The sequence below is a fragment of the Rosa chinensis genome, chromosome 7, assembly GCF_002994745.2.
Source record: "Rosa chinensis cultivar Old Blush chromosome 7, RchiOBHm-V2, whole genome shotgun sequence".
Classification (NCBI taxonomy): domain Eukaryota; kingdom Viridiplantae; phylum Streptophyta; class Magnoliopsida; order Rosales; family Rosaceae; genus Rosa; species Rosa chinensis.
Window position 1 is genome coordinate 20,403,852 of NC_037094.1, and position 72,089 is coordinate 20,475,940.

Genomic DNA, 72,089 nt, shown 5'->3' on the forward strand with positions numbered 1-72,089 from the left:
TGGATATTAATGGAGCCTAGGATCTAGTAGATAAACCAGAAGGATTTAGGCCTATTGGATGCAAATGGGTATTTAAACTAAAAGGGATGCGTATGGCAATGTTGAGAGATTCAAAGCCAAACTTGTTGCAAAAGGATTCACTCAAAAGGAAGGTGTAGACTACACTGAAACATTTTCTCCCGTGTCCACCAAAGATGCATTTAGAATAATGATGGCTTTAGTTGCTCATTATGATCTTGAGCTTCATCAGATGGATGTAAAAACGACATTTTTAAATGCTGATTTGAGTGAAGAAATATATATGGCGCAGCCTGATGGTTTTGTGGCAAAAGGCAATGAAGATAAGGTATACAGATTAAGAAAATCAATCTATGGTTTAAAACAGGCTTCCAGGCAATGGTATATTAAATTTGATTCAATGATTACTTCATATGGTTTTGCTGAAAACAGACTAGATGAGTGTATATACATGAAGGTCAGTGGGAGCAAATTTATTTTTCTGGGTTTATATGAGGATGATATCTTATTAGCTAGCAGTGATGTAGGCTTGTTGAAAGATACTAAGAATTTTCTGATGAAGCACTTTGATATGAAAGATATGGGAGAAGCAGCTTTTGTTCTTGGTATTGAAATAAAGAGAGATAGAAGTAGAAAGTTGTTGCGATTATCTCAGGAGAATTATATAGATAGAGTTCTCAAACGGTTTTCTATGGAAACCTGCAAAGCTGGTGACTCACCTATGTCTAAAGGAGACAGATTAATGCAGGTCAGTGCCCCAGAAATGCAATTGAGAGAAAAGAGATGGATAAGAGGCCATATGCTAGATTAGTGGGCAGTTTAATATATGCGCAGGTCTGTACTAGGCATGATATAGCTTTTGCAGTTGGAGTTCTATCTAGATATCAGTCTAATCCAGGTAATGATCACTGGACTGCTGGCAAAAAGATTATCAAGTATTTGCAAATAACTAAAGGATACATGCTGGTTTATAAAAATCTTGATACCAAACTGGAGGTAGTTGGATACAGTGATGCAGACTATAAGGGTTGTGTGGATGATCTTAAATCAACCTCTGGACACATTTTTATGTTGGCTGGAGGGGCAATATCTTGGAGAAGTGTGAAACAGTCTCTAACTGCTACTTCCACTATGCAAGCTGAGTATGTTGCTATTCACGAGGCTACAGGGCAAGCACTTTGGCTCAGAAACTTTGTTACAGAAGTTGGAGTAGTTGATTCTATTGAGAGACCTATAAAGTTATACTGCGATAATGCAGCTGCAGTATTCTTTGCTAAGAATAATAAAAGATCCACAGCTTCCAAGAATATTGATGTCAAGTACTTTGCCATTAGAGAAAGCATAAGAGATGATGAGATTGAAATCATTAAGATTGGCACTCAAGATCAATTAGCCGATCTACTAACAAAACCCTTAGCAGTTAGTTCTTTTCAGAATCATGTTAAAAATATGGGGATCTTATCAAGTTTTGATGGTTTGGATTAGTGGGAGAGTTCAAAATTCTAAAATCTTTTAAGTTTTCATTGTTGTAGACGTCATTTAAGATTAATATCTATTGCTTTTAGGGCTCCAGATTGTAGTATTATGATTATTCAAATTTCTGACTAAAGGAGTATTATTGAATAGGTTTCTGCATTTTTCATCTTATTCAGGTAAAACTGTACGTTATTTCAGTTCATTAGCTTTAATTGCAGATTTTTCAATATATACTTGATGAAATTTTTTGTGAGCTTTGTGAAAGCTTTGAAGTTACAGATTCCTTAAGTAATGAGAATCTCTGAAGATTGGATCAGTTTACTTGCATTACATTCTGTGAGTAAAAGTTTGATATACATTAATGCTGCTCCTGTGTTCTGTGAAATATTACATTGTGATTGCTGGGTGTTAATGCTTGGCTAAGCATTAGGTTTCCTGTGGTTCAATATAATGGATTATAGAATGACTGAGTGTTGGAATGAATTTGATGATGCTGAGTATGTCTTTGTGCACACTTCATTTTTGCTATATCTGATGCAGCAACTTTTCTTATTGTATGAACATTGATAGTCCAAGTGGGAGATTGTAAGACTTAATGTGGACTCTCAATATTCTTTAAGTGTTACAATAACTAAGCTGCATATTTGTAGAACAAGCAAATAGACATTCCTAGTGTTCATCGGTTCATGTTGAGTTTCCTATTGATATCAGTATTGTTTTAAGAGGTTATCTTGCTAATGAGGTATACCTAATTGTATATGGAACTGAAAACAGGTTGGCCTAAATGTAAAAGGATTAGGAAACCTTTATGGGACGCACCTAATATTTAAGCCTATATATATTGACCTTGATCCCTGCTCTAACAATCACACACAAGCACTCAAGTTCTCTGCCCCATTAGTGAGATTGCCTTCATCAGATTGTTCAGAGGAGAAGATCAAGCATGTCTTATTCAGGTTAGCTTTCTTGCTCATGATTATGCATCACATGTGTTCTTGATTTGAGTACGATATATAACTGTATATATGTTTCTGTAAATTAGCATTACTTACTTGGAACGGGAATGGAAGTGGAGGAAATAGTTACGGAGTAAAACTATATACGCTTTTACTAACACATAAAGAAATCAGAATGATTTTAGGGTAAAAGTATTCATGAGTGTAGGTCTCATCTCCCATTCCAGTTGTATTCGATTCATGATTTTTTTCCATTCCAAGTAAGTAAATGTGTCATGATTAATGTTGTGTCTTATTTTTGGCTATGTTTGTGAATTTTTTTTTTGAGGAATAGATAATTTCATTACTTAACCATGGCCATAAAGCACATACATCATATGCTGTCTTACACCAAATAAAACCTAGATGGCACAAGCTGCCAACCAAATGACAAGTTATTGTAAACAAAATGAGCACAATTATTAGACCTTGCCATATGAACACAAATCCACACTACCTAAATCCTTGCCAAAGCAACTCTAATCGCCTAGAGACCTCAATTGGTGTACAACTAGAGAAGCAAAACATAGCAAATGACCAAAATCCAAATGCTAGGTAATGAGAACAGAAAGTTTAAAGCTTCCATTTGCCCTTATTTTTATGGCTAACCTCCTGAACAACAGCAACAGTAGGATAAGGGAGACGCAATGGAGCCACACCCACCTTATTTTGTGAGCGAGGATTCTTGTTCTTGCTCCCAAGTGGTCTTCCCACCATCCAAGGGCGGTGAAAGTGAGCTTTGAATGTCGTAAGATCAACCAGCTTGTGGGTTGGAGGATTTCCAATCAGGAAAGATTGGGAGGACCTGCGGACAAGACCACTACCAATTAATCTTCCCTAGGTCAGGAGTGCTGCCTCCTTCAGCGAGTGTAAGGGAAGCAGTGAAGCTTGCGCTGACAGCATCAATGGAGGCCATTGGGTGGAAAGAAGTCGAGAAGACAGTGATAGAAGGAAGCAAGGAGGTGGAGGCTAGGGCGCAGTTGAGAAGCTAGGTTGAGAGAAAAACTCTCCTAGGGTTTTATTTTTTTTATTGTTTGGCTATGTCTGTGACTAATTTTCTAAAACAGTTTCTATTATAAAATATTTTTATTAAAGTGGTTTTGTTAGAAGCACATTGCTTTTTTTTTTAAAATCCTTTTTAAAATTATTATACATAATTCGTTTCAGAATCACATGTCTTTTAAAAAAAAATAAAAATTAATCCAATTAAGGCATTTCATTCAAATGGATGAAAAACTTACAAGCCGAAATAAACAATACAGAACAGAAGCCACTGGTGGGCGACCTGAGACTATCTTCCTAAGTACGAGCGGATGAAATAGGAGCTACACACATCCAATACACCATGAGGCTGGAAAAATAGTTTTTTTGATAGCATTTGGTAAAAAAGAGAAGTTTATTTTTGAGTAATATAACCATTTTTTTCTTTTCTTTTCAGAATCACATGTCAAATGCTTCTTAAAAGGGTGATTCTAGTCGGACCTCCACATTTGCTATGTAGACCTCCTTAATTTTTTTAAAATTTATTTTTCCTATTATGCCCCTTTAAAAAATTGAGGCCACACTCTTCCATATTCTCCTCCCTCCCTATCTCTCTGTTTCTCTTTCATTATTTGTTTCTCAGTTTCTCTTCTTTCTTTCCCCACTGCTGGATATCAATCACCCTACCCCAAAGCGAATTAACAATAGTCACAGTGAGGGTTTGGGGTCATTGGCCTGTGCCATGGCTGATCAAGTATTTGAAAAATATTCTCAGACTCTTATCAATATTCTTATAATGGATCTCCCTATAAAATCTTTGGTATAATTAGGAAATCAACCTTGTATCAGGTCATGGTGCTAGATAATCAAGTTGTAATTCATAATACTAAAACAAATAATAAGAAATGGTTATGGCATATAAAAGTAAACTCACATCAAGAAGTTGAAGAGTCTTTATTCAATTGTCATGATCGACTGATATCCCAATTTCAATTAAAAGAAGTGAAGTTGTAGATAACAATTATGAAACAAACTAGGAAATATAGGGAGGATAAGATAGAAGACAAAGACCTGTGCAACGGTTCCAGTTCTAGAGGGGTAAAGTAGGAAATAAAATTGTTCAAAAATTAAAGGAGGTCTATATAGCCAATACGGAGATATGAATAGAACCACTATTCTTAAAAGTCTATTAAAAAAAGAGGAAAATAAGCAAGAAAAAAAAAGAGAGTTAATTACATATAAGTGCATCTTTAAATGTTTTTTTAGCCATAAGGCCACCAACTAGTTTTTTCCCTCATAAGGCCACTAGATTTAAAATAGTGTTATACTTTGGATATAAAACCAACATATTCACATAAATGCCACTAGAGTAAAAAGTCAACAATCATTATTTCTCTCCTCTTCGGCAAGGTCTCCGGTCAACTCCAGCGGGTCTTCGACCGACCTCCGGCTAACTCCGGCAGGTCTCCGGCCAACTTCCGGCGAGGTCTCTGGCGACCACAAAAGCTACTGTCACTATCATGAAAAGCTACTGTCACTAGAGCTATTCAGGTGAGATTTTCGGCAACTTCTGGCGAGGTCACAAAAACTACTGTCACCAACAAAAGCTATGCTCCCAAAAACCAAAAGCTGCACTCTCCAAAACCAAAAGCTACTTTCACTAATATCAAAAGCTACTCTTACTAGCAACAAACGCTACTGTCACCAATACCAGAAAGCTACTCTCACCATCACCAAAAGTTACTCTCATCAATGCCAAAAGTCATAACCAAGCAGAACAAATATTACTATTAAGCATAAGAGAAGCTACTCCCAGAAACTGATAAAGCTATTCTCAGAGACTGACAAAGCTATAGAAATGTAAAGGATACAACAAAAATAAAAATGCTACTACAATTGAGAAAAGAAATCATATTCAATGATACAAAAAGTATCCAGGATTCAACAATGATATAACTATATAAAAAGCTACTTCCATAGTTGTAAAAAGCCACTAATATAGTTGTGAAAATCTATTACAATACTTGTATATAAAGCCACTGTCAATGTTGTAATGCTACTGTCATTTTTCAATAGCACGCCCTAATTTCATAGGCATAATTTTGCCACCTTCAGCACGTGACTTCATTTCCACGTTTTTTGGTTAGCCGAATGATCTCTTGGCCAATGGAGACTTCAATATCCAAATTCACATGAGTTTCAAAATCTACCACTACAAATGCAAAGGGGAAGAATTCTACAAGAACAAAGATACAACAAAATATTAGTATTTGAAATAAAAACTAAAAGCAATGTATTGCTGCGCTGCAAACATGACACTTTTGTCAACTTGATAATAAAAAATAAGCAATCTACAAAGCTACTGACATAGGTACAGAAAGCTACTATAACACACGTACAAAACTACTGGACCAATAATAAAAAGTTACTGGCATAGGTACAGAAAGCTACTATAAAACATTTACAAAACTACTAGACCAGTAACAAAAAGCTACTGATAAAAACCTACTATACAGAAAACTATTATAACGCATGTACAAAGCTACTAAATCAGTAATAAAAAGCTATTGGACCAATAATAAAAAGTTATTGATATAGATACTAATTACACAAAACCAACTTATTATACATGCTGATAGTGTAACACATGCAAGTTCCAAACAAGAAATGAAGAGATACGAAATCACATGAAGAAGAAAATTGAATTTCATTCAAAATCATGCTTTTCCAATTCGATAAGCTATTGCCAAAATCACTTGAAATGAATCAAAATGAAAACAGAAAAGCTACTGACATCAGATTAAAAATATACTAACATAGGAATAGAAAGCTACTATAATTGTGTTGAAAAGCCACTACAATAGTCATATAAAGCTACCGACTGCAACAAAAAATGAAAGAATTTTTGTTAACAGAGATATGACAAAGATTAGTAGGACATGCATGAATGAAAACACATGAATCTAAAACTCGATCAACTAGATTATTACCTTCTAGTTTTGACATGAATAAAAATACAAAGTAACTAATAAAAATGCACAGTAAGTTTGTTTGGCATCGATAGTAGTTTTTCAAAAGTATGCTAGTAGCATTTTCAAACAATATTAGTATCTTCTTTTTTTATGGTAAAATGACAAGCCTTCATCTTTTTGGTCTAGGTAAAAGTCAACTTGACTAGTCTTTGAACCTCACTGACACATTGACACATTCAACAACCCTACATGAGAGAAAATCATATTCATCATGCAAAAAGAAGCAGAAACTAGTATCCCTTTGCATAATGTACTATTCAATCACTAATTGCCAAATGGAAAGATAGGCTTTCAGTAGCAAACACTATGTTTGGTATAAGGAATGAATAATAAGAACAAAACACATATAGCAGTACAAAAGTGCGACAATCTAAAAGACTCAGGGTCCTAGTTCAAATGCCAAGTAAGCACCTCCTTATTGTAACCAAATAGTTGAGCATGTAAAAGCAATATAACCAAGTAACCATAAAATTCCAAGGATCGCAGAAACAATTACCAATTAAGTTATGCATTGTAAATATGAAGGTCTGCTCAAAGGCTAGCACATTAATTACCTGTATAATTACAATGATTGCAGAGACAATAGGTGGGGCAAAGATAACAGAGACACAATAGGTGGGGGCAAGGAGCAGAAACACAAACCTTCTCGCTCGAGAGCCTATCGTAATCGGAGCAATAACACATTTTGCAGGGATTGTAGTAGGCGTGCCTCGAACACAGTAAAACTTCTCTGGCTTGACCGCTTCTAGATCGTGCCCAACATAAAGGAACAATATAAAAATAGTTAGTAAAGTCGTAAATAGAATCAATCACGCAAGTTGAATTGAGGTTGAGATTAATCAATGGCAATACAATACCTTTTTCTTGGCCTCTTCCTCCTCTCTGTGCTTTTGGAAGGGAATCTTCTTCCACATAATGGAAAGGAGCACCTTTTGCATCAACTTCTGAAATCAGTTTAACACCGATTCATCAATTAAATAAAATTTGCATAGAGCATGAAAAACCGATATCATTCTAAGCTAGGAATTTCAAAAGCCGATCTCCAAACCAAATCTACTTACCGAGTTTGCAAGCTTGAAGCCGAAGCTATGGAGGACGACGACTATGAACATAGAAGGTGTACGATCAAAACACACTTAAGATGGAGGAATCTGAGGGAATCGTCGAGGGAGCTTGAGATGGAGACGTGACCGGTGGAGTTGAGAGGAAGAGGAGAGAATCAGAGATCTGGTTCTAATCGCCGTCGTGCATCGGAGATCCGTTTCGTGCGTCCAAGATCTAGTCGCGAAACGGCGCCTGTCGGGGATTCAGTTCCAATCACCGACGTGATGGTGGAGAAGAGTGTCTCGCCGGAGAGAGGAGGGGGAGAGAGAGAGGCAGAGGAGAGAATCGGAGATCTGGTTCCAGTCCGCGTCGTGCATTAGAGGTCCAGTTCGTGCGTCGGAGATCCAGTTGCTAAACAACGTCGTGCGTCAGATATTCAGTTCCGATCGCCGATGTGACGGTGGAGAGTATTTCGGCGGAGAGACGGAGGGGGAGGGAGAGAGAGAGATCATAATTTTTTTGTTGTAATTGCGAAGAGATATAAGAAATAATTAAGGTGGATGGGCAAAATTTTTATTGCTGAAAATAATTTGGGTATCAAATGGCCTTATTTGTACAAGAAACAATAGGTGGCCTTATGGCTAATTAAAGTTTGAGAATGACACTTATGAGTAATTTTCTAAAAAAAAAAATCTCTTTTTAACCAAACGGTATCAAAATTGGTCTAGATAGTCTAAAAGCGGTACTACCAATTTAAAAGCAATCCGTAATAGAATTTATATAGAAAAATAAAGTAATGATGTTGAAAGGAAAACTATTCCTACTCATGTATTGCAGTGATTGCACGAATAGATAGGAATAAGGATACTTTATACGAATAAAACCTAATGATGCCGAGAGGAAAACTATTCCTAACCATTTATTGCTCATGGCCGGTGACCAAAATATAAATTCATCAACAGGGAACGAAAGGAAAAAAGGAACTTCTTGGATAATGGAGACGCGTTAGCACCTTTGAATATAAATTTTCAATTGTATGAAATTGACTGGGCTGTGTGCTGAAGTGCATGGCCGTGCTTGCATAAACATTTTCATGGATAATAAGAACTTTTGATATAATTAATTGTTTTGTGGTTGAGGGTTTAGGCTCAGACTACATATAGCTAGGGCCTGCATGTATAGTAAAAAGAATGTTAATTGCTGTGTTGTTCTACATCAGCATGCCATATCATTGTTGAAAAATACACAGAAGCTCAATTTATTAATCAAGAGAAGAATTCTCTCTGTACTATATCTTCATCTTCTTCCTTTCCTTGCAAACGCGCCCTTCAAAATTTTTATTCTTTTGCCATGTTATAAAATTCTAAAGAAAAGGCGAACAATTCTAAACGCTGCAAGGATTCCAAATGGGGAATGGATACAGTCATAGAGAGCATATATCTATGCTATCAATATAGCTGGTTTCTCTAATGTCACAGCCTAAAACAAAAGTAATCAATATGTTTCATAGTCAGGCCTAACGTAATTTATAATCTATTTAAGGTCCTATATAGTGGTTCTACTCAAACTTCATAGTGCAATTGATTTGGATGGTTCAATTTAGGAGTAGGCAGATATCATGTGAAGCTGGGATTGAGCTCCTTTGCAGTGAATATATCTCTGAAGTTGAATTTCATAAAATCATAATCATTGAAATATTCCAATGGTTAGATCGTCGCCACATCAGCTTGTCTCATATTTTGAGTTTATTTTTTATTTTTTTTATTACAAAAAGTTTAGGTGAGAGCTTGGTTACACTACACCACCATCACCAGGGCAAGTCTACAACCTCAACCCTGAAGGACTTGCGTGTGACACGTACTTGTCACACAGCCCACAAGTATGGATTTCTGTAGAGGACTTATAGATCGCGAACCAACGAGGCATGTTGGCAGCGGGGATCAAATTCGGGTGGGGGTTCCAGCACTAGTCCGCCCTTGCCAACTGAGCCAAACCTCATTGGTGGGTTTTTTTTTCTTTTCAAACCAATGTCAACTTGCCGTTATCTACCGGAATGGACCAAAAAAAAAAAAAAAACAGTTTTCCATTTAAAACACGATGTATAAGATCTAAAATCCTTCAAGAACATTAAGATATACATCAGAAAGCTTAATTTTCAGATTATGGGAACTCAGACTCAAAGAACTTATATACGTCTATATCTTCTTCGCATTTCCTCATCTGCTAGCTTTATTCTTAGAAAGCTTGGGTTTTTTTAAATTTCAGTTGGTCTAGCTCTGGTATCCAATTTCATTAATACCCGGGTTGAAATCATGGTGGAAGAAGGTGGTAGCAATAGGTTTTGACCGATACCCGGTCACCCGAAGAATGGTTATCACATGCAAGCAAGGGAGCTTGTTCCATTGGCACTGAATAGGCAAGAAAGCATAAGGGGTTTCCTGGACGATGATCATTTCAAAGCTGGAGCAGATCCCGTCACAATTATTTTAGACTTGTGTAGCCACGCCTGCTTCTCCAAGAATGCTCTTTGTAAGGAGCCGTTGCAGTCGATCAGTATCTAAGACATTGAAAGAAGCTATTGAATTGGCAGAGTTTTGTGTGGGGTAGAAGTATGAAGGAAAACTTTTCATTGTCTAGTAAATTGAACAATTTGGACGTGAATTTGCAAGATTGTGGCCTTTTGATCAAGACTGGGGTGCTTGGTGATCGAGGCTACTTTGCCTTTGTCTATGGCTATTGGCTAGTTCTTCAACTAAATCTGATTTTTATTTATGCTTTCTGGTAACCATGGGAGAGTTTTCATGGAAGCACAGAGAGAGTAAGACAGGCACACATAGGAGAAAGACTGTACGGTTTAACTCCATATTTTTTTTTTTTTTTGCTCGCGTTAATGATAGTTAACGGGAGGTTTAGAAAGAAAAAAAATTGGTGGAAAATTAATGTGTTAATTTTTAGAATCTTTATATTAGATTAGACAAAGAGTCAAGATTTTATTAAATTAAAGTAAATTCACAATCTCCTCACTTTAGAGGAGCTAGATCCATGAAGCTGAGGTATCACATGACATATCCGACTTATCAATTAAATGCTAAAAAAATGACATGTGAAAAATATTTTTGGTGTTTCTTCACATACGATAGCAGAGGCAGTATGCATATCTTATTTTGAAACAAATGATTGTGATTCATGAGTTCGATATGCCAAATTTCATGGCCACCCCAACTTAGACTTTCTTCACTAAATTAGTCCCTGTAAAATCTAACTTCAGTTAAGAGAGATTAGAGAGTGATCATAATCATCAACTTATATAGAAATTGTTTGATCTACCAACCCGATGCGAGTTGAGTACCTACTGTGCATTAAACATCCGGTTCAAAACCAATTAGCAATTTACGAGGCATAACTCACAGTCTTATATATACAGAATGAAGATGTTATGAAAATTGTAAAATATTTGTCAGCACATAAAATTTAAACTTATTCTCAGAACTTTGTCATGTATGAAATTATTATCAAGCGCAGTACTGTTGCACCAATACTAGCTTTAAATCAAAGTTTTCACTCTGGTTATCACGTTGATTTACTGTATATGCATATCTGCAGTGAATATTTGTCGTTTTATCTCATTTTTTCTCCTGTTTCTTCGAATTTTATTTAGTTTACCGCAACTTGCACCGAGCAACTTCATTGTCTGGAGGAATCTTATTTACTTAAAGCACGATTATTGTTCCAAACAATTAAGTTGAATCCAGTAGCATAATTAATTGATTGAGATGTGGAACTGCCATGAGCCACTAAAAGTCTAAAATAAAACCAAGGAAAATGACACCCTGATCGAGGTCGATGAAGAAATTATTGGCGTTGGATTCACGGGTTGCTCTAGTCGGGAAATTCAACATCGTAGTCCATTTTCTATATGAAACCCGAATATACCTCAGCGATTGGTTAACCAGCCATTAAAAAATTATTAAGCTAACATATGCTAGCTGTTGCTCTAGTGGGATTCCTCGCACTCATGATAATTTCCACTGTCCATTTCCCAGGTTGCTCACGTTCGGAAATTTATCCCTGCATTTCTTTGCAAACTTTGGTCATATATATACTGTATATTTACTGAAATCCCTCAGTGGTTGGTTAATACCACTAGAGAATCGACCACCGCATACTTTGATCCTTTTTTTATCTTTTGTTTATAATTTTGACAGATGACTGAAAATAAACATGCCTACAATGTGTTATTTGCATGCTCTTCATGTTGTCAATCGTTCAACCAAGCCGCACTACGTACAGTGATCGTTCAGTTGACAAGAAAATGATCGATCTTGAGGACAATGGTGAGACAAATTGAACATGCATGTGCCTTTCTGTAAGGAACAGTGTACGTTCTTATTGATTTAAATCACTACAGCCAGAAAATATAGCACCACACTACTGTTGTGTTCTTAAGGCAATATCTAAGGTGTACGTAGTGCATGATTGTAAAGTAGCTTAATTATAAAAGTTCAGATCTCTCCACTTATTGCTTTTTCTGTTGGATGTCCACTTGTTTTCATCATGCATTGCTAATTGCTTGATGCCATGGCAAGTGTGTATTGACTTAGAGGACTAATTAAATAGACTTTGATTAATTTGACATATATTATTATTATTATTTTTGAAATATATATATTAATGTTTTTGAAGAGACGATATTTGGGTGAATATATTAGTTTAAGTAAATTTCATTACGGCTCAATCAAATTGAGAAGACAAGTCCCAGCTGAAAAAACTTTTTGCTGACGTCATTTTAAAAACGAACCTACATTAGTCTTTCTTTTTTTTTTTTTTTTTTTTGATCTGGTACATTAGTCTTTCTTAGAACGAATGAATATATGTATGTGAGTGTATATAGGAATTATGTGTCTATGACTGTATTTAGGAATAACAAGATTATGAACATATGACACATTAATTAAAGTCACAGCAGACGTCTGTACGCTTCAAACTGCATGCCATCAATTAGGGAAATTACAATCTCAAAAGAGTTATGGAATACTTGGCGCATGTAAAACAACGTCCAAGAGGAAAAACAGAAACCAGCAAGAAATTAAACTAGCAAATATAATTTGCCTCAAGCATACGAATCAGACATATAACATCAAGATCGATCAATGTGGCAATTGCTTTCTCGCTTATGCACATTGGAAGCCTGGAGGGAACTTCTTTGCACAGCCGTCAAGGAGCAAGCTCAACGAAATAGGGATGTTAAGGTTGATACCCAGAATGTTGGCCTTAATGGCAGTGCAAAGGCACACAGCAACTTCAAGATCCAGAAGTCCATCAAGGACAGCACAGCAAGGTGTATCCGGAGGGCTCCCGACAACTGCCCCAACCGCCCCATTCAGCAACTTGGCACATACCCCCAACTTTAGGGTATCCCTAGGGCAGCTCTTTGTGGCAGCAGAACCGGCACTGGGAATAGGGGTTTTGATTGGCTTAGGTGTTGTGATGGGATGAGGCTGAGAGCAAGTGTAACAACCACTTGCTAGGGCACAAAAGAGAAGGTTGATGGAGAGGAAGAGAGCAATGGTGGAACATCTCTTGGAATCCATATCTTTTTCTCAAGTTTTGAACTAGCTAGTGTCAATTTGCTTTGAGTTGTGATATATGGTTAATGTTGTTGAAGTGGTACTTATAGAGTTCAGTAGGAGTGAAATTTCTATTGATAAATTGATAGATAGAACATAATATGTGTGTGTACGCGTATAGAAAATAATAATAATAATTAAGTACGTAGAAAATTAACTATAGAATCATAGCGTGAGAGAGAGCAGCATGTGAAGCAAGGCTGGATTACCATTAGCTGCTAGTGCTGTAGATTCCACACTAAATTTGGAAGGCCTGGTGTGCATGTTCAAAATTAGCTAGTTTAATACCTAATGTGGTTCAATTGGATCACGGGTTTGCACAATGGCGTTCTTTCGTTCATGACCCGTGAACATCAGCCACCTTGGCTACTTCAATGATATTTGGATTCTATAGTCAAGAACGAAGAGAGATTATTAATTTTGGTCCAAGATACAATTTGTTACCTTAGCTTGTTAATTGTCAATTTGTTAAAAGGACACAGTGTTGGGGCTCGCCGAGAATCCACTAATCAACTTGAATAATTCATTCAAATGAGTTGCTGTGTGCTTCACTTTATTTTGGGTGGCCTTAGAAGTTGGCTCTCAAGAGCTCATTTTTAGAATAGCAAGGGTCTTTGAAAATTAAGTTCATTTGTGTCACTTTTTTTCTTTTTTGAGGAGAAACGAGAACAAAATTTCATTGATCATTTAAGTAAACATTATAAGAAGCCAGACATGCATGGATTGGAATCAAGTCCCTGAGCAGTAACCTTACACTTCAAAGCATAGAGCTCAAGTACATAGAAGAATTAAGCCAGGGCGAGGCTAACCACGGCCATACTAAAAAATCAAACATGTTTAAGGAAATTGGCAGCAAGAGAAGATTGTAGAGAGAATTGTTGTGTGTATTCATTGATAATAGGAGCCCTATATATAGGATTACAAAGTACAAATTCTTGGAGTACAAGGATTCCTATTCTAACTTGAATTTGGAATTCTACCCTATTACAACTATAAAACTAATCCTAGTTTGACAGGCACACCAATAGTCAACATTCTTCAACACTCCCCCTTGTGCCCCTCAAACTTGGTGATGACCCTTTGATCGTTGCCTCGTTAAAAACCTTGATCGAGTAATAAAAACCGTGTAGGAATAAAACAACCTCGAGGAGGAGAAAAAGATCGAGTACAACACGTCCTTTACTCTTCGAGTACAACACGTCCTTTACTCTTCGAGATCAAATATGTGGACATCATACCTCCCCTGATGTCGACATCTCCCCTTAATTGCTACAATCGTGGAAGTTCGGATATTTTCTTCAATCCAATGCTTTGAACATGTTTCTCGAAGGTGGATTAGGTAACGACTTAATGAACAAGTCCGCTACATTATCTTCTGACAGGATTTGGTTCACTTGAATCTTTAGAAGTTCTTGTTGTTGCTGATTATACACTACTACAATAAGTTAATCAGACGACAGATATTTGGAGTTGTCTGATGACCAGCCTCACTGTGGTCTAAACGAGTGTTGTGTGATTGAAAAATCACACAACAGTGATTTCACCGTTGTGTGACAATACTTTGCTCAACATAATACATGTTTCTGTTGTGTGAATTCTGCGCAGGCATGTGCTTGGCATGGCATGCGCAGGAATGTGTCGACACATTCAGACAACAGAAGAAGGAATTCGCCGTTGTCTGAGATTCATAACACACAACAGTTATAACTTATTCTTTGTTGTCTGAGATTAATAATAGACAACAGATATAACTCATTCTTTGTTATCTGAGGTAAGAAATACACTACCGAAGTGAAATGATCACCCTTGTCTGTTGATTACTCAGACAACAGAGATGATTTTATTTCCGTTGTGTGTTATGAATCTCACACAATATAATTTTGTTTTCTTTTATTGTTGGTTGTTAGTTCACACAACAAATTCTTTTTATCAACCATTGTGTGAGCAACATTAGGTTTGTTGTCTGAGCTTGCTTCTCACTACATTGTTTTGAGCTGTTGTTCGTTCATTATGTATTCTGTCCCTGGAATATCTTTTCATAAATAATGCTCCATATTACCACATAAAACCACACTAATCCATATCATATAAAATTTTTAAACTTCCAAACATTCAAGTTATTAGATAATGTATCAAACAAGAAAGCCTTCCTAGCTACTTCCTACACATGAATCAAAAGCATTATTCCTAGCTGCTAGCTAGACCCATGAATCAAACTTGGTAGCTCATATGCTGAAAGGAGGTAATCCATAGCACTTGCTTCTCGAGCTCTAAGATCCCACTCCAAAACTCATTTACGTTGCTTCTCGAGCTTTAGATCATTACCGCATTATGGGCATCCTTGTTATGGCTCTAATGTCTTCCTTGCCAGTCCTCACTGTCATAATTGAAGACTGTTGAAAACTAGAAAAACGTTAACAAAGACATAAGCAACATAAATGACCAAGAAAAAGGACCAGAAAATTAAATGAAATGTTACATGACAATATATGCAGCAATAACTGATGCAGAATGAAAGAGAGTTAAGTGGTGATGCATAATCATTTTGGTTGCTGTCATTTATGCCATTTGAATAGCTCATTAGTATTTAAGATGCTGTCATTTAAGTGCAGAGATGATAAGACAAAGAAAGGACAATAGTGTAGTTAAGAAAAGATAAATGAATCTATCAATGCAGTACGTTTTTACTCTATCATTTAACGATGGCAAAGAGCAATGCCTGCAAGACAAACCAACTCTATAACACACGAAATAAGTCCTAGACAAATGTATACAGGGCTAGAGCAATACATACTAAACAAATCAAACCAGGCTAGGCATGAACTCATATCACAAATTCAAGGCAGTAAAACATAAACTGAGTCATTGATTAATAATTCAAAAGCACTAGCAACCAAATAACTGCAGGCCAAGGGTACCCTCACAGATGACAATGACCTCAATGTTCAATGACCTCACAAATAATCAAACATTAAATTTCTCCTGGACAATTATAAAGTTCAGAAGTGCTTGTAAGCACTAGCATACTAGATAGCAGAACCAATGAGATGAAACAGGGGAAGCTACTGCCTACCAAAAATGAATCCAAAACTAAGTTTCTAGGAATATAGCGCACCTCATTCGTTTACCTGCTCTGACAGAAACTCAAGTGTAAGTTGTATAAACACCTTTTCGAGATCTTTTGGATCAACACCAATCTGTAATGAGGAGAGAAGGGATAAGGCAAAGAAGTTAGCTGGGAATGTAGAGAAGGCCAACAAAACTGCAACCATGAGGAACATAACTCAAGTTCATACTCTAGAAGTCAGCATTAAGAATTCATTCATTTTGGAAGATTTATAGAGTATATCTAGATGCTAACAATACACATGTAGATAAGTAAGCCATCCAAGCATTTTGAATCTTCCTTTCTGTTTTATTAAACTTTAAGTGCTTCGATAGAATCAAAAATATAATAAGTTTGACAGAAACTTGCCATCGTGCTCGCAAGGTGCGTATTTTTACAATTGGCTCAACCTTTTCCCAATAAACCTCACTCCATATGGATTATCTCTGTTTTATTTCATTCTTTAGTTCCTGAAAATGGAAAGATATATATAATGTCTCAGAAATTTTACATCAAGAAAGCAGTGAAACAGCAGATAGTATAATAAAATTTCAAACAGAAAGCTTAACAGTAAATCAAAAGAACATAAAGCAAATTGGACAACAAAAGTGTGTGCGCGCACATGAGTATACATACAGCATAAAGAAATAAGCCATCTTAAGATAACCAAAACTGGTTTCCATTACCTAAATAAGCACAGGAGGAAGATAGTATACAACAAGTTATGGTAGTATAACTAAATTTTGATGGTTACTAAATAAAAGAGATTCTATCTCCGACCTAGTGAAAACTGAAAATGCATATATAAAATTGCAACTAACTCACAGTAGAGTTCCATTAATATGAAGGCTTGTTCTAATTACAACAATTTCGAAGAGTAACAAAAGAAATTACTAACCTCCAGAAAAATTGAACTTTTTCACGAGGTGCATAAGGCTCGTAGATAAATCCTGGACTTGTCATGGAAACTCTAAGTGCTCCCTGCATATATCATAAGGTAAACACATATGACATGATTGCTTCTCTGGAATACGAGACAGAATAGACAATGAGAAGTTCAATGGTCATGAATAATGCACAAGATGACGGTCACCTCTCTAACCCTTTATAGTGAAGTTCACTAGTTCTTTTAGCAAAGTACTAATGGAAAATATATTAACAAGAAGAACTGAATCGAAGGATTTACGGTATGAATTGAGAAGCTATTTTGTGACATTCTTGGAAGATAATTCAATGACACGAACAAAAGCATTGCAGGGATACGAACAAAATTCAATGGAAAGAAAATTCAATTAGAGATATACCTTTAACAATATAAGCTTCTTTACGCTTAGTCGATCATCCACTAATCCAAAGCCATCAGGTGGCCATACCTAATAATTACATGAAAGAAGAAAATTTTAGGTCTTCCTAAAAGCATAAAAAGAGGGCATAAACATTACTTACTGTGCAAAGTATATACAAAATTAGCATAGTGGATTACTTATTCAGTAATCACTTTTTTAAAAGAATACATGACAAAGAGAAAAACAATGAGTCAATTAGGAATCTATACCCAAATAAACGAATAAATGTCCATGCCCATTGAATTAAACTTCATGACGGAAAAATTTTCCACAAATATAGGAAGACAACATAAATTAAGTTGCAGACAATATGAAAATGCAAATGAGACTTCAATTGACAATAAGCAAGAGTACTTTTCTAAAATGATGTCAGGGAAGTTTTACTATATCCATTAATGGCATGCAGTGTACATCAAACGTACACCATGCAATCAAAAGATTAAAGAGGTATCCATGAAATTCACAGAATATGGTCAAATTTCTGATACTAATTAAGTTCTAGAAAAAGAGAACTTGCCTGAAAAGAAAACAATTAGTTCAAGCACAAAGCAATGCAAACCAAAAGTAATGCTTGAGTCTGTCAGAAATAAAAGGATAAACAAAATGTACTGAAAATTCTTCACCAAGGGCAGAAAACCAATTTTGTTAGTTTTTTTTACAGGACATGATCCATTAGTGGTAGCATGTATCTATCCACTCTGATTTTCATTCCACTAGGGTTCTTGAAACACATAGGTTTCGCACATTGCAGCCAAAATATGTTAGCTTTTAGCTATGCATTATGCCTAAGAAACAAATCAACCAAACTTATGAGCTCACACGAAGTCTTCATACCAAGTGTACTGAAAATTTTCTATTTGAAACATTGACTGCAACATTATTTTTGTGCTTTCAACAAAACTGAAGATTACATGTACCAGTCCCCACAAAGAAGTATTAACACACTTCTTCTCAATTAAAAATTCCCATCTTTGTTCCCTACAATGCCCTACCCTAAAACAATAAAGAAGAAACAATGATGATGTCCAACGAAGACAAGGAGATGCTAAGACATTCATAAATCATGCAAAAACAAGGAAATAGTGATAATACATTCATAAATATGCCAAAGAAATGGAATCGTACCTGAATCACAACCAAGATTCAGTGCCAAAGCTTTGAATTTGTTGCTAGTGTCCAAAGCTCTCCTATTATCAAAATCTAGACCGGCAGATTGTGATTTTCCAGTTCACTAACTTCGTTGCTTCTTGAACTGTGCTCCGATTCGTACACGAAGTTGCCTGAAATTCCATAAATTAGAAAGAAATTGAAAGATCATAGATTATAGGAGGAAGAAATTAGCAGATGAGCTGAAAAAATGACGGGCAAAACCCTTTTATTTGTTGTTTCTCTTCCAATCGGAGAAATAAGGTAACCTAAACAATCAAACCCACAACAATCTGAATTAGATTCTCACCGTTTCCAACTAAAGTAAGCTCAGCCTATCTAACCCAAAATGAAGAAATTAACTTTACAGCATAATCAGAATCCATTAGTCGGAATGCGAGAAAGGCTTACGGAAGTGAGAGAGAGAGAGAGAGAGAGAGCGGGAGGCGGAAGGGAAGCGGAGAAAAACCAAAACCTGGAGGAAGCTATTGAGGACGGTCACAGCGAGGGAGAAGAGGGTGAAGGTGAGGAAGGGGAAGGAAGAGGCTCATATGAATCGAAGCCATTCGCCGGAAAAGGGTTCGAAAAGTAGTACTGCCTGAGATCTAGATGGGTTTCTAGGTTTAAGGTCGAGAGAGAACGAAGATAGGTTTCTAGGTATAAGGTTGAGAGAGAGCAGAGATGGGTTCAAGTGTCGAGAGAAGGGCTGTGTTTTTTCCTTTTTCATTCTTTCTTTTGGACACGATGTGCAATTAAACCTAGCTAAAAATTCTCCAAGTTATTCACACAACAGAAATCTCACTAACTGTCTTCTGAGTGCATCACTAAAAATCAAAATGTGAAATCATGGAGGGCAACATGGCGCCTTCAACATTTTGGCTCAAAATGTTGCCGCCCAGTTCCATCTTCACACAACAGAAAATCTTAAATCTGTTGTACAATTACAATAGCTTGCACTAGGCCTATCTAGGGGAAGACATTCAAGCAAGCTTCCTCAAACTTTGATGCTTAGTTTTTCAATCACACAACGGAAATAGTAAAACTCGTTGTCCTAGTAGCCCAAATTTCAGTGTTTCAAGAGCCAACCAAGACTCCAAAGTGGAGGGAAATCTGCCGCTAAATTTTTTAAGACTCAGACGACAGACATTACTTCATTTCCGTTGTGCAATGTAGTTCTGATAAAAAAGTTTTCACTTTATTGGCATTCACACAACAGAATATAACAAGTACCGTTGTGCAATAAAGCTTACTTAAACACACAACAGATGATTTCTGTTCCGTTGTGTGATTAGTGTTGTGTGATTAACTTTTTGTAGTAGTGATAAAAGAACTTAGGCGATATATGCTTAGTGTTGTCGCCTTTGATAAATCCTAACTTCATTTGTTCAGTACAAGTTGCATATTCTCATAAATGCATGTAGGTTCATTTTGTGCTAGACTTCAAACCATAAGTTCCTCGAATATGTCTAATTGTAGACCTTAGCCATATGCATTCGCGCACAGCTTCATGTATAGCAATAATCTCTGCATGGTTTAGTAGACCTTTACGATATCGCAGTGCTTCCCATGGTATACACATAACTTGTTTTGGAGCCACCTTTGTGAGGGTCAGAGAGATACCCTGCATCAGTAAAACCCATTGAAACATCACCATTGTTTTGATGGAGAGGAGGAGGGTGACGCCGACCACCATGGACGACGACGGTGTCGACACCGGTGACTTAGCTGGTCTTGGTGTCTTTGACAGCGCCACTTGGCCAATGAGGTCCGATCTCATTTTTCTGTCATTCCTTTTCTCTCTGTAGAGATAAAATAAGCCCATGTCAATCGTACCTTTCAAGTATCGAAAGATTGTTTTCACACAACTTCAGTGGTGCCGTGTTGGTGCAGAGTTATGTATAGCTAACAAGTTCACTGCGAATGAGATGTCTAGTTTTATGCATTGAGCTAAGTACAATAATGCACCTATTGCACTTAGACACTTTAGCCTCTAAAACGTCTTCATCCTCATCCTTTGGACAAAACGGATCTTTTCCAGACTCAAGACTACGACCAATCATGTGAGTACTCAGGCTTCACTTTATCTTCATTAAAGCGCCTTAGTATTTTCTAAGTATATGCTGACTGATGGATCAAAATCCCATCACTACGGTGCTTAAGTTCTAATCCGAGACAAAACCGTGTTTTCCCAAGATCTTTCATCTCAAATTCGGATTTCAAATACTTAGCAATTTTCTTTGACTCATCTAGAGTTCCAATTAGGTTCATGTCACAAACATAAACTGCTATAATTGCAAATCCGAAACTTGTCCTTTTAATAAACATGCATGGGCATATTTCATTATTGACATATCTATTCCCAATCAAGTAGTCACTTAGACAGTTATACCACATCCGTTCGGATTGTTTCAATCCATATCGTTTTAATCTTATTGAAAACGCACTTCATGGTTTAGAGGCACTTGATTTGGGTAATTGAAGTCCATATGGAACCTTCATATATATATATATATGTATGTATGTATGTAGCAGAATATTATAACGTTCATTACGGAAGAATATATCTCATCGTAGTTGATTTTAGGGCGTTGTGAGAAACCTTGAGCTACAAGGCAGGTTTTATATCTAACAACCTCATTTTTCTCATTACGCTTTCTAACAAAGACTCATTTATGTTCAACAAGCTTTATATTTAAGGGTGTTAGCGTTATAGGCCCAAATACCTGTCTCTTTGCTAGTGAATCCAATTCAGCCTGGATTACTTCTTTCCATTTAGGCCAATCCGCTATTCGTAGGCATTCTTCAATCGAATGAGGTTCGATATCATCATGTTCTATAATTCATTGAGCAATAGAATATGCAAAGGCAACATCAAGGGTAATAGAATGTCTATTCAACATCTCATGTACACTAGTTTAATTCATGGAGATCTCTCTATTCTCTGGAATTGGTTCTGACATTATAGCATCCCCCAATGATGTCTCTTGGACATAACCATAATCCGAAATATTTTCATGAGACGGATAATTTATGTCGATGATTAATGGATCATTTTATGTTAAACTCGCTTTCTTTCTTAGGAGAGAATCCATCGAACCTTTGGGTCTCTCACACTTCCTCGTAGGGAGCTCGGCTTGAGCCAAAACGCCATCACCATCATTAGGGACGGCGACGTTATGTCCATTATTTTTAGGGACATCAATCCTTACAAGCACGTTTGCAACATGTATGTGTGATCTTATCACTTTAGCAATATTAGAAAATGCATCAGGTATTGAATTTGCTACGTTTTGAAGATTGAGAATTCTCCGCACTTCAATGTCGAACTGTGTGGTTCGGGGATGAAGATGAGACAAATTGGAGACAGACCACGACAATTCCTGTTATTCATGTTGAACATTTCTGTCCTTATCTCCCCTTAATGACGGGAAGACTATCTCATCAAAGTGACAATCCACAAATCTAGCAGTGAAGAGATCGCCAGTTAAGGGTTCTGAATAGTGGATAATTGTTAGAGAGTCATATTCAACATAAACGCCTAAATATCTTTGAGGACCCATTTTGATGCGTTGTGACTGCGTAATTGGCACATAAACTGCACACCCAAATATGCGTAAGTGTGAGATATCAGGATCATACCTAGTCGCCATCTGTGACGCAGAGAAGGGTTGAGCGGTAGTAGGCCTCAGAAAAAATAAGCAGAACTGCATGCAATATTGCATAATCCCAAGCAGAAACAGAGAGATTAGTGTGCATAACCAATGCTCTAGCAACCATTTGTAGTCTTTTAATGGCAGCTTCTGCCAGACCATTTTGGGTGTAAACATGAGAAACTGGATGTTCAACATCAATCCTAATGGACATGCAATAATCATAAAAAAAAATTTATGTAAACTCTCCAGCATTGTCATGACGTATTGACTTAATAGGATGATCAGGATAGTGAGCCCTTAACTTAATGATTTGTCCTAGGAGTTTAGCAAATGCAACTTTCCTGGTGGACAATAGCATGATATGTAACCAGCGTGTCGATACATCAACCAACACCATAAAATATCTAAATGGGCCACATGGTGGTTGAACAGATCCACAAATATCACCTTGGATTCTTTACAAGAATGGAATAGTTTTTTTTAGCATCCTTTGCATAGGATGGTTTCAATCCTAATTTTGCTAAAAAGCAAGCTTTGCAGAATGAAAGATGTGCTTTAGAAGCAACCAATGAGGAATTTGGTTGAGTCATGAAGTCACAATTGACTTTAGAAGTAAAAAGAAGAGCCAAGGGTGCACTGTTGGCGTCAAAGCCACTATGGGGCCGCAGGGGGTCGGCGGCGCTAGCCTTGTGTTAATGCTCAGAGCGGCAAGCTTTACCGACAAGGATTCACCCACCCCAACCTCCGCTGTCTGACCCCAGAGAAGGGAAAGGTCGTGCTGGCAACAATACATGGCGGAGAATACGGAAATCATTCAGGCGCCAGATCCTTGGCTAATCGCACAATGCGACAAGGCTACTTTTGGCCTACGCTTGGTGATGACGCCCGGCGGATATCAAAATCTTGTCACAAATGCCAACAATATGCTGATCTTCCACATGCCCCGGCGGAACCTCTGTTGGTTATCGTCGATCCCTGGATTCACTCAACCTGGGGCCTGGACTTGATGGGAAAATTCCAAACCGCCAAAAGTCAGTTCAAATACATCATTGTCACCATCGACTACAACAGCAAATGGATAGAGGCAGAGCCCCTGACGGCGATAACTACCGCCAAGGTAATTCACTTCCTCTGGAAGAACATCTATTGCTGCTACGGTGTCCCGCATGCAATCATCACAGACAACGGCACACAGTTCAACAATAAGGAACTCATCTCTTTCACCGCCAATCTGGGCACCAAGATGCGTTTTGCATCAGTTGCTCACCCCCAAACCAACGGCCAGGTCGAAGTGGCAAACAAGATAATCAGGAAGCTGTTACAAAAGAAGCTCGATGAGGCCAAGGGTTTGTGGGCTGAGAAGCTCCCGGAAGTTCTATGGGCTATCAGAACAACCCCAACTTCCGCCACAGGTGAAACCCCTTTTGTATGATGTTCGGAACTGAGGCCGTCCTGCCTATCGAGGTAACCCAACCAACCGCTAGGGTCGAAGGCTACTGCCCCGAGACCAACAATGACGGCGTCAACCTCAACAGGGATCTCCTAGAGGAAAAGCGAGACGCAGCCCATTTGCACAATCTCCAGAACAAGCGAGGGGTATTGCGTTTCTACAACGCCAGGGTCAAAGCCCGCAACCTCCAACTGGGGGACTGGGTAATGAAAGAAGTCATACCACCACCAACAAAACTCCGCCCAACTTGGGAAGGTCAAAATTGTAGAGGTCGTTAGCCCAGGCACCTTCTACTTAATGGACAAGGATGGCGTCACAACGACCCACCCTTGGAATACCGAGCACCTTCGGTATTACTACAAATAGTCATACCGCTACCCAAGAGCATCTTGACTTAGTTAAATTTTTGTTCAATATTTAGCTAAGGGAAGCTACCCAACGGGTACGACCCCGCTTTTATAAACGCTGTTCAGACAGCTATTAATGAAACAAGGAATTATTCAAACCATTGTTACCAAGTCTAGCACTGGGGGCAACTGGCAATGCCAGTCAGCGGACTACGTCGGCTACATTGTGCACTTGGACCAATTTTAATTCCTTTAATGTTTCATTCATGGCCAAAAATGAAATTGTCAAGACCTCTAGCGGTACACACATCATCACAAACAAAAGAAAAAAACAGAGTATAGGAGCTTAGGTTCCAAAATTTCATTTATATCCCAAGTGAATTACATAAAATATTTATTCCTCAGCGGCTACAAAAACTTTCCTACTATTTTCAGGGGTTGGCGAGGTTGGCTCCGCTACCTTCGGCATCTCCACTGGCGACCTGCGGCTGATGTGAACTGCTCGTCTGGTCGGACCCTCGGGCTGTGGGACTGGGGGTCTCTACTGTGCCATCCGCCCGAGTGTGGGCCGCTAAGAACCCAGCGCGAGACACCTCAGACTGGGTAGGCGTCCACTGAGAGTCGCCCTCTCGAAGTCCACCACTCTCCCTGCTACCCGAGCAGGCTCCTTCAACCTGACCAGGGGCGGCAGTAGGGGCGGCACTTGTTATCGGCAGAGCTTCCTTAGATGGCTGCACGACCGGCATTGACGCTTTCGCCCAGTCGATGGCGCCCTTCTGCTGCAGCATTTCCACATTAGCTATGGCACCGGCCTTCGCTGCTTCGGTCAGTACCTTCTTGTACTCCGCCGACTGCTTGTAGGACTCAACAGCGGCGGCTGCAGTACGACCCCCCCCTTAGCCTCCAGGCAAGCGACTTCACCCTCTAGCCGCTTAACCTTGGCTTGTTTGGCGGCGGACTCCCACTGAAGGATCTCAACCTTCTTATCCTTGGCGGCCACCCGATCCCGCAGCAGGGACATGTCTTGCTCCAACTTGGCGAACTATTCATTCCGCTCCAAGTGCCGCTCGATGGCAACGGTCAACTTGCCACGGGCGTTTGCTGCATCGCAGTCGGCCTTTGTCAAGCATCGCTCGACATCAGCCAACCTTTCTTGGGCCTTCTCCAAGTCCCTCTATAGGCCCGCCACCTCCTCCCTGAGCTCCCGCTCAACTAGGGGTTGTTTTGACGCCGCCTGGAACATTTCATGTAGCCCAACGGCGACGTACCCAAAGGCTGTGCTGAAGGGCGATTCGTTGACAGCGGTCGACCGTACAATCCCCTCCAGGCCGTCGAACCCCAACCGCTCGCAAAGGTGATACAGGAACTCCCGTTCACCATCATTCAGGAACTCGGCGTAAGAAGCAAATGAGTCCAAGCCGCTCGTACCCGCCGCTTTCGCCACGTCAGCGGGAGCCTCAAGCGGAGCCTGCCTTGACTTCTTCGGCTGCTCGCGGGCCCCGGTTATCTCCACTTCCTCCTCTTCCCCGCCAGAGTTGGGTTGACGGCGTTTTCGCTGAAGCGCCCGCGCTCTACCAGCAACAGCAGGCCTCGAACCCCCCATCGGCAGCTCCAACCCCGCTATGGTAACACCCTCCGTCGGGCGTACTGCTTTCTTCGGCACCCCGCGCCGTATCGCTGGCGCTCTCTCTTTCCGCGGCGCAACCTTGCTCGCCACTCCGGTCCCCGCCTGAACAGCAGGCAGCCCGTCACCACCAAGATGAGAGTGGTGTGGCATTGGCAGCACCACCGGAACCTCGGACGGGCTCAGCGCCAGCGTCTCCGGGTTCACCACCGTCTTCTGAGCCGCCAGCCCAGACGAGTACATAGATTCCAGGAAGTTGTTAATCTCAGCGCGGTCCATGGCTTTCGCGAAGGCGTCACGGTTGGCTTTGTTCCCTGGCGGAGTTTCTAAAAAAAAAGAGGAAGCAACAAACCAATCAGCATGACAATCTCACCAAGGGTGTGATCTAGCGGAGGGTACTTACCAACGGCACGAGTCAGTTGCTGATCCAACAGCAACTCCCAGCCTGTAAGGAGGACGGAAGTCCAGCAAGTTGCGATTCCGCCAGCAACCTCTGATGCGTGCCACGCGGCACTCTTCCTCATGAGTCAGGTTGTACCGCAACCCCGCTGCACAAAAAGGTCATTATCAGTACAGAGTACAAGGCTGTGTAAAAAAAAAAAAGAAAAAAAAAAAGGGGCAACCCCGCCAGTCATGTTCAACGAAAGTGGCAAACGACCTCGAATGGGCTGAAACTCCGACTTAATTCTAAACGTCGGCTCCCCCTCGTTCGACCCCGCTTGGTACTCCCACCCCGTCGTGGCAACGCAGAAGGTACCCGGCCAATAGGACATGGAATCCCTCAAATTCTCGATCAACTTAGGCGCTCCTTGGCGGCGACTCAGGTTTACCTGCCCTCTGCAACCTTGGCGTTTCACGTACACCAGTTCGTAGAAGTGCAGCACCTCCGCCACAGTCGGTCCCTCGCAACCGGACAACTCCACAGCGAGTTCAGCGCCAGCATCAACCGCCACATGTTGGGGCATATTTGCCCAAAAGCAACGCCAAGCTCGCACACCAAGATCTGAAGGTTCGGTACCAGCGGGAAGGTCACTCCCTCGCGGAATATAGCCTCGTGCACGACGGCGTGGCCCACTGGCAGGATCGAGACCTTCTCCTCCACCGTCGGCGGACGTAGCTTCACCATGCCGGGCAACCGGAACACCCGCTTCAGCCGGTTGACGGCAACAGCAGTCATCCTACCTCCTGCCTCGTCAATGGGGGTGCTGTCCTCGAACACCCACGCCGACTCCGTATCCTCCCCCGCTACACCTCCCCCCCAGCGGAACCGCTAGCGGCACTATTGCTTTCTAGGCGCTCTTCGTGCATAGTGTGGGCAGCGGCAGCCTCCCCCGCCCTAGAACTCTCCGGACGCGATGCACGACCCATTACTACGTCCCACGGTATGGTCTATAGCGGCTCGACCTCTAGCGGTTCTGGCAGTGAGGTTCCTACACGGGCAGACGGACGCAACGAGTCAATAAAATTTCTATCCGCCGCGCTGAACGACACTTCAGATCCATAATCCTCATTGCTCGAAATCTCTATGACGTCGGCCATCCCAAAACCCTAAAACCCAAATCAGTTAGCTCACACAAGATCTAACCTATCCCTATATCAGTCAGTGCCCAAGAACATCAACAACACTCAACCCAGAAAATACCAAAACAAGAACAAACGCACTCAAACCCAGATTCGACCATCTAGAAAATTCCTCAAAAACCCAATTCTGTCAAACACAGCAACCCACCCCCAAACACACTCACACCCTCACAACACGTCAACGAGGAACATATCACAGGAACACCCAAAACCCAAAAATTCGCCATGGCAGACATCCAATGAAACAGGGATATAAGTCAGAATACCAACCTCAATGATGGAGTCTCTGACAGCAGTGTGGGCACTTGTCTTCGGAGCCGGAGGTCGTCGGTTCTTCCACGTGCGAAAACTCGGCAATATCACCTCAACCTTCTTCTCCGATCTCAGACGCAGAGAGCTTGAAGACGACGAAATACAGTTCAAAGTTTAGAGCAGTGTCAAATATGCCAACTTCCCCCCCTTTTATGTCAACGTCAAGCAGTCCTACGTCGTCCATTGAAAAACGACATCATGTGTCAGTCGTACACGTGTCCCACAACTACAGTTACTCTCCGGATTAACCGAGGCGTCGCCTCAGTTACAAAATCCATCATTACTCAACATTAATGGCGAGGAGACAGCTTCGCACGCTAAACCTTTAGGGGTTCGCCACGTGTCAACCACCATCAGACGAAGTGTCTGGTAGAAGCCACAACTTTTGGGAGGAAGGCGCCAATCGTCGGAGGAATCCGCTGAGCGAAACCCCGCTGGCGGAACTTCTCACTTCTCACTTTCCAAGTGTCGAAGTCCGCTGAGCGAAACCCCGCTAGCAGAATTTCTCACTTGTCATCTTCCAAGTGTCGAAGCCCCCTGAGTGAAACCCCGCCAGCGGAGCTTTTCACTTGTCATCTTCCAAGTGTCGAAGTCCGCTGAGCGAAACCCCACTGGCGGAACTTCTCACTTCTCACTTTCCAAGTGTCGAAGCCCGCTGAGCGAAACCCCGCCTGTGGAGCTTCTCACTTGTCATCTTCCAAGTGTCGAAGTCCGCTGAGCGAAACCCCGCTGGCGGAACTTCTCACTTCTCACTTTCCACGTGTCGAAGCCCTCTGAACGAAACCCCTCTAGCGGAACTTCTCACTTGTCATCTTCCAAGTGTCGAAGTCCGCTGAGCGAAACCCCGCCAGCGGAGCTTCTCACTTGTCATCTTCCAAGTGTCGAAGTCTGCTGAGCGAAACCCCGCCAGTGGAACTTCTCACTTGACACCTGTCGAAGTCTCCTATGAGCGGATCCCCGCTAGAAAACTTCCACTTGTCAATTTGCAAGGGGCAGCCTCAGCTATACGTTGCACTGCCGGCAGAACCCCCTCCATCTTGCAAACCCTGTGCGTTGTTGAGCGCAACTCCGCTCACTAACTACCACCAAACACATCTATGCAACGTTGTTTCCTGCTACATCCAGCGGGGGGTATCCGCCAGCGGTGAATCCCGAGGCTACGCCTCACTTTGACAACGACCGCCACGCGGCGTTACGGTCAGGTCGTCCTTACGGGACACGGGGACTTATCAACAGTCTACGATGACCCTGATCAGGTACGTTGACCCCCGTCACCCGGGTACTAAGATTGGGCTCGCTACCCAACACCCTCTGCTCCGCCCAGCTTCCCCTCAACAAACAATTTGTCGACCATCTAGAGGTCCGTCTTGGCTAGGGAGTGGGGGACTCCCTGGCGGGCCTGGCAGGGGCCCACCCGAAAGGGTATAAAGCGTTCGCTCAGTAAGTCTATGGTTGACAACACACTGACGCTAATTATGCTGTTGCAAGTCTAGCGGAAGTAACGCTTCACACCGCCGATCAACTCCCCAACCAAGATTGCCCTCCTTGACTGGGGACTTGGGGGACTTGTACCTACATGTGCCAGAACGAGCATAATTAGCTATAATGAGCCACGCTCATGGTACCGCTAGAGGTACCGACTCCCACCAAGGGGGTAACCTGCGAAGGCACGGCCAGGCGGGCTACCGCTCGAGCCCTGGATCGCCCCCAGATCACCGGTGACGCGCCGCGTCAAGATGGCATCAGAAGCTCCAGACACTGGGAATCGAAGCACATCAGTCCTACGTCGGAAACAAGAAGAAGATCAACCTCTTCCTCACCTATAAAAGGTTCTCTCCTCTCTCCTCATTAATTACGCAATTACTACTCATTTATTGTTATGCTGCCCATATACAGTGACTGACTTAGGCATCGGAGAAGCGAAGACCGCCCAACGCGGTCTCCCTCTGATGCCCTGTCTCTCGTGTTGCAGTAAACGGAAGTCATCTAATCCTCGGAGTAGTGGTCCGCCCACCGGACCCGCATTAAACAAATAGCCGGCTACCGCCAGACTTGATCATTAACACTTCCCAGCCTTCAGTATCTGCTGCATGAATTGAATGTTGCGGTGGGTCAAGTGTCGATAAACATGTGGAAGATGTTATTGGCTTTGACCGCTTTGTGGGATTTGTTGGGGTGTGAATTTCTGACAGTGGCTGAAGTATTATTCTTCTGCGAGTTGACCTATAACGAGAGGAAAAAATGTGGCGGGACCGTTAAGCTAACTCCTCGTCCTAGAGCCCCGAAACTTTTGGAACATACGCCTGATTCCTCCACAACATGGCGGGCTGCTGTGTGTGTTTCCACAGAAGGTTGGGAGTATGACATGAGGCCGGATGGGGCGAAGGTTCCGCGGTTCCGGGTTCCTTCGAAGTTCCAAGCCATAAAAGGTTGTTGTCTGTGCTTGAGGTTTTGTTGTTTTTTTTTGTGTTGAGTGCGATACTTGCTTTCCTGCTTATTGTTTTCGCCGCCATGTTGTACTACTACGGCTGTGTTGTTATGTGATATTTTGTCTTTGTCTGTAGAGGGTTGGAGACCGAAGTTGACGAACGTTGAACGACAGCGTGTGTGTCGGGTGCACTACTGTTGGGAGCACAAAAGCTGCTTAGATCTTCGCGTCCTCTCGCATTGGTCACTACTTATCCGCCTACGCTTGACTCGGGAACCTGGTAAGTGTAACCAATTTTATTCAAATTGTGACTTGACGTTGTAGCTTGTCTGAAAAGTGACGGTGGTCATGCCTTCTTTTGTAGTCACTATTCGTACGAACAAAAGAACCACCGAAGTTCTTAAAAAAGCGATGGCCAATATTGGCAGGAGAGTACGTCAATTTTATGATTGACGAGGCGGCCAAAGTGCGGAAACAGACTGTTGATCCGCAAACGAGGGAGATAACGACGGCGGAAGAAGCACAGATCTTGAAGGCCCCGCTACACTCGAACCGCGCCAATCTAAAGAAGAAGAAAGCAGGGAGCAAAGGAAAAAATGTGGCGGGAGAGAGTGAGCAAGAGGATGAGGAGGATACGGGGTTGGCCTTGGAGGTACCCGCTGACAAGTCACAGGAAAAGGTGACAACTGTTGTCGGGGAAGCAGGTATAACGGAGGGTGAAGGTGAGAGGGAGAGGACGATGTAAGTAGGGGCCGACATCAGGGGGTCAAAACATGTCTGTCCAAGGACTGTTGGTGGTACCGGTAGGGATGAAACAGCAGGGGGTCCGACGTACCGTAGAAGAGGAAGATTGTCGCTTCTACCCTTCCGTCAGATTCCTCCAAGAAGATGAAGGTTGGAGAGAGAAATGTGGTGGAGAAAAATGTTGAAGTTGGCCATAGAGATGTCGGAGGAAAATTTGTCTCCGATGTTGAGTCACAAATTACTTATGCAATTGTGCCCCATAATTATGAAAATTGATTTGTCTTCCACTCCATTTTACCCTTTTTAATCCATTTCCTTTTATTTGTAGGAAACCTTGCATTGAGAATAAAATGACCATTTGAAGCTTGAAATGTGGAGATTTGAAGCTAGGAGAAGAAGACAAGGAGATTGGAAGAAAATTGCAAATCGACTTTTCCGGCGACTTTTCCGGCAAACTTTTCCGGCGAGCCGCCACTCATGGAGGGTCTTTTCTCCAACAAAGGAGGACCATGGTTGTGAAAATATCCCATCACTTGAAATTCAAATATCTCCCTACACCTTGTCCTTTTGTCACCTTGTCTATTTGGGACCATTTGGGGGACAAGGTGTGAGAGCATCTCTTGCACACTTTGGGACCAAGGAGGACACACATAGCTGATCAAGGAGAGGCCAAAGGGGAATTATTCAGAATTCTTGACTCCATTGAATCATCTTCATCCTATCCAAGATCCATTTTTCTCTCTAGAGAAGAGACCACCATCTCCACCACAAAAACCACCATCTCCACCTCTAAAACCTCCATTTCCACCACTACTCAACACCACAACTCATCTTAGAGATCCCAAATTTCACTATTCTCACCAATATCAAGAGCTTGGAGCAAGGAGAAGGAGGTGACTACCACCACATCATGTTCTTGGAGACCTATCTCCACCACCTCTTCCGGCATCATCAATAGTCACCATTTACTCCCTATCTCTTTATGTATTTGATGTTTAATAGAATGTTGAAGCTTGTGTATCTAGCTATGTGTGAGTAGTGAACTAGTTGGGGCTAGGGTTGAAAGCCCTAGCCAAACTTGCTTGGATTGATGCTTTTGTTTATAAATTGATGCAAATTCATGTTGTCATTCTCACATGCTAAGTCAATAGTTGAATGCATTACTTAGACCTAATCAATTTGAGTTATGTGTTTGCCATGACATGAAGTTTTTCCTAGAGATTGATTACCTTTAGGCAAAAAGGGAGCATGAAAGCACACCATGTGTGCATGTGAGGGTAGTGAGCTAAAATCACCTAGAGATAGGATTGGTTTGCTTGCTTGGTTATCTAAACTCTAAGCTTTATGCATTTAGGGGCAAAGGATTGAGACCTATCCGGTAATTGAATTTGTCTCTAGGTAGTTAGCTCTAGACTTATCCGGTTAGAGTTAATAAAATGAAAGGGGTTTAAGCCTTAGTAGTCCTATCCGGATGCTAAGAGGGTAGTTGGACAATTAGCTTTGCATCATTCATATTCAATTGCTTTAATGCTTGCAAGGGAGGCAAAAGGTGAAACCCGATGCCCTAACTCCCATCCATTTGATAACAACTTGTTTTGTTTAGCTTAGTTTATATTACTTGCTTTCATTGTTTCAATTTGAATAGAAACCAATCTCAAAATCAAAATCAAATCTCTACACACCATCTTGCACATACTCACCATGAACTTTGGTTCACTTGTGAGCCTTTGTTTGTGATTGTATATTTGCATATTCTTCTAGTTTTTCCTTAGGTTTTCCCTAGCTAGGAAAGGATTTACCAATCCTCGTGGGTTCGACATCCTTACTTAATCCCCTATTCTATAATTTGTACCTCTTGCACTTGAGGGTGGCTTTAATGCTAACAAGTTTTTGGCGCCGTTGCCGGGGATTGGTGTGAAAACCAATCCCTAGCTTGGGTAGCCTTAGGGACTAGCTAGAAATTTCCCTTGTATTTATTTTATCTCTATTTGTCGACCAGTCGTTGGTCTTCGCCGACCAGTCGTTTGTGTTAATTTCGTGTGATTTTTGGCTCGTCGACCAGTCGTCAGAAATTTCCGACCAGTCGGCAAGTGTCATTTTAGGGGTCAGAAGCTCACCGACCAGTCGGCAAGTGTCGCCGACCGGTCGTTTCCCCTGTTTTCAGAATTTTTCAGTTTCTTGTTTTTGGTTTCTTTTTATATCTTGACTTATATTCTCACCTTTGTTTTAAAATTTTATAGGTGTTTATGTCTCACGGATCATCTACAAGTAGCCCAAGGATCAATTCAAACTATTCCACTCCATCATCTCCAAGCACACCAAGTGGAGACAACATATCTATTGATCAAATCCTTGAAGATAGTGGTGAAGAAACTCGGATACCGCAAGAAACTCTTGATCTTATAAAGAAATTGGCGGAAGAGTTGCAAGCTAAATAGCCTGGATACCCATAATGGTTGAACCACGCCCCATGAAGGAGTACACTTTGCCAACAATCTCCAATCATCCAAGTTGCATCGTGCTTCCACCATGTGCCGTTGCTTTTGACATAAAGCCAAGGACTATTGCAAACTTTCCCCTCTTCTTTGGCTTGCCAAGTAATGAGCCATACTTGCACCTTCAAGAGTTCAATGAAGCATGTTCAACCGTTCAACTTTTGGGTATTGATGAAGGCAACTTGTGTCTTCGGCTCTTTCCCTTTTCATTGAAGGACAAAGCCAAGAAATGGTTGTACAAGCTTCCCCCAAGTAGTATCCACACGTGGGAAGAGATGCAAAGGGTATTCCTCAAGTTCTATTTCCCTCCTCACAAGTCTAATTCATTGAGAAATGAGTTGATGAACTTCCGAGAGCTACCAAATGAGTCATTCTATGAGACATGGGAGAGATTCAAGGATATAGAAGGTGGTGTTCCCAATCATGGCCTCTCTAAGGTAGCGGTTCTAAGTGCCTTCTACACCGGGCTTTCACAAGACACAAGGAGGAGAGTTGATAATGCTTGTGGGGGATGTTTCATGAACAAGACCGAAGATGAAGCGATGAAGATCCTAGAGGAAATGAGTGAATCTTCTCAACTTTATGATAGTGCCTCGGATAGAAAGTCAATGATGATGAAGAGTGCACAAGTACCTATGAGGGAGCAAGAGCAAAGGAGAGGCATGTATAATGTTGACATTCCAAGTGTTCAAATGCAACAAGAGTTGAAGCGGATAGAAGGAGATATGCAAAAGAAGCTTGACATGATTCTACAAGCACAAGGAAGAACCCTCAATCAAATGGCATCACCAAGCCAAATTCGGGAGCCTAGTTTGGGAGTCAAATCCATGGAGCAAGCTTGCTTGATTTGCAAAAGTGTGTACCATAGCACAACGGAGTGTTCACAAAGCGACATGTACCCGGAATTGATAGAGCAATGCAATCTTCTCAGCAACCAAACAAGGCCAAAGAATGATCCTTATAGCAACACTTATAATCCCGGGTGGAGGAATCACCCTAATTTTGGTTGGGGGGGGGAATCAAAACCATGAACAAGGTCAAGGTTACCAAAGGCAAGGAGGTGGATATCAAGGTGCAAGTAGCTCCCACTTCAACAATCAAGGAGCAAACAATGCCTATCATGCTCCTAGACCACCTTATCAAGCACCACCTCAACAACCCCAAGTACCAATACAAGAAGCAAGAAAGACACCTACCTTTGAAGAAATGATGGCGGCCTTTGTGAACAATCAAGCAAAGCAAGATGAGAAGATCAATGTCATCCAACAAAGTGTGAGCAAGCTTGAGGTACAAATGGGGCAACTAGCCCATGAGTGGAGCCAAAGGAAGCAAGGAGTGTTTCCAAGTCAAGTGGTCAACAATCCAAGGCATGAAGCCAAGGTCATCAATATTTTGAGAAGTGGAAGGCAAGTTGAGAACAATGTGTACATGCCCACTAATGAAGAAGTTGTAACTCCAAGAGAGCCACCCGGTTTTGAAAGAAGATCAAAGGGGAAAGTAAGAGAGTTGTCACATGGAGAAGTCATCTTAGGCTTCAATGATGGTGAAGAAGAAGCTTTGAATGATAAGAAGAATGCTTATGCCGATGAGAAGCAAGAAGAAACCTTGAAGGACAATTTCAATGCCAAGGTTGGAACTCATGATAATGAAGACTCTCCTTCTACTCTAATTGAAAGGCCATTCAAAAGAGGTATGACCTTCAATCCTCCTTTGAAGATTGTGCAAGATGAAGAAGTGTCTCTCCCTTACCCTCAAGCTATATGGCAACAAGAGAAAAAACTCAAGAAAGAGAGCCAATTGAGGGAGATGATTGATTTGTTCAAGAAGGTTCATATAAACATTCCACTCCTTGAAGCCGTGAAGACAATCCCATCTTATGCTAAGTTCTTGAAGGATATGTGCATGAAGAAGAAAAAGTTCAAAGAACATGAGCAAGTGGCTCTTTGTGAAGAAGTGAGTGCTATCATTCAAAGAAAGCTTCCACCAAAGCTTAAAGATCCGGGAAGCTTCACTATTCCAAGCAAGATTGGAGAAACTACTTTTGACAATTGCTTGATGGATCTTGGGGCAAGTATCAATTTAATGCCCTATTCGGCTTTAAAGAAGCTTGGTCTTGAAGGAGATTTAAAACCAACTTCAATCACTCTCCAATTGGCGGATAGAAGCGTGAGGTATCCTAGAGGAATCTTGGAGAATGTGCTTGTCAATGTTGCAAGGTTTGTGATACCGGTGGATTTTATAGTCTTAGACATGGAGGAAGCCCCCATGGTTGACAATGAGCTTCCTATCATCTTTGGAAGAGCTTTCATGGCCACTGCCGGTGTCAAGATTAATGTGAAGAAAGGCACCATGAGCATGAAGGTACTTGGAGACAAAATCAAGTTCCAAATCTTTCCTCCCCTTCAAATTATGGATGACATGAATGAATGCCATTTTTTGGGTTACTATGGAGAGGCAAAAGTAAGGGGAGATGAGAAAAATAAGAAAGAAGTTTGGCCACCTCTTCCGGTCTTACCATGTTCACAAGGCTTTGAGTCACTCCTCACCCCTATCAAGAAGAAGAAACAAATTGGAGGATTTCTCAAGGGAGCACTTGTTGACATGGGAGCTTGCCTTGGAAGTTCAAAGAAGGTAAACAAGGGAGATGGTTGTCTCAAGAAGCCCCCTTGAGTGAATGAAGAATCAATGGACCGGCAAGAAGTCCTTAAACAAAGCTCTACTTGGAGGTAGCCAAGCTCATAATGCAAGTGAAGGAGAAGGAAAACCCTTGGACTCATTCTTGAAGAAATGACACCATTAAAGTTTAGCTTTGAAGGCAAGGGCTTAAAGCCTTGCATGTTGGTGATTGTTGGTGAATTGAATGAACTTCATGGTCTACAAGGGGGAGCATTCCTAAACCTTTTTCTTGCTTTATGTACTTCATTGTGTTTAAATTCCGGTCACTTCTTTGTTTTTGTGATAGTTTGCATGCTCTTTCTTACCATGCTTGACTCTTTCATTGCAATGCTTTCAAGAAATACTTTTAACATTGAGGACAATGTTAAGTTCAAGTGTGGGGGGGGGGAAGGTCTAGTTTAAATTCAATAAATTCAAATTGTTAAAAAAAAAAAAAAAAAATTGTTTTTAGCTTTTAGTTGCTTCTAGTTATTGTGTGTTTTGTTTTTGTTTAGTTCCTTCCAACTCCTATGATGAAACTTGAACTTGATTTGTAAAGGGCTAGAAAGCATGTCTATGTCTTGTGAACTCAATTTTTCAAATAAAGGTTATGGGACTTATGTTTAACTTCATTGTTAATTTTGATTGTCAAGTTGATGCATTGAGATATGGTTGGCATGATGAGATTTGTGAGAACTATTTTCACCACAAATGTGAGTTTTGAGCCTAATGAAAGTGCATCAAATAGCTCTTAGCACTTTATTCTTCATGTGTGATCAATCTTTTGTGAATTGTATCTCTAGAACTTGCTTTATATCTCTCAAAACTTTTGTCAAGCATGAATACATCGCGGAAATGATTGAGACAATAGGAATTCCACCATGGCCAAACAAACTCTTGTCCTAAAGAGATGAATATCCTTAGATTTCCCATTTGTGCCTTTTGTTAGCCGTTCATTTCTTTGCACCACAAATGTCTTACCTTCTAGCTTAAACAATAGCCTTACCCTTTCCAAGTTTTCTTAGTGAGCAATGTTAGATTGTGTATGTCAAGATGCTTCAAGAAACAAAGTTTGGGGGTACTTGAAAAGAAATAAGTGTGGGGGAGTATTATGTTTGTTGTGCAATTGTAATTTGTCTTTACATTTCAAGAAAGTCAAGAAAGAAAGTCAAAAAAAAAGAAGAAAAGAAGAAAGAAAGAAAGAAAGAAAGAAAATCCAAAAAGAAAGTTTCTCTAGTTGATCAATAAATAGTTTTTAGTTTAAAGTTTGGGGGAATGGTTAAGAGAGTGAATCATATGAAGCATCTTAAGGTCTTAAGTTCGTAAAATCTCAATAAGGGAGTTGCTTGCTAAGTTGCTTGGAATTTGTGATTTCCTATCCACTTCATTTCTCTAACCCCTTGCCCTAAGCCTCATTACAACCTAATAAAAGTCCTTTTTGATCGAAGGTGGTTTGTGCATGACCCGTGGAGATGAGATTGAAAAGCAAGCATATGGCGGCATTTGCATGAGATTGTTTGAGTGATAGTGTAGCTAACCTTTAAACACTTGTGTGAAAATTAGAGTGAAAATCTAGTGAGTTTATGGTTAGCATGGTTTTGTTTTGCAAGCTTGGTTTTGGTGCATCAAAGTGACAATCATGGCATGCGTGACATACATTCTACTCTAGCATTTGTCCCATAGCTTCATAAACTTTTGAGACATGACTTGATTTTCTTGCCTTGAGCAAATTGTGTTCTTTGAGGATAATGTTGGAAGGATTAGGTTGTGTTAGTTTTGTTATGTTTCGGATTTGGGTTAATGCTTTTGCTTGAGGACAAGCAATATTCAAGTTTGGGGGTATTTGTTGAGTCACAAATTACTTATGCAATTGTGCCCCATAATTATGAAAATTGATTTGTCTTCCACTCCATTTTACCCTTTTTAATCCATTTCCTTTTATTTGTAGGAAACCTTGCATTGAGAATAAAATGACCATTTGAGGCTTGAAATGTGGAGATTTGAAGCTAGGAGAAGAAGACAAGGAGATTGGAAGAAAATTGCAAATCGACTTTTCCGGCGACTTTTCCGGCAAACTTTTCCGGCGAGCCGCCACTCATGGAGGGTCTTTTCTCCAGCAAAGGAGGACCATGGTTGTGAAAATATCCCATCACTTGAAATTCAAATATCTCCCTACACCTTGTCCTTTTGTCACCTTGTCTATTTGGGACCATTTGGGGGACAAGGTGTGAGAGCATCTCTTGCACACTTTGGGACCAAGGAGGACACACATAGCTGATCAAGGAGAGGCCAAAGGGGAATTATTCAGAATTCTTGACTCCATTGAATCATCTTCATCCTATCCAAGATCCATTTTTCTCTCTAGAGAAGAGACCACCATCTCCACCACAAAAACCACCATCTCCACCTCTAAAACCTCCATTTCCACCACTACTCAACACCACAACTCATCTTAGAGATCCCAAATTTCACTATTCTCACCAATATCAAGAGCTTGGAGCAAGGAGAAGGAGGTGACTACCACCACATCATGTTCTTGGAGACCTATCTCCACCACCTCTTCCGGCATCATCAATAGTCACCATTTACTCCCTATCTCTTTATGTATTTGATGTTTAATAGAATGTTGAAGCTTGTGTATCTAGCTATGTGTGAGTAGTGAACTAGTTGGGGCTAGGGTTGAAAGCCCTAGCCAAACTTGCTTGGATTGATGCTTTTGTTTATAAATTGATGCAAATTCATGTTGTCATTCTCACATGCTAAGTCAATAGTTGAATGCATTACTTAGACCTAATCAATTTGAGTTATGTGTTTGCCATGACATGAAGTTTTTCCTAGAGATTGATTACCTTTAGGCAAAAAGGGAGCATGAAAGCACACCATGTGTGCATGTGAGGGTAGTGAGCTAAAATCACCTAGAGATAGGATTGGTTTGCTTGCTTGGTTATCTAAACTCTAAGCTTTATGCATTTAGGGGCAAAGGATTGAGACCTATCCGGTAATTGAATTTGTCTCTAGGTAGTTAGCTCTAGACTTATCCGGTTAGAGTTAATAAAATGAAAGGGGTTTAAGCCTTAGTAGTCCTATCCGGATGCTAAGAGGGTAGTTGGACAATTAGCTTTGCATCATTCATATTCAATTGCTTTAATGCTTGCAAGGGAGGCAAAAGGTGAAACCCGATGCCCTAACTCCCATCCATTTGATAACAACTTGTTTTGTTTAGCTTAGTTTATATTACTTGCTTTCATTGTTTCAATTTGAATAGAAACCAATCTCAAAATCAAAATCAAATCTCTACACACCATCTTGCACATACTCACCATGAACTTTGGTTCACTTGTGAGCCTTTGTTTGTGATTGTATATTTGCATATTCTTCTAGTTTTTCCTTAGGTTTTCCCTAGCTAGGAAAGGATTTACCAATCCTCGTGGGTTCGACATCCTTACTTAATCCCCTATTCTATAACTTGTACCTCTTGCACTTGAGGGTGGCTTTAATGCTAACATCCGACAATCCTGTCGTAGGCCTAGTGCCAAGTGCACCCGCCAATCAACAGGCCTTCCTGCACAAGGTCTGCGACCGTCTTGGCTTTGGTTGTGAAGCGAGGGTTCCTCGTCCAACGGCGTCGTCCAAGTAGGAGAAATCCCTGGATCTGATTTTGAAGGGTGCCCACGAGCTTTACCTTCACCAGGGTTCAGCGGAGGAGCGTAAACTGAAAGAAGAACTTCTGCAGGCACAACGTGATTTGGCGGCCGAGAGGGAGAAGAATAAAGCCACCGCTGGGGACATTGCTAAACTTGACGGTGCGCTTCTCGAAGTCAAAGAGAAGTTCAAGCGTGCCGTGGATAAGACCATCGCTGATACTGCCACGATTTCCAACCTTAATGCCGAGTTGGCAGTCCTGAAGAAGGAGAAAGCTGAGAGAGAAGATATTATCGCCCAGTTGCAAGAGGTTCTTACTGCCAAAGAGAAAGACTTGGTGGATTTCCAGTCGGCTAGGCAGGAGGAGATGGCTAAACTAGCGGAGGATGAAAAAGAGATGGTGCGTCTAGAGGAGATTGACGCTTTCAAGAATTCAGCAGAGTTCAAGGCAATCCTAACGGATGCTGGTAAACAAGGTGCGGCCGCCAAGTTTAAGGAACTCAAAGATAGCGGCTATTTGAATTTTGACAAAATTTTAGCCGATCGAGTCGTCGTTGAAGATGTTGCAGAATCTGAAGATGGCGGCTCCTCAGAAGGTGGCTCCTCTGATGGTAGCGAAGAAAGTGGTTCGTTTGGAGAAGATGGCACGAGGTCTGATGGCAATCCTGAGACTCCGACGCCGACAAGTAAAGCTGCTAAGAAAAATATGGCTTCTCGTTCGCCTGTGGAGAAACGTCGCCATGGTGATCGTGCCTTGGGGTCCGCCTCCCAGGCCGGTCAAAGTTAAAATATGTTGACGCGGGATTTTTTATGTAACTGCCTTCCCAAGTACCGTGGTTGCTCAGTTGCGATTTTGTAAGCAACATAGTGCTTTGTTTGGGTAGTTCCGATATGCTTTAAATATGTAATGTTTGCTTTATTTTTCTTTTGGTGCGGTAGATGTTTGTCTGCAAAAACCTTTGGGATTGTGGCGGGCATATTTTTGAACGTCAATGAAACATGAAAGGGATTAAGATTGACCCGTTACATGTTTATATATCGCCCTTGCCCTGAGGCGCGAGGGTGTTGGTGTAACGCCCCAAGCTGCACCTCACCAGCTTAAGCACGTCACAGTGCCGCGGGCCTCTAAAACATAAACCGAACGCTCGATTTATATTCTAGAGAACCGCTAGGCATTTTATTTGAGAACTTTTCGTATAAACACAACGGAAGCTACAAATATTTTTGAGGTGAAAAATCCTTCAGTTGCTAAAATTTATTTCATTCGTCGAGAACTTGAAATGAATTCTCACACACAAGGTACGAACTTCAAGGAAACGAGAACTCAACCAAAATTGACACAAAGCTAACTATCAACAAGTCTCGAAATACGAAGTTCGAGAAATAGAATTTAGAACAAGGTCTAAACGACAAAATTTACCGAACTTGTTCCGCACACCCAGCTCTGTTCGCTATTGTCCCGTCACCAGTGCACAGTACCTGCATTCACACTGTTGTAGGGGTGAGCTTTCGTCCTCGCTGCTCTTACAGGAACTCTACCACAACTAGGTTTGAAACCACTAAATATATATTTGGGATCCCAGTATGAAAACATGCTTAAACCCAATATTTAAAAGGAACGACAAACTTTAATGTTTTTCAACTTGAAAACTGATGCATGATGCTTACATAAATACGGCGCCAAATCCAAATATTACCTGATGGCCGATCCCATAGACCCACTACACGACCTTACCTCAAATTAATTTATCACCAGGTAAGCGTAGCGAGAGCATCCGCTACCTAGCTACACACACGGATCGGGTCGTCATTGCGATCGCTCACCGTCCGACCGGTGTAACTAACCCTCCGGAGGTTTTGGGGATCGAACCCAAGGAAGTCAGAGCCACCCTTCGCTCTTAAGCCATCACATTTCTCACATGGTTTGGTTAGTATGCATTGCATTTGAACATGACCAAACCATACCGACTAACATGCATCATTTAATAACAATATAAGAAAATCACTAACCGAGGAGAGTCCTGAATCCCCTACCTGGATTCCGGTGCTTGCTTTCACATACTCCAAGAGTCGCGAACCTTCCGTTCCTCGGGTAACTGGAGTCCTAAGTTCCGACATTTCGATAGTTAATATCTTTTGAACAATTTATGTGAAATATCGACGATTACTAAATCGTCCAGCCAGCCTTTCTTGGGTTGACCAGGAGTTGACCAATTTGACCATGTTTGACCAACATTGACTAGTTTGACCACATTTGACCAATCGAGATAGGTTCGATAATTAACTCAAATTACCGAACAATTACTTAAAATTGTGATATCAACTCGATATATTAGGTGCACCGCAATTTTACTAAGGCCACCAAATATATACACATTTCTTTTCTTTACTCACTATCATTTTTACAAAATGCTTATGCAAACCAATGTTATAACAAATTCCCAACTTCACGAACAAATAAATTCGAGTATCCTTAGCACTTTGTCACATAGTAATCGGAATTACTATGGACACCCAAACAACCTTATTCCATTCTCAATTAAGATGTGCCCAAAATACTAAGGACACCCAAGACCACATTTGGTCACTCTTCACAGCCATTTCCTTAATCACAACAAAACTCAATCCACAATTGCAATATCAACACAGAAACAACAACTCATTCACAAGCTCCAAACACCCAAAGTAAGACAACATAACAGATTCACAGAGAGACATCAACATCACCGTACCAAGCCAATTTCAATTCCCTAACTTCCGATTACTACTCTAAGAGCAAAACTTGAATCAATATCGGAAATACACCAACCCAAATTCACAACTAGAATTCGACAGAAGAACAATTCTGTTTCAGAATTCCAAATTTACCTTTGAGAATTAAAGAATCGTTAACAGAGACCAACTTGGGCAAGCCTAAACGTGCAGCTACTGAGCTTAGTAAACGTCGGGTCGAGCCCACTGAATTTCTCCCTTCAGTTTGAAGTACAGCAAGGACCAAAGCATCACCGAACGCCAATTCAAGGAACCAAGCTTCCACGGACCTCAACTGGTTTTCAAGACGCCAGAAACGAAACTAGAAGCCTGGAATCGCCCCTATGGATGGCGGTTCTGTCGATACCCGAACTGACCCAAAACAAAAATTCATCAAAACTTAATTGAATTCGAGAACCAGTTAGACCAGCACGTAGAGCGTGAAGAGAGGGTTAGTTTTCCTATCTCACACAGCCCCGAAGATCGCCGGAAATTGCAGAAACATCGCTAGAAAGTTCAAACCTTTCAAGCTTCGAATCCTCTCCACAGTCCGTGCATGGACAATCTAAGGCCACAGGCGTGACGACGACGATGAGAGGAAGAGAATAGTGGTCTTTCGTCATTGATCGGTGGCCGGAGGTTAGAGTTCCGTTCGGGTTTCCCTACCCGGTCGTCTCTCTCTCTCTTTCGGGTCAGAAGCTCCCATCTCTCTCACGAGATTTCTGGATCACTCCTCTGATCCCAGGCCCATTTATAAACTTCTTTATTTGTTTTTGGACGGCTGTGATCAAGCGGTGGCTAATGGATGACCTTGATTGCACCGTTGGTTTTTTTTTTTTCCCTAAAATCTCTAAACTTTAGAAAATCACGGTAAATAGCTCGAGTATCCGAAAAATCTCCCGAAAATTTCCACGAACTCGTCGTGTCGTATACTTTATTACTCAATCCTTAAATCGAGGATCTCATTTTGTGAAAATTTCTGAAAATATTCTCGAGCACTTTGATGATTACCGAGATCGTAAAATAATTTCTCGTACAATCTCTACTATATTTTTCCGAGGCTCACAGTTGGCTTAGCCAGACTTGACATGTTTTTTTTTTTTTTTTGCATGTATGAGACAATGGTTTGAATAATTCCTCGTTTGATTGACGACTGGGCGGACCCATCTTCTTACAAAAAATGTACCTATAGGGTAGCTTGTCTTAGCTAAACTTTTGCAAAAATTAGCTAAGTGAAGATGCTCGCGGGCATGTTGCGGCGCTACTTATAGTAGTAGCGGAGATGCTGAGTGTTCCACGGGTGGGTGGATGTGACGCCTTCCTTGTTTTTCAAGTAAAATGTGTCGGGGCTTACCACTTCTATGATTTGATAAGGTTCTTCCCAGGTTGGGCGAAGTGCTTTTGGCGGTGGTATGACTTCTTTCATAACCCAGTCAGCAAGTTGTAGGTTTCAGGCCTTCACACGATTGTTGTAAAAACGTGACACTGACCGTTTGTTTTGCAAGTTGTCGAGGTTGACGCCGGTGATGTTTGTTGTGGCGTTATGTCCGTCAATCCTAGCCGTAGGTTGGGTTACCTCAACGGGGAGGACTGCCTCTGTGCCAAACATCATGCAGAATGGAGTTTCGCCGTTGGCGGATGCTAGTGTTGTCCGGATGGCCCAAAGCACTTTCGGGAGCTTCTTAGCCCATAGGCCTTTCTTGTCTTCCAATTTCTTTTTTAGCAGCTTTTTTATAATTTTGTTGGCGGATTCCACCTGGCCATTAGTCTGGGGGTGTGCCACTGAAGCGAAACGCATCTTGGTGCCTAGTTTGGCGGTGAAGTTTATGAGTTCCTCGTTGTTGAATTGCATTTCGTTGTCGGTAATGATTGTGTCGGGCACTCCATAACGACAGTAAATATTCTTCCACAAGAAGTGCTAGACTTTAGCGGTTATGATGGCCGTTAATGGTTCAGCCTCGATCCATTTACTGTCGTAATCGATGGCTACGATTATGTATTTGAACTGACCTTTAGCGGTTGGGAGTTTTCCGACAATGTCCAGCCCCACATGGAGTGAATCCAGGGTGCGATGATGATGGACAATGGTTCTGCTGGTGCATGAGGAAGATCTGCATATTGCTGACATTTGTGACAAGATCTGGATGTTTCTTTGGCGTCATCGCCCAATGTTGGCCAGAAATATCCTTGGCGCATGGTGCGGTTAGCTAACGATCTAGTTCCAGCATGATTACCGCACTCTCCCACGTGTATTTTTGCTAGGACTTGTTTTCCCTCTTCTGGCGTTAAACATTTTAAGTTGGGGTGTGTGAACCCTTGGCGATAGAGTTTGCCACTTTGGATGTTGTACCGCGTTGCCCTTCTTACCAGTCGTCGTGCTTCAACCTTGTCGGATGGCAATGTACCATCACGCTTGTAATTCAATATCTCATTCATCCAATTTGGGCTTACCCCGATGGTGTAGATTTCTGCAAGAGTTTTTGTGATGTTGGGCTTTTCAAGGGTTTCCACCCTAGTGTCGGCAGGACTTTGATGTGGTTGGGCTGTTGGCAGGCATGCCAAGGAATTGGCTTTAGCATTCTTTTCTCGGGGTATTTGCATGATGTTGAAGAAACTGAACTTGCCGAGCAGTGTCTTGGCATACCCTAGGTATGCCGCCAGTTGTTTGTCTTTGACTTGAAAAGTGTCGTTGACTTGGTTGACCACCAATTGGGAATCACTGAAGATGTTGACATTTTCTGCTCCACAATCAATGGCTAATAACAACCCTGCGATAAGTGCCTCGTATTCTGCCATATTGTTGGAGGCCTTGAAATTGAACTTTAGAGTGTATTCCGCGTTAAGTCCCCCTAGCCCTGTGAGGATTATACCGGCGCCGGAAGCCTTGGAACACGCGGAACCGTCGACATAGAGATCCCACTGTGATTGTTTTTGTGCCAATGTGTCCTCGGAGTGTTGAATGGTGTCCTCCGGTACTACGCAAGCGGTATGTTCCGGTTGTTGTTCCGTTAACTCTGCTATGAAATCTGCCATCGCCTGCCCTCTGATGGCAGTTCTGGGCTTGTAATCGATGTCGAATTCACTGAGTTCTATTGCCCATTTGCTTAGGCGTCCTGAATGTTCCGGATTTTGGAGAACTTGCTTTAGCGGTTGGTTTGTGAGAACATGGATTGTATGTGCTTGGAAATATTGGCGCAACCTCCGGGCAGCCATTATGAGTGTTAACGCCAGTTGCTCAAGTGGCGGGTACCTTGTTTCTGCTCCGTTCATTCCTCTGCCTGCATAGAATACCGGCAACTCTTCTGTTGCCTCCCTACGGATAATTGCGGCAGCTGATGGCAGTCTTGGATACCGCTAAGTAGATGTATAGCGTTTCTCCTGGTACCGGGGTTGAGAGTAACAGGACAGAAGCCAAATACTCCTTCAGATTTTGGAATGCTACCTCGCAATCGGACATCCAATCTACCACTTTGCAGTGGGACCGCTTCATTGCCTTGAAGAAGGGCAGGCATTTATCAGTTAACCTAGAGATGAACCGTGAAAGAGCCGTTAACTTTCTCTGCAGACTCTGCACTTCAACTTTTTTCTCTGGAGATTTCATGTTTATGACTGCCTGCACCTTGTCGGGATTAGCCTTTATTCCCCGCTCACTGACTATGTATCCCAGGAACTTGCTGGCGGTTATACTAAAGAAACACTTTTCCGGATTTAGGCGCATCCCGTATGCTAACAAGATAGCGAAGATGATGCGGAGGTTGGCCACATGACCGCTGGCCCGTACGCTTTTTACGAGCATGTCGTCGATATATACCTCAATGATTTTGCCCAAGTGCTCCGCAAACATTGCGTTCATCAACCGTTGGTATGTGGCACCGGCGTTCTTGAGGCCGAAAGGCATGACATTGTAGCAATATAACCCTTTGTCAGTGGTGAATGTTGTGCACTCCTGGTCGTTGGGGTCCATCTTTATCTGGTTGTAGCCAGAAAAAGCATCCATCATGCTGAGGAGTTCATGCCCTGTTGTTGCGTCAACCAGCTGGTCGATGCGAGGTAGCAAGAAGCTATCCTTGGGACATGCTTTATTCAAAGGCTTGAAGTCGACACACATCCGCCACTTTCCGTTAGGTTTCTTTACCATCACCACGTTGGAGATCCATTGTGGATAATGCACCTGTTGAATGAAGTTTATGTCGCGCAATTTGGTAACTTCTTCCCTGATGTCCTGATATCTCTCCTCGTCGAATGCCCGTCGCTTTTGCTTGACGGGGTAACAGGATGGTTTGAGGCCAAGTTTATGCTGAATTATATCGGGAGAGATTCCTGGCATGTCGGAGTACGACCATGCGAAGACTGCGGAATTTTCTTTGAGGAACTGGGTGAGTTCAGCAGTTATCTCTGGGGAGAGCTGGGCTCTGATATGAACAGTCCTCTCTGGGTGTTCATCAGAGATGCTTATGGTGCAGAGCGATGTCTCTGGATTGACGGGCTCTTTTTTGTAATACTTCTCGTCTTCTTTATCCATGGGGTCGTCAATTTTGTCCGTCAACTGAGGTGTGTTGGCTACCGTCAAAATTTCATGGCGACCTCTTGATCTTGCCACTGTTGTAGAATAGCACTCTCATGCAATTGACTGGCTTCCCTTGACAGATCCGGTTCCGTTGGGTGTCGGGAATTTCATGAGTAGTATGTATCCGGCTATGATGCACTTGAGTTTGTTGAGAGCTGGGCGACCGATAATGGCGTTGTATGAGCTGAAGCAATCTACCACAATTAATTTAGTATGTATTTCTGCCGTGCCAGGAATTGTCCCGACCGATAAACGCATATAATCCGACCCTAGAGGTTGGGTTACGTCGCCAGAGAAACTAAGCAGCGTCTCGTGGTCTTGCAGAAGTTTGTTGTGGCGCTGTAGTTGTTTGTAACAACCATTGAATATGACTTTGACAGCGGACCCGCTATCCACCAATACCCTTCCTACAGACGATCTGTCAAGGACGGCATCTATCAGAAATGGGTCATCATGAGGTGAATGAATACCTCGCTCCTCCTCGGAAAAAGTGATTGGTCCCCAACCTGCTTTGGCCATTTTGGCTGACCGGTCATAGCGGATATTGAATACCTTTTTTGGGTGGTTAGCGCGCTTATAATGCTTTCTGGCTCTGTGTGATAGGCTGCCTATAAAAGCACCGCCCTTAATTGTGTTAATCCGCCGCACTGGTTCGACGTTGGCGACAACCGGAGGTGGTTGTCGTACTTTGTACTGCTCCAGCCTTCCGTCACGGGATAATCACTCAATTGCTGTTTTGAGGGCATTACAGTTGTTGGTGTTGTGACCGCTATCCTCATGGTGTTTGCACCACTTGCCGGTGTTTCTAGGTTTTCCTACTCTGGGGTATTTTCTTGGGGGTGGTGGTGGTATTTGATCTTTGCACTGGTCATATATTTCTTCATATGACGCCGTTAAGACCGTAAAGACTTCAAATTTTTGAGTATTTGTGGCGGGCTTATTGTGGCGGTTGTCGAGATTGTCGCGGCGATCATTGTGAAAAGATTTGTTGCCCCTGTTATGATATTGTTGATCCTTTTGCCGCTTGTCTTGATAATTACCCTGCTGCCATTCCCTTTTCTTGTCATTGGGTGGTGTGATTATGTTTGGAATGGTGGTGGTATTTCCTGGTTGGGATGTGGCGGGTTGGGGGTTTTTAGGTGGAGTTTGTGGTGGTGGTGGTTTGGCGCCATAAGTGCTGTATTCGGCTTGGGCATGCAGGACTGCCTCATTCATGAAGTAGTCATATGTGGCATTTGGGCAATTACAATTTAGGTGGTACAGAAAACTTGCCTTGTGGAGTCCTTGCTTGAAGGCCGCCAGCACCATTGTTTTGTCAAGATCCCGGCATCTTGATGTGGCGGTCCTCCACCTTGTGACGAATGACTTTAACGACTCATCAACACCTTAATTGACACTGAATAGCTGGCTGGAGTTATGGTATCTGTCTGTCATGAGGATGAATCTTGACAGAAATGCATTTGACAGAGCTGAGAATGAGTCCATGGAACCTGGTGGGCATTCAAAAAACCAACTCATTGCCTCGCCATCCAGCGTTTCGCTGAACAGGTGGCAAAGCGTTGCGCCATCAAATCCCTTGTTACCCGTTACTTTCTGGAAAGTGTCCATATGTACGAATGGATCTGTTAAGCCGCCAAATTGGGCTATCTTGGGTGTTTTGGCATATGTGGGTCTGACTGTTTGCAAGATTCTGGCGGTAAATGGACTAGGTCATGCCGCAAAGAGCAGATTCTGCGCTAATAGTGGGGTGCCAGCCTCAGCTCTAAGCAGCCTTTCCTCTAGTTCCAGCATTTTTTCCAATATCAAGGCAGTGGCGTCTACAGTCGGTCTGCGCATATGTTGGGTTGGTGCCACTATCTGTTGTCATGGTGCCAGCATGTTTCCAATTTCCCTTTGTTGACCGGCGCTGAATGAATTATCATATTGCGACTGTGAATCCGCTACCTGCTCTTGTGCTACTTGTACTAGGGGCGTCGGTCCTAATCCTGCTAGTTCAGTCGGGTTTAGGGCGACACCCATTGGGATTGTTGGTAGTGGTGCTGCTCTTGTCCCTAAACTTGGGCTGGGCCTTGCACTTTGAGAGTGTCCACTTTGGCTTGGTCGGGCACTTGTTCCTAGCGCTTTTTTCAGCTCGTCAAATTTTGACAATAGCGTCTGATTTTGAGCTTCCGCCTTCTCCTTTCATTCCTTTTCTCGCTCTCTGTTTGCATTGTGTAAGTCTGCCAAGGCTATCTCTAACATAGCGGCCAGATCTCGGCCTTGCGCTCGATGGCTTGTGCCGGTCTGATTTTCCACGACAGATTGTGTTTGGAGTGCCTCGAGGGTGTTGAGATTCTGTCCGTCCACGTTAATTGGTGTGGTGAACAGTTCACGGTTGACGGTTGGTGAGTTGGTAGGGTTGGGCTGAGGGTTGGCGGTTTGATCTGCTTGGTTTCTAGTGCCCTCGCTGCTTCCGCTAGCCATGATAGGTTGAATGGGAAATGACTATTAGTTTAGGTTCCCACAGACGGCGCCAATGTTAATGCTCAGAATACCGCCGTAGGGAGTCGGCTTCCGATAATGTGGACAGGAGTCCAATCTTCCGATATGTGTATGTTTCTGAAACTCTCGCTAATCTGTCAAGAGAAATACAACAGCGTCAAGAGGGGAGACCGCGGATGGCGGTCTTCGCTCCTCCGATGCTAAAGTTAAGCAATGTACTTGTATTGACAAATGTAGCGGTGAATAGATGTTGAAAAATGTACCTTTTATGAAGAGAGAGAAGTGAACCTTTTATAGGTGAAAGAGTGAGTTACCTCACTCTTGTTTTCGATGTGGGACTTATATACCTTAGTTCGCTGAGTTTTGGTTCTTTCTGCAGAGCCAACTTTGGGTGGCTCGAGTCGAGCGTCGAGCGTGTTCCGACCTAGAGTTGACTTGTCGGTGGAGGTTGTCATGCTGTGTTTCCGGGGTTACACTATATAAGTCATTCCGACAGTGTGACATGGTCAAGTCTTGAATGCTGATTATGGCCGGCAGATGCTATGCATGTACACCTTGGATGGCCGGACTTGCATAGTGACGGCGTCGTGAGGCGCAGATGCTTATCCTCAAATCAATTTTTGATTCTTACTTCTCTTTGTTCTGAAGAATGGATGTCCATGTGAAGTCTTTAATATGCATATCATCATATCATGACCTGTGTGTCTCAAACGGTAGTGCCAAAGCCTATATGTGTCGGAATCCCATAAGTCATCTCTCATGATATGGTTAGATTCAATGATTTGAATAATGGTTAGATTCAATGATTCGAATAGTGGTTGCATACAACCCACTAGTACAATACATAAGTTTCTCTAATACTCGTTTATGTTCGTAGTCATTAGAGGTGATGCAAAAGAACTCTTGTCAATTCTCACAATGTGTTTCCACATGAAAAACATTGGCTCTTATATCTTTAAAACGCAATAGGGTTCTTCCAACCCTAGGAGCATATTCGGTGACATTAATAATTGTGTCATTTGGCAACAGAAATTGGCTGGTCCTCTACCATGAATCAATTTTGATGATCCAACCATTGTAGTCATGGAAGATCGAGTAGGCGACATCCAAAGAATTAGTTGCCTATTTCAAAGTATTGTGTGCATTGTAGACTTGTAGCACTATCCACGAGACATTCTATTTCTCTGGGAAACATACTAAAAAATAATAAAGTTCGAAATTAAAATATGTCCAAGACATTCAAAAATAAATCGATACTTTATTAATAAAAATAGCCAACAATTACATTAAAGTTTCTTGGCCAAAATTTAATCCAAAAATAAATATCATTGTGACACATGTCATTGTGGTTTCTTTCCTTTAATTGAGTTGCACGTTGTGGACATCCCCTAGAGGGATTGACGACGCCACCACGGCCCATGGTGGCTCCTCCACGGCCAACACCCCCTCTCCCACGTTGTGCATTGTTGCCACGTGATCCCGCTCCAGTTTGGCGGTTATCTTCCCTTTTAGGGCCGTCATATGGACCTACACGTCGGTTTAGTCCCTTCACTTTATGGTTCTGCTCCTTGTGCCCTCCTTTGAGTGCATTATAATTCGCCTTGGGAACACTCTTAGTTCCAACGGGCTTAGAATTATAGTTCTTCATGAGGATTTATCATGTTTCTCAGCTACAGACATAACATTTATGAGCTGATGAAACATCGTGATCCGTCCAGCATTGTATTCACCTCTGTCTTGCTTTGATATCAAGAGTGTTGAGACGGGGAAGGTGGAGAGAGTTTTCTTAATTATCTCTTGATCTGTGATGTTCATTCCACAGAACCCCAATATGGATTTGAGGCGTAGAGCTTCTGAATTATATTCAGAGACGGACTTGAAGTCGACGAAGCACATATTGTTCTATTAAACCTTCAAGTCAGGGAGGGAATTTTGGACATCGCCAAAACGCTCTTGTAGTGCCACCCATAATTCTATCGAGTCCTTGGTCGACATGTACTCCATCTAGAGCCATTTATCCATGTGGCGTCTCATCAAGATGAGTGCAGTTGAATTTTTTATAGGCGTCGGCTCAAATAAGAGGTTCAGGTTTGGTGCTTGAATTATAGGCAAGATCCATTTCAAAGTGAGATGGTTCTCAACATCGGTGACTCAACTATGGTATTCCGAGCCAGCTGAATCAAGCATAGGAAAGTCAAGCTTCGGTTTCGACATCCTGAAAAAGAAGAAGGAGAAATAGATTAGTTTCAAAGTTTAAGCTTCCATGACAACTAATAATAGTAAGATTTTCTAGCTATACTACCAAGAAATTGATTTCCAAGAATATTTGGATTAGACTGAAATAATGATGTTTGTATGGTCAAAATCGATGCTTACGGACGCTCTTAGTCCGAAGATTACGAATGCTCATAGCTCGTATATAGCTTGAATCCCTAATGTTCCGCTTTTATAGAACTGAACCCACGTTACAGATGGTGGGATGTAGAAGAAGGGAGGTTGCAAGTCCCCAAGGAAAAAGAAAAGAAATTTAAAGGACAGAAGGCAAGAACTTTAATATGAAAACTTACTTGTTTGAAAATCGAAGCTTGAAACCTTGAGTCTTGAACTTTGGCGTCGATGAGAGGCCTTGGAGGGTTCGGTGGTGTACTGTAGGTATGAGTGGCGAGGCTAGTGGGGCTATCAGAAGATAAGGGGTCGAGGATGGCTCCTTGGTGCACAGTGAATGGCTAGCGAGGATAGCAGGTCCCTCGGGTGCTGTAGGGGCGACGAGGTGCACGTGTGAGATGCTAGCTAGGCTAGTGGGAATTAATGCAAGGGCGAGTGCGGGTAGGGCTGGGGGCAAGCGAGGATAGTGAGGAATTTTTTTGGTTTTTAGGTTTTGATTTTTAGGGCTAGGGCTCATGTTAATAATGTGTTTAAGGAAATTGAATGCAAGAGAAGATTGTAGAGAGAATAGTTGTGTGTATTCATTGATAATAGGAGCCCTATATAAAGGAATTACAAAGCACAAAATCTTAGAGTACAAGGATTCCTATTCTAACTTGAATTGGGAATTCTCTCCTATTACAACTATATAACTAATCCTAGTTTGACAGGCACACTAATAGTCAACATTCTTCAACAAGACATACCCAGACTCAGTTGAACTATGCAAAAATAAAAAAATAAACCTAACGATGAATAAAGAACCCGGCCTTTAGGCTGTCACCCCCAAAGGAAAAAAGAACCATCATCATCTTGCCCGGTAAATGTAAAAGTGAGCCTAACTACAATTAAAGTACCCCACCTCCAAGTTGTCACCATCGGAAGAAAAGGAACCATCTTCAATGTCAGATAACAATAAAACAGTATGAACCTAGAAAATCCAAGCCCAAATTAACCCTACCAAGAGAAGTAGGTACTTATTAAAGTAAAAAAGTAAAATAACTAAAAAAGGAAATGGACAATCCAAAGAAAGAAGAGCCCAACTTGGGCCCGATGACATAGCCTAAGCCCATAAGACAATAAGGAAGGTCCAACCCAGTCTTCACAGTTCACCGTATAGAGAACACGCAACAGTCATCGCAACACACTCTGCCACCTAGCCAAGGCCACCTCCACCTTCAAACCACCTTAGCGTTGCCTCCTAAGGATCAGGAAAAAAATCGGGTACACCAAGCAGATCAAAGTCACCCACCGCACCCTGCTACTCGATCTTCTTAATGCTGACAACCCATACAATTTGGGTTCGATCCCAGAGCGTGAGCAGCCCCAACAGGCTAAGCGATGTCCATCCTCCATCATGCCAAGAGCTCATACTTGCGACCTACAATGGCTTCAAACCACTTCGAACTAGAGAAACCGTCACCCACCTTCCTCTGTCTAACTCCCTGCTGGACTACCCCAGAGAGAGGAGGCTAACGATGTTTCGACTTAGGGACTTTGCTCCATATTTGATATAAGGCAAAAGAAAAGAAGGAGAATGTTTAACTTTCTATTTTACTTCTTTGTAATTAATTTGGGCAAGGTTTATGTCCATGGTCTCTCTTAGATTTGTTTGAATTTCATTTCATTTCCCTAATCAATCTAAATAGAAGAATTTGTAACTCAGGACATTTCTTAAATTCTATATAATGACATTCAAATGATAAAATTATCAATCAATAAAATTTAAATTTATGAAAATCGTAATTCTAATGATTTATAAATTTATGTGAAAATTGAAAATGATTCATCCAAACACACCATTAAAAAATAATTTCAATTCATAATTTAGTGAGATTATACATAATGATCTACATCATCAAAGTAAAATTCACTTTTTTAAAGCCATTAACCCTAGCTAGACGAATCATTACAAATCACAGGAGTATGACTGTATGAGACATAGTGCAAACATATACGAGAATGAGGGTGAATCTATGACAACTACCAAAAAAAAAAAAAAAAGGTACATATGTTTTTGCTACCTTCTTACTAGACAATTCAAGAAGTTTTAGTAGGAGAAACTACTGTGATACATAGAGATAAAACACATATATTCGAATACAACACTCACTTATTAAGCAAGCCTATATCTATGGAGAAAAAACAAAGACATAGCATATAGGCATAGCATCACACCAATCTACACTTTTTCTTTGCCTTTGAAGCTAAGGCTCGAAGGTTTTCTGGAGTACAACATGCTCAGAACTTCATCAGCAGATACTTTCTTTAATTTAGAAGGGTTTTTTTTTTTAACCCAAAGGCCTACCCCTTTTCTTCTTAGTACTTGGATGTTCTACCTGCACAGTTCGTGGCATCATCCCCTTAACTGGTACTAACATGCCCCACGTTGTTTCCACAAGTCCCAGAGATTTGACTGTGAATTCCAGCACTTTTACTTTCTTTGTAGAAGAAACTGGACTGGTCTTTCCTTCAAGAAAGTTAGACATAAGAAATTGTAGCTTTTTAGGAAGGAGTAGGAACGTTCCTTCTTTGATTGCTGCTCAACCTCAACAGGCATTAAAGCTAATGTGGCTACATAACTGCACTCTTGTTTCTGTGTGAGAATACGGAACGGGAACTAAGTATGGATCATGATGGGGAGAGACACACACACACAAGCATGTATAGTGGTTCACCTTGCCCATGAGGCAAGGCTACGTCAACTTAGAGATTCCACTAGTAGTGAGGCCAAGTAGCCTTTGTAATGATACAAGTGTGGGGATCATAGATCCCATCCCCATCTAAGAAGGGGTAAACTTCCTTTTATAGCTAAAGGAAGTCCCATTCTATTCTATATTTCCGATATGGGACAATAATACACATATTGCTTCTCTTGAAGCCTCTTGAAGATCATAGGAGAGTGGCCTCCCTATGAGGTACCGACCGACCTCTACCATAGTAAGGTAGCTCGGGTGTCGGACTACCGGATGCATGTCGTAGGTGGAACTAAGCATGTCGCAGGGGCCACCTACGAGGTTGTTGCTTATGCTTGGCGGTATGTGATATAGGCGGTATGTAAAAGTCCCCCAAGTCCCCGAGTAAGAGGCACTTCTTAGTTGGGGAGTTTAAATATGATGCCGCCAAGTATGAGTGACGACCCTGTTGAATGCCATACCCATACTAGTCCCCCAACTCCATGAGCAAGGAGGGACTCGCCGGGTCTTGTAAAGTCTTCCATGGCAGGTGGGTGCCACGGGGGTCCATCATCAAGCTAGTACCTACAAAATAACATAAGAGTGTACAAAGAGCATATTGTTTGAGCTAGGGCAATCTAAGTGACATTTGAGTCAAATACATCGAGGTGCATGAATGTTTATATGAGCTGAATGTTACACATTGTGTGTATGCATGTATTTATGTAGTGTTGACATACGACATATATGTCTAGAATGTATGTGGTTATGAAAGTATAACGAAGTGCATATGATGCATAGATGTGTGATGAACGCAATGACTCGTACATAATGATATGTATATGTTGTATGCATATGATGAACGTGTGAGGATCAGGAGTGTGGTTATTCACCGAGTTTCCCAAGTTATGTAGTTAGTAAAATTGTAGGTTGGACTTGAGTTCGCTCGTGTTGAGCGGGTGATAGGTTATGTGAATTTTGTCCTATGATCTTATTAATGGAATGTAAAAGGAATTTAATTGTTGCAATCAACAATAGGGGAAAAATTCAATATTTCCATTAAGACCATAACACGAAACTCACACGTATCGTTAAGGCATAAGCATGATGTTTGTGTATGCCCGGAAAGTATGAGCGCAAAGCTCATTGATATATAGTCCCGTTCGGGTACTACCTCCACTTGTGATAAGTGGTATGAATAAGTCCCCCAAGTGTAGAAAACGCTCAGGAGGTGAGATGACTCAAAAGAAAGGGACTGGACCTTGGCTTACCCATTAGGGGTACCTCGCTCGGGGCGGGGATTTTGATGCAAGGGACTAGACCTTGGCTTCTCCCTTAGGGGTACCTCGCTCGGGGCGGGGATTTGGATGCAAGGGACTGGACCTTGGCTTATGTAAGGGAGCTACCCTTTAGTTATCCCGTTGGGATACATCGTCCGAGTAGAGGATTTATGAGGGCTTGAGCCTCGTGTACCCGATGAGGTAGGATGAGGGATTGAGCCTCGTGTACCCGATGGGGTGGGATGAGGGCTTAAGCCTCGTGTACCCGGTGGGGTAGGTTAAGGGCTTGAGCCTCCTTAACCCAATGGGGTTGAATGAGGGCATGTAGGCCTCCTTTACCAGGTGGCGTGGCCCCGGGTAGAATGAGAGCTTGAGCCTCGTGACCCAATAGGATCGAATGAGGGCTTGGGCCTTCTTGGTGGGATCGAATGAGGGCCTGTAGGCCTCCTTTACCCGGTGGCATGGTCCCGGGTAGAAAGATGGCTTGAGTCTTCTAACCTCGTTGGGGTACCTCACATGATTGTAGGGGTTTTATGCAAGGATTTGACCTTGGCTTACCCTAAAAGGGTACCTCACTCGGGGCGGGGATTTTAAGTTCCGCATGTTACACATTGTTTAGTATCATATGTATACATGTAGCAATATTAATTGACGGGCAATTAAATTAAACATTAATACGTAGGCATAAATGGATATGCTACCAAAAATTAACGCATTTTATAGACATGCTTTGATTATAGTAATCGCTATTGAAGCATGTAAAGCATTGCATTAACTAGTTGAATGAGTGTAAATGAGAACTTATCTAAAGTCGTTCGAAAATATATAAACATTTTAAACAATGGTGGAGTTGTCAGAATATGAAATTTTCGTGTTTTGAAAAGTGGCGTCATAATGTAGTATGCCAATGATGTATCCGATTCGAGTGATCGAGTCCCCTCAAAACATAAATAGATGTTAGCACAAAGTGACTTATAGAGAATGTATATACATGGAGCATGAGAAATATGATGTTTTCACTGGCAAAATAATTGGAACAATCTAAAAATAGAGAAGAGCAATATGGTGCAAGACATCCAATTATTATGCTTGACGTAACTTGATATTTTATGATTGATAGTTGTATAGTAAATCACAATTTTGTGAAGTAGAGAATGGGTGTACAATCAGTGTTGGTTATGACTCCTTTGATATTTGCAACGTGCCTAAACAGTAGTAACTTGAGAGTTGGTCCATGTGTATCACAGATATATGATATGTCACTAAGTGAGGCATGTCAATTCAATAACTTATGACCTGCAAGTAATCTAAGCACACGGGAACTTTATGATACAATACCTTGTTATGCTCAAGAATTATATGTGCATTCATTTTCTTTGAATAATGAAGATAAAATATAACAAATTTTTTTTTTTTAATGATGTATGTATGCCACGTAGTGGTGTGTAGTTATTTATGTATAAAAGACGTAATTAAGTGGCAAGATAAATGTGTCCATGAGCTAGCAGTCATATTTGACCGTGCATGTTGATACGTGGTGCCGATAGTATGCTAGCATGTGTATACCCATAACACTCATGATGTTTCAAGTGGTAGTGAAGTTCTACACTTGGTCAAGCCACTCTCAAAAGTTGTTTAATTGAAAATGCATTAACTAGCATGCTATTGCAGTTGTTAAGAATAAGAAGTTGCACCTTGGGGTGTCAGGCTTTCCATAACCATAAAGATGTGTATAATAATATGGGAATAATGCATCAATGGCTGTTGGCCACAAAGTTGATAGATAAGGTCCAGTAAAACCATGCAATGGGTACAGGTGTTCACCGGTGCCAGCACTATATTTTCACGTGGATACATGGAACTAGAACAGGTGAAGTATATGTATGCCTAGCAATAATAATGAATACCTACACGCGCGGTCATAGATATGAATGCCTGGCAAGTGTATATATAGTTGATTGATGATAATGACTCGAATATTAGCACAATCGCATATGAGAAAGGAACTTATCTCTTCTTTGTGGTTTGCTGCAGTATTGCACTGCAGGCCTCGGGAGAAGCTATTGGGATGAGGCGCGAGGGGACCTTCCGGGATGAGCTGCTGAGGGATGAAGTTGTGATGATATCGACATGACCGGGAGGAGCTAGCAAGATGAGGCACGAGGAGACCTTCCGGGTTGAGCTGCTTGGAGATGAAGTGATGGCAAATGAAAGTATACCAAACCAGTCCCGAACGGATTGGGTGTCCAAACCAGTCCCCGGGTGCCCAGAGTACTTTTTTCTTTTTTTTTCTCAAAACGGTGAATGTGACCGAGTGATTTGATTGGCACCGAATATATATATATACCACCGAGTGAATTGATAGTTCAAGATCAAGTTGGCGAAATCACAGAGGAACATCAGCCTCACACTTTTGGAAAACTAACGGGGGATGTTGGTGAGATACCCGGAGGTGAATTGCTTGCCGGAGGTGAAGCTCCGGGTATTGAGAGTAGAGGTAGGCAATGGGTGCCGGAGACTTTCTCTGGGTAGCTGTCTGGTGGTGAGATGTCAGCAACCGAGGTGCTAGGATTGAGGTCGAACTGTGAAGTTGCAGACGTCTCTCGCCGAGATGGTTTCTCTACAGGCACACCGGGTTTAGTCACTGAGAAGAGGTTGATGATTTCATGGAGACTCTTGGGGGAGTCATCAGGAGTTTGATGAATTTGCTTGGGAAGCATGGGTGAACTCAGTGATCCCGGGTGGGAGGCAGGCATTTGGGCAAGTCGTTGACTAGGAACTAGACCAGGATGGTCGATGTGCTTCAGTAGGTTGATGGGTAGTGATCATTCGTGTACCGGAGAGATCATCGGGGTGCCCAAACACCAATCCTGAACTCAATGATTGACGATGTCGGTCGGGGTGTCCGTGTCCGTAACTCGGCTTGGGTTGAAGATGATGGTTGCCATCAGGAACTCAGGATCCCTTTGAGGTGTTAATGGGTACTAAAGACTTGGCCCGATGGGTCAGCGAGAGAGATACGGGAACCATGTGGTCCCGGGGGGGTTTGAGAAATATATGGTCCCGGGGAAGGGGTTTGAGTTCATGGGTGTCTAAAGAGGATGACCCGGCGGCTTGTGTACCCGCATACCTGCTGACTCCTCAAAGGCCTGGAGAAGAGTGAGGCTTGGCTGTGACCAAGTCATGCCAGCAGCATGTTTGACTCAACGGGGCCTTAGTTTCTTGCTGTTTGGTGCTTGCCAAGGGTCACGAGCGTTGCATGCATGACCTCGCTTATCTGGACCTCCATACTGGGTATCATGGGCGAGATGAATATGAGCAGGAAGATTAACATGACTTTTTGTCTGAAGGTGCGGGGTGTGCAGGTACCCGCTGACTCATGAGTCCCGGAGAAGAATAGAGCTTAGGAGTAGAGTTGAGGGTGCGTACCTGCTGACTCATGGTACCTGCTGGCTTGTACCCAAGGTCGGAGGCTTAGGTAGGGAAGGTGGGGTGTCTTGCGCTTATATGATTGGTGGTTCCCATACATGACCCTTGCTCAAGGTCGGAGGTTCATACCCAAACTTAAGGACCCTCCTTCTAGCGCCAATGTTTCTGTGTGAGAATACAGAACGAGAACTAAGTATGGATCATGATGGGGAGAGAGAGACACACACACACAAGCATGTATAGTGGTTCACCTTGCCCATGAGGCAAGGCTACGTCTACTTAGAGATTCCACTAATAGTGAGGCCAAGTAGCCTTTGTAATGATACAGGTGTGGGGATTATGGATCCCATCCCCATCTAAGAAGGGGTGGACTTCCTTTTATAGCTAAAGGAAGTCTCATTCTATTCTATATTTCCGATGTGGGACAATATTACACATATTGCTTCTCTTGAAGCCTCTTGAAGATCATGGGAGAGTGACTGCCCTATGAGGTACCGCCCGACCTCCACCATAGCAAGGTAGCTCGGGTGTCGGACTACCAGATGCATATCGTAGGTGGGACTAACCATGTCGCGGGGGCCGCCTACGAGGTTGTTGCTTATGCTTGGCGGTATGTGATATAGGCGGTATGTACAACTCTTAATCACAATAGGCTTTCTTACTTTGCTTGATTCAAGTCCACCAAACAACGATCTTCCCACTGGCGGTAGAATGGGAGTAGCTACCCTTGGAACAATATGTGGCATCCCACAACTGATTTCCTTGTAGCCCTAGAAAAGGACTTGGTAATTCCATGCAGCCTTGCCATTGGTTTTTTAGCAGCATTTTACACAGGGGCTATAGGGAAAACTTCATTGTCATAAAATACAAGATTGCAGCTCTTGCATCTCCTAACAAGATTCTCAAAAAGAAATGAACCTCTTGTTCAACTCTTTGAACAAACTTGAGAGATTTTTTTTCAAAAAAAAAAAAAGAGGTTGTGAAATGTCATGTGAAACACTAACACTAATATCACTAATTAATCAAAAATTTTATGATCAATGCCAAGATACTTGCCTGCAACTAAAGCAATGTTGATAATGGTCTCTTTTTTCTCAAATGCCAACGGCATGTTTGATATACACACCTAGAAGAATAGGTTATTCAATTGAATCAATTGCAGCAGTGAAACACCATCATAAGGTTGTAGAACCACTAGAGCTCAATTAAAACTCCATGGGCCACCCATTAAAACTTTATTTCAATCCTTACGAAGGTCAAAAGAGAACAAGAATGGATTGGAGGCACATTATTGCACATTGAAGCCCCTATCAAGAACCCAAATTCTACCTAAGTGACGCTTCAGATAAGGTAATGCCACCACCTTTGCTGTCAAAGGTCGCGCCAGGAGATAGGACTGTGAGTTCCTCTGCGCGCTTCGTCTAGACATCCTTGAGATATCAATTATTTCATTGCTAGCAATGGCCAACGAGGTGGCGAAGTTTTTCATCACTAAATCAATGTTCGACCTGATGGAGATGGGGTAGTGTGAGAGGGTATTGAAGACAAAATAGGTCATGAAAGGTGCAATATGCGACACAGCAAGGTCAAGATAGGCGCTAGGGTTCCTAGGATTTGGCCATTTAGGTGCGTTAAAGAGAGAGCTCTTAGGGTTTTTTTTTTTTTTTCTTAAGCTCAATAAGAATTGAGTCAATCTTAAACATGTTTAAGATATATTTAGCTCACAAAATTCATAAACCAAAAATGTTTATCTTGTGAATTGTCAATGTGAAAAATAAAAATAAAAATTTAAAAATCACAAACTAATTAAAATTCATGATCCAATTTTGTGGAAACTAGACCCCAATTTTCTTTAAAAGTAGGGAAAATCGTCCAAACAGTGTCTGGACTTTTCCAGACTATTAATTTTCATACCTATACTTTGAAAAACATCAAAATGGTACCTAACAATTTAAGCCCGACCCAATATTCATACCTAAAATCACTAACGACGTTAGGGATGTTAACTTTTCAAGGGTAATTTCGTCCCTTCACTTCCCTAATCCTTTTCCCCCAAATCAATCTCCAGAACCTTAATTTGGGGAGGAGAGAGCGATGGAGAGGAAGAGGCAGCTTTTGAGATTGGTGCAGTAGACATCGCAGGCTTTGGACATGGTGAAGGGGAACCGAAACCGGAGATGTCTACAGCAGAGCACGCAGAACCCGACCACAGAGACAACAATGGCGCGTGGTTTGGTGGGTTTGTCGAGGGAGTCGCCGAAGATCCCAGCAATGGCTTCCTTAGACAAAGATTGCGAAGCTTGTCACGGTCAAATTCGAGATTATCACTAGTGGAATTTGGGATCGACGGTTGAATTGTAGTGACCGCCGATCTAAGAAATCCATTCTGCTCAATTTGGGATTGACGAAGCCAGACTACTTCACTGCAGCGTTCCGGGCCAAGTTCGGGTCGGTCTCGTCCTGCCTATGGGATGAAGGGGAGGGGAGAGGAGGCGGTGAGGATGGGATCGTGGACTCGGTGCACGACAGCGCCGAGGCGGTGGTGGGCGTGGCAGAGAAGCTAGGGGAAAGGAAGTAGAAGGGTGAGGTGTATGCAGAGATTAGGATGAGTCAGGTTTAGGTTTTGCGAGCTGGGATTGGTGCTCCGGCCAATGGATTCAGGGCTCCTCCGGCACAGCGCCAATCTCCTCTACACCGCCTCCCAAGCCTCCCACCAATGGACAAGTTCCGGTGATCGAGAAAGCTTTCTCCTTTATCTGGAGGTTTCTCTTTGAACTCTTCTTCCGCAATTTTAGATTCAAGATTTACATTGCTCGATTCAATGGCTGGGTCCAAGAAGAGTTCTATCAAGCCTAATTTTCTAGGCTTTTGTCTTTCATTTTCCATGTTTCTCTAGCAAGAAAATGATTTTGTTCTTGGAGAATTTTGTGTATACAGATTTGATGATTGAGTATGAGCATTGGTAGAACTTTTATTTGTTTTTGTGCATTATTAAAAGGATATTGGGATTCTCTAGGCCAGCTCCTATTGCCATTGAATCAGACCAGCAGCTTGAAGAATCCAATTGTCAAGGATTTGTTATTGTTGTTGGTTTATGGTGTTGAAAAGAACTAATTTTGGATCGAAGAGTTGAATTAGATGTACATGTAACATGTGTTCCTTCTCCAATTAATAGTATGAAACTTTGTGGCTGGGAATCTGGAATGAAGAAGGAGGAGAGAGAGATATTTGCAGAGACTGCAAAACACGATAAGGAAGATGACAAAATGGTCAAAGAAAAAGTTATTTTGTGCTAAATGATATATATAATTTTTGTTTGCCACATACTAATACCATGCAAGTATTATGGTGGTCGGGGCTTTCATTCCCATCTGTGTTGGGATGGGTTTGAGTCTCCCCAACCTCAAAGTTGGGGGTTTATTTTGGATTTTCATTGTTTTAAAATTGATTTACTGTATCAAAATACATGAAATACCGTTTTTACCCCTTAAAATTTAACTGAGTTGACGGCTTTACTGTTGCTAGATACATAAATTGGGTCGGGCTTAAATCGTCAGGTACCATTTTGATGTTTTTCAAAGTATATGTATGAAAATTAATAGTCTGGAAAATTTCAGACACTGTTTGGACGATTTTCTCTTGAAAGTATATAAAAAAAATCAAAAATCATGATTTCTCCCAAAATTGTAGATTATCACAAGATTTTTGGCCAAAATCGTAAGTTCCTATTTTATTATCAAATTCTTTCACCCACAAATAATAATTTTTAAACTCTTCTCAAACTGAAGGAATGAAAAAAATTCATGATGCAAATATTTCTTTTACAATTTTTCAAAGTTATTAGAAAACAATAAAATTCTTTAAAAAATTTCGTTCGAGATTTCAATGTTTCGTCAATTGAAACACGTTATGAAAAATCATGCTTTACGAATGGGGATCTTATAATATAGGAGAATTTAAAAAAAAAATTAATATTAACAAGGTATAACATATTTTAGCATGCCATTGCATTCTACAGGTGCTCCCTCGACACCTCCTAACGTGTCATACCATACAAAGCCCAATTTCCATTCAAATTTTTATATTTCTTAATAAAACATTTATAACTTGTTAAGACAGAATACTAAAACTTCTAATGATTTTTTCTTACAATTTTACAAAGCCAAAACACAAGAAGATAAAAAAATCTATTTGCTATTTCAATGTTCAACAAGTTTAGACATGTTGTAAAAGTTATGGTCAAGCAGATGACACAAGTGAATTTAAAATGGCATGTCTCATGTGTCATTTCATGTTCTATGTGTGATCATTCTAACCCATGACACGTTCAAACATGCTAAAACATGTCAAATTTTTTTTTTTAATATTAAACCATTTGAAATTCTAAACATTATAATCATCTAATTTTTATTCAAATATTTCCATGCCACAAACTCACTGTTTGTTTGTTTGTTGTTGTTTTTTTTTTTTTTCCTAATCAAACCCAGAAGGACATCAATGTATTCATTTCAAGTCAGAATGGTCATTACATACCTTTCTGCAGCCATCGACAGGTAGACAAAAAGATGAATTAGTACCCACTACCCACAGTAGTACGTAGAACTAGGTCTACTCATTAGTCATCAAAAACATCGAAAAGTGGGTATCTTACTTCAGTACTACTCCAGAAGATTCGCTAAAAGCACATAAGAGTGCATAGCTCTCAAAACACTAGAGAATTATTGAAAATAGACGAAACTACTAACATAGGGTTCCCTAAACAAAATAGGGAAATAAAAGAAAGAAAACTATCTAATTGACAGCCCACAAGGCCCAAAGGGAAGATAGCCCAGATCCAAAAGGATAGGACTAAACCTGATCCCAATTCACCACATCCCAACACAAGTGCTCGCCGCTGCCGCCGCTGCAGCCACGCCACAAAGACTGCGACCAGACCATCACAACTCCATCGCACCGAAAACATCCCCGCAGCCCAGTGCAATAGTCCAAATCCAAACCGGAGTTGGAAAAAACCAGCGTGCTTGGAGTTGGAAGACATCTTCCAGCCGCCGCCGCCGCCACCGCATGATCGGTCTCCGATCTAGTCCTACCACCAGTCACCACCTTGGGTCAATGCCTAACCTTGCCGCCGAGAAGCTTTGAACTAGACCAAGAGTGACCCACCGCAATTGCCTCCAACCTCATCAATCCCAGAGCCCTGGGCAATGAAGTACCAGTCCGACAACCAACATAATGACAACACAGCGATGCCAGCACTACCATTGGCCTCCGCCGGACAGGAACTCTTTGGTGGTGTGGTTGCTCTCTCGCGACGCTACAGCGAAGAGAGAGTTTGACTTTAATTAGAGGCTTTAGTAGATTGTAGATGATAATGAATGACTTTTGCCATGAACTCACTATTGATAAAGCATCATTTTTCAAAATGGTATTCCAATAAAACTTGAAAATATGGACCCGTTATTTTTTCAAGACTTTCCTAATTTTCCAACTTTGCAAAATAAATAAATACTTCCAATGCTGAAATTATTTTGAATTTTCTTCATGATAGATTAGACTTTCATTAGTGTTCATGCAAAAAATCTCAAATTTTAACAAAGTAATGTTTAAGGGTTTTTATCCATTTACCCCATTTCTCGGGATTTTTTCCCCACTTACCCCATTAAGTTTTTTTTATTCCTCCTTACACAAAACACTCTAAAGAAGTCTTCCCAAATACCCTATTAATTTTTATTATTTTATTTTTTTAACGACTATTTTACCCTCATCCCTTTGTTTTTTAGAGAGAGAGAAAAAATGGAAGAGAGAGAAACCATAGAAAACTTCGCCGGAGCCCTGTCATGGGATTCCGGTCAACTTTCGCTGGAATCTAGTCACCGGTTGCCTGAATTCGGTCACCGACAGCGGGATTCCAGTCACCGGCCGCCGCCCACCGGACTTTTCTGAAAATCTCCTCGGAGGTCCCCAAAGAGGTCGTCGAAGATTTCATGGTCGCTGGAAAGGTTTATTGCCCCCAATAGTCTATTGCCCCTAACAGACGTCTATTGTCCCCCCCAATAGAATTTTTGGTAGCCAGAATGGGAACTAATCTTCCTAAAATTAAACAAATAAAACTTTGATTAAAGAAAAAAAAAAGAAATTATATCAATTTAAAAACATCTATTGGAGGCCAACAGACATTCAAAACTTTTTTCTTTTTTTTTCCCTTTCCTTCTCTCCCATTACTTTAAAAAAAAAAAAATCTGATTTGGGCACCCATGTCCTCTTTTCCTTTCCAGTTGCAATCGAACTCGGACCAGCAAGGTGTAGAAGACCGGGATTTCTTCGAGGCCGTGGAGCATGGATCAACGGTGACTGGGATCGAACCGCGGAGAGTAGGGCCCATGACTTCCGGCCTTGCATCGAGATTCGAGTTCTCTACCAGCGAGGTAGCTCCGACCGGAGCTTCTTCCTCGTCTTCAGGCAAGTCGGCAGAGAGAGAGAAGAAGAAGTCACCGACAGAGAGAGGGAAGTGAGAGAGAGCGGTGCCAGAGTGGAGAGAGAGAGAGAGAGAGAGAGAGAGAGAGAGAGAGAGAGAGAGAGAGAGAGAGAGAGAGAGAGAGCGCTGCCAGTGAAGAGAGAGAGAGAGTTGCCGGAGTGAAGAGAGAGAATGCATCGTGCGGCTGGAGAGAGGAGTTGAGTGGCACTTGTATAATTGTTTAATTAGGTTGAGGATAAATTTGTCATTTCTCTCTAAGTTGGATTAATGGGAATAAAAATCTGTCGCTAGAGTAAGTGGGATAATTTTAGCCAATTTTAGTGTTTTGGGTCAATGACCATTTTTTATATCCTATTATGACTCCTCATATATGTTGATATTTCCCTTGTCAAGCAACAATTTTGCAGTTATGCAACATACGTGAGAACCATAATTGTTAATTAAATTTTTTATTTTTGGTTGAACAATTATTAATTGCATGTTGATTCTTCTCTTGGGAAGTACAAATCTAACATATATGTAACAGATGTGAGAACGATACAGGTTTTTTTTTTCTTTTTTAATCAATGAAAACGATACATGTTAATTATAATTATAATTTTTTTTAGTTGAATAATCATTAAATATATATATATATATATATTTATCAGGTAGTTAGCTATTAGTAACTCACACACCCATGCAGTGGTTTCCCAGCGCCAGAACATCTGCACCGACATTGCGGCGAAAGTCAGGCAAAGCCAGACTAATCCACTACACATTTCATAAGCTAAATACGTATTTTGTTTAACTATTTATCTGACAATCAATTATTATTTGATTTATATTTAGATTAGAGGTATAATGTCAAAAACACACTAAAGTTTAATGCATGGATGCATCTGGAGCACCAAAGCCATTCTTATCAATGACCTCTAATCCATTACGGTAAAATAAAATTTAACATTTAAAGATCTCGTTCCCATACCTAGCCGAAACAAACCCAGGCCCAACCAAGGAGAAAGAACTAGGGAGTTGTGCAGCTGCCCACAATCTCCTGCTGCCTTCACCACCCACTGTAGCGGCAGACGATGGTTTCACTTTTTCACGTAATATTCCAGCAGCAGCTCAACAAACCTTACGAGTTTAGCTTGCATGTATAGCTTATACATCTAGAAGATCCATTTCCACCATAAGTAGAAGAAAACCATCGTCTACGTTTTAAAGTTGGAATAAAATTTTCTTCCTCTTGAAAAAAAAGAAGTCGAAGATCTTGCATTGTCACCGCAAAACTCTTTCAGTTTGATAAATTTGTAAATCAGTTTCAATTGATATTGTAATATTTGCAAATGATACAAATTAACAAGTTTTTAAATAATTTCATGTATCAAAATAATCATGAAAGTGAAACACAGATTAAAATTATGCACGAACAAAATGGAATAATCCACTTAGGTAATGATTAATTGAGCTAATTTCATATATTAAAAAAAATTAAAAAGGAGAATTATGCGAGTTTTTTTTCTTTGAATTATGCGAGTTTAGTTCCTCATAGTTGGACAATAGCGAATCAAAGCTCCTATCTTGACGACGAGAACCAACAACTTGCAAGAACCCCCGTCCGTCTCTCATTAAGGAGTACATATACATGGATAACATGCTTTGATACCATTCAAAATTGAACCTTCCAACATCAAACTAATTATGCACAAGGCAGAGAGGTCGAAGATGACAAGATGTTATATATGGAGTATTTTGCAAAAAGATTTTCGACCAGGTAAATTCTAATACCAATACCGCGACTAAGACTAAATGTCAACTGATTGGAGGGTCTTTTATTAAAAGATTGTTGGCCAAAAGAAAAGAACTATTTTCTATTTTTCAGTCTTTATATGAGTGAGGGATTATGTGAATTAGCTCTCTAGAGATAGACACTATTCCACTCTCAATTATGGAGAAGGGAGGTCCAAGGTTTTAAATATCGGTTTTAAATATCTATCGGAACTTTGAAAAAGGGAGATATCGCAAATATCGGAGATATAGGAGAAAATATATCGTTTTTTAAAGAGTCAATTTATTTGAATTACATATAAATACATATGAATGTCAATTTCATCTATATCCAAAAAGAGACTATAGCTGGTTGAAAATAAAACATCTCTCTAGTCTACGAAAATGCAATAATCAGGCCAAGACATATGACTCATATAGTACGAATTGTAGTGATACACATTATAGTTATAGATGCATAGTCAATACTCAATACTCTGTTCTCATCTTGTCATCCATATATGGTTCCATCTACAAAGTCACTTGGCCTCATTTGAATAATTGAACATTTATCTTCTTTGTATTATTCAACTACAGAGTACAGAATTACAAACTACATACAAAATTACAAACACAGTCACAGACTACACAATACCAAATCTCTCCTCATACATATTTGCATTTGGAGAATTACTTCTCACCCAGAATCGCCTTGAAGGTATTTCTCCTCACCTAGATTCGCCTTGAGGGGAATTTCTCCTCACCTAGTGTACATACTGGGGAGTCTCAACTAGGTTTAGCACTAGCCTCTGAGCCCCTTCGGTACTCCTAGGCACTACACCATGGGCCGGGTTCACGACTCACCATGGCGGGCCTCACATGGGATGCCACCTTGGGCACCCAGGGCCCGGGGCAAGGCCAGCACAGCCCATCTATTTACGCAACAAGAGAGCTGATATGGCATCAGAAGAATAACCTGTGTCCCACATCAAGGATAGGGGAGACTCCCTTCCCATGCTTGAGTATAAAGACATTAGCACAACCACCTTTCACGGGTAATAACTTTTATATACACAATTTGATCTCTACATCTATTAGTTTCTCACTCAAACATCGGAGAGGTATAAATCGTCCGGTACGGTTTATCCCTCTGATGTTGTGTTCTTGATACAAGATTTAGGAGTTGATCGGTGCCCCAGACGGTATAGCATTCTGTGTGAGGTACCCGGAGAAAGCCACCAGAAACATTGGCGCGCCAGGTAGGGGTTCGTATCATGGATGAGCCAGAAGCGGCAAGAGAGGGTAGAAGTGTCGCCCGGGCACTGATATTCACTCCGGGAACCTCTTCAGCAGAAGCGCCGAGTGTTCAAGGATCAATGCATGGTCTCGGATCCTTGGACCCCATAGTCCCGGAAGAAGTAACTCCGGTATCGGAGATGGATTCTATGCTAGCTGAGATCGCAGCCTTCAAGGAACAATCCCGGATCGATCAGGAACAAAGGAGTACCGATAGGGAAACAAACCGCCTTGCACAACAGAGAGTGCAGGATTTGGAAGATGAAAACACAGCGCTGGCCCGAGCACTGGATAGGAGGCACCAGCACAACGAGGCACTCACCCAGGCCCTGGCTAGAGCATCCTCGCTAGCAACAGGTGTGAACACCGCACCGACAACAGGAGGCCCCAGCACCTTCTGCAGAGGGCGGCCATCGAATAATCCAGGTACCGGTAGACTTATTCCTGGAAAGCTTGAGGCATCTACCACCACCACCGTTACCACAGCCAGTTCACAATATCCCACCGATAACCGACGAAACACGGCTTTACTCGTACAAATGAGCAACTCCTTACATGCCCTGCAGGCAAGGGTACAGGCCATAGAAAATAGAGACACCTGGAGAGCTATGAACAGTTACGAGGACCGCCCGGGGCCTTTCACCCAACAGGTTAGAGGAGCCATTAGAGCGAATACATCAAAACCATTGAAGATTGACTATACGGGAGTTGGAGACCCCTACCAGAATCTCCAGGCTTTTCGATCACAAACAAGCGCCAAGGGATATACGGATGAAGTGTGTTGTAATATGTTCCAGGAGACCTTGTCAGGGGAGGCTTTGAGTTGGTTCTACGAACTGCCGGTCGGTTCTGTAGGGAATTTTAAGGAGCTAGCTGACAAATTTGTCGCTCGATTCATCTTACGCACCGATGGGATACACACACCAAAGGGCCTGTTAAAAGTCCAGCAGGGGGAAGATGAAACTTTGAAGTCTTTTGTAAATCAATGGCAGGCGGCTACCGCTAAATGCCGGGACCTTAATAAGGAACTAGCTGAGCTGGCTTTCAGGAGGGGCTTAAGGCGCGGAGAATTTCTCTACGGGATCAACCATAATCCTCCAACTAGCTACGACGAGCTGATGGCCACTGCCATCAGACACTCCCAGGCCGAATTCGAGACTTACGGGGACAACCCCAGACCGGAGCTAAGATTCTCCTCACCGACCTCGACTATCAGGGATGAAACACGAAAGAGGGAGTGGGTCCATAGCCATGATAGGTCACCCCATACCTCGAACAAAAGAGGCAAAGAGTCCTCGTCCAGGTCAAACAGTTACGGGACCACCCACCCTCACGGGAGCCGAGAGCACAGCAGGCCCCACGGATACCACCACCACCCCAGTATGAGGTGTTCACAATCCTCAACGCTTCATACGAGACTATTTGGAACGAAAAAAAGGATGAGATACCGGGACCACCCCCAAGGAAATTCCCGAAGAGTAAACTTACCCAGCAGGATACCGGAAAGTTCTGCACTTATCATGAAGATGCCGGACATAATACCAATCTCTACGTTGCTTTAAAAAATACAATCGAGTCCCTCATCCAGAGGGGCAAGCTTCAACGATACCTACCTGCTAAGGAGATAGGAGCTGTAGACGTGTACGGCCAGATCTTCACGATCCACGGTGGGGGCCCGAAAGAGTTGCCCCCCCAGGCGAGGAAAAGAAATTCTAGTTTCGGCCGTCCGGAACTTTTCAACTTCCACAAGGCTCCGCAGCAAGACGGTGGCACCGGATGGACATCGGTGACATTCCTGCAGGAGGAGGAGGCCGACCTAAGGATGCCCCATGATGATCCCTTCCTAATCACGCTCCAAATGGACCATTATATAATGTCCCGGGTGCTCGTGGACACCGGGGCCTCAGTTAGCGTATTATTTCACGATGCATACAAAGCTTTGAACAGAGGAAGGTCCAAGCTGTCACAGGATAATGAGCCCCTCATTAGTTTTTCAGGAGATATCGTCCAACCACTCGGATCAGATTACCTATCGATCACGATAGGTGAAAGTTCGAATTGTTCAACCATCAAAACAGAGTTCATTGTCGTGGACTGCGTCTCGTCCTACAATGCTATCCTGGGCCGGCACTCTGGCGTCTGAAAACCTTCATAGCAGGTCACATGTTGATGATGAAAGTACCAACCCCGGCCAGCACTGCTACGATCCGGGGTGATCAGGCAGCCGCGAGGAAGTGCTATTCTCTAACTGTATCACGCGGTAAGGGAAAGTCTGAAATGTTGCACGTAGCTACTAACCCTCTGTTGGACAGGTACGAGGATCCCAGAGCAGATACCGACTCCGATGAAGAACGGCCCGGTGCCGTAGAAGACATTGAAGAAGTGGTCCTATCAGAGCAATTCCCGGACAGGACTGTTAGGATTGGTACAAGGCTGTCTCCGGTTGTCAGGGAAGGATTGATCTCGTTTCTTTGATCTAACACATCTGCATTCGCCTGGTCCTATGAGGACATGCCCGGTATACCGCCAGAGATAGCCACGCACAATCTTAGTATTGTTCCTTACTCAACACCGGTAAGACAAAAACGAAGGGCCTTCACACACGATAAGTACCGGGCTATCCAGGTTGAGGTAAAGAAGCTGATCGCCATCAACTTTATCAGGGAAGTAACATACCCCCGGTGGTTAGCCAACGTGGTAATGGTACCAAAGAAATCCCCGGGATCATGGCGCATGTGTGTGGACTACACAAACCTCAATCGGGCATGCCCTAAGGATAGCTTCCCGCTCCCGCGAATTGATCAATTAATCGACTCCACTGCTGGGTACCGGTTACTCAGTTTCATGGATGTGTTCAGTGGGTACAACCAAATTCGAATGAACCCGGCAGACGAGGAGCACACTGCCTTTACCACAGACAAAGGTCTCTATTGCTACCAGGTCATGCCTTTCAGGTTAAAGAATGCAGGTGCCACTTATCAGCGACTTGTCAACTCCATGTTTGCGGAGGTTATCGGTACTATCATGGAGGTCTACGTGGACGACATACTGGTAAAGAGTTTAACTCCGGAGGACATGTAGCCAACTTGTCAATCGTCTTCACCATCATATTGCGTAATGGGATGCGGCTTAACCCACATAAGTGCATCTTCGGGGTCGAGGTAGGAAAGTTTCTCGGGTACATCATTAGCCACAGGGGAATTGAGGCCAATCCAGAGAAGGTGCAGGCTATATTAGACATGGTGTCCCCAACCTACAGG

The 72,089-nt window shown here is 41.9% G+C and overlaps 3 protein-coding genes and 1 long non-coding RNA gene across 5 annotated transcripts; 2 read left to right on the plus strand and 2 right to left on the minus strand.

Moving 5' to 3' along the window:
- Nucleotides 1-5,290: 5,290 nt before the first annotated feature.
- LOC112179637 lies at nucleotides 5,291-8,164 on the minus strand. 2 transcript variants are annotated; one of them, XR_002927843.2, is made up of 4 exons: nucleotides 7,564-8,164; nucleotides 7,360-7,446; nucleotides 7,145-7,244; nucleotides 5,291-5,706 (listed from the first exon to the last, which is right to left on the minus strand). It is a non-coding gene; the product is annotated as an uncharacterized LOC112179637 (long non-coding RNA). The 2 variants fall into 2 exon arrangements; XR_002927842.2 differs by having other exon boundaries at nucleotides 7,145-7,247; nucleotides 7,564-8,162.
- Nucleotides 8,165-12,517: 4,353 nt separating this feature from the next.
- LOC112180276 (14 kDa proline-rich protein DC2.15) lies at nucleotides 12,518-13,198 on the minus strand. The gene has a single exon (XM_024318803.2). It carries the CDS (start codon nucleotides 13,135-13,137, stop codon nucleotides 12,718-12,720), a length of 420 nt encoding a protein of 139 aa, XP_024174571.1. The 5' UTR covers nucleotides 13,138-13,198; the 3' UTR covers nucleotides 12,518-12,717.
- A 16,624-nt stretch (nucleotides 13,199-29,822) lies between these two features.
- LOC121050492 lies at nucleotides 29,823-30,569 on the plus strand. Its single transcript, XM_040510575.1, has 2 exons — nucleotides 29,823-30,167; nucleotides 30,303-30,569. The coding sequence occupies exons 1-2, from the start codon at nucleotides 29,867-29,869 to the stop codon at nucleotides 30,488-30,490; spliced, it is 489 nt and encodes a 162-aa protein (XP_040366509.1). The 5' UTR covers nucleotides 29,823-29,866; the 3' UTR covers nucleotides 30,491-30,569.
- Nucleotides 30,570-33,362: 2,793 nt separating this feature from the next.
- LOC112177565 lies at nucleotides 33,363-34,436 on the plus strand. The gene has a single exon (XM_024315845.1). The coding sequence runs from the start codon at nucleotides 33,363-33,365 to the stop codon at nucleotides 34,434-34,436; it is 1,074 nt and encodes a 357-aa protein (XP_024171613.1).
- Nucleotides 34,437-72,089: the final 37,653 nt, after the last annotated feature.

Bases quoted from the DNA above. Each gene is read 5' to 3' on its own strand.
- LOC112180276 (XM_024318803.2), bottom strand. From the start codon at position 13,137: ATGGATTCCAAGAGATGTTCCACCATTGCTCTCTTCCTCTCCATCAAC.
- LOC121050492 (XM_040510575.1), top strand. From the start codon at position 29,867: ATGTGGAAGATGTTATTGGCTTTGACCGCTTTGTGGGATTTGTTGGGG. The intron at 30,168-30,302 runs GTTGTTGTCTGT...CTTTGTCTGTAG, and splicing joins GAAGTTCCAAGCCATAAAAG to AGGGTTGGAGACCGAAGTTG.
- LOC112177565 (XM_024315845.1), top strand. From the start codon at position 33,363: ATGGTTGAACCACGCCCCATGAAGGAGTACACTTTGCCAACAATCTCC.